Source organism: Monodelphis domestica, chromosome 2 (assembly GCF_027887165.1).
Source record: "Monodelphis domestica isolate mMonDom1 chromosome 2, mMonDom1.pri, whole genome shotgun sequence".
In the NCBI taxonomy this organism is placed as follows: Eukaryota; Metazoa; Chordata; class Mammalia; order Didelphimorphia; family Didelphidae; genus Monodelphis; species Monodelphis domestica.
The window spans coordinates 25,028,536-25,100,158 of record NC_077228.1 but is presented as its reverse complement, the minus strand read 5'-3'; the positions used below and the strand labels follow the sequence as shown (position 1 = coordinate 25,100,158).

Sequence of the window (71,623 nt, the reverse complement as noted above, 5' to 3'; positions counted from 1 at the left end):
AATGGAGGTGTGACGGTGACTTGTTGGCTCTGCCATAGGACAGACACCTCGTGTATATGGGTTGGGGGTGACAGTTGCCAGGCCCCTTGCAGCCCCCCAGTTCTGTCAGACTTCTATCTCTGTCTCCCCAAAAGTGCTTAGCGGGGGGGGGGCAGCCCCCCAGGACTTCAGAGAAAAGAGCCCTCAGAAATGCTCGAGTCCAGGGACTCAGAACCTTGGGGTCCCCTGGGCCGCGGGGGCAGGCAGGCCAGGAAGTCTCGGGGCTCCTTCTCAAAGTTGTGCCCTCCCACCCATAAAACAAATGAAGCAGACGGGACTGTGAAGGAGTCCGTTCTACTGGTGTCAGGATGTAGCTTTTTCTTGATTCAATTCATGGGCATCTCAGACCCGTGGACGTTCCCTTCTCTAACCCACCCGGCCTGTCTCCAGAAGGCCCCATCCCCCCTAGGCTGGGGGGGGAGCTCGGCTCAGCAGGTGCTGGGGCTCCGCCACACGGGGGTGGGTGGAGGGGGGGCTTTTCTCATGCAGCCCAGAAGCTCCGAGAAGGCCGGATTCTCGGGCTGCTTGAAGTGAAATATCGCCTGCCTGAGAACCCGCCTTAATGGCCCTCTCTGGATAATGAACATCCTTGTGTTGGTTTGAATGAGACCAAATCAGTGCACACAGCAACGCAGGGGATGCTGAATGGATGGCAGCCGCCTTTTCTTCCTTCCAAAGGCATGAATTTTCATATTGCAATTAAACAGCCTGGTGGGCTGACTCTGCCTGCCTACTGCTGACGGCGGCGGAAAAAGGAAACAAAGACAGCAGATCTGACACCCGTGAGAAGTTACTGCACCATGTAGGCCCGGAGAAAACATAGGGGGCTGGGCCCTCGTAACTGGGGGAGGGGGAGAAGAGAAGAGGGGCAGGCCTAGAATCGAAGCAGAACCCTGAGAACCTCAGAGCACCAAAGGCAGTGGTTCTGGGAAGGCCTTAGAATCTAGAACAGAGGGTGCCAGAGCCAGGAGGGCCCCTCAAATCTAGAGTAGAGGGTGTCAGCCCTGAAGGGCTTTGGATCTAGAACAAAGGGTGTCAGAGCCGGGAGGGCTCCTCAAATCTAGAGTAGAGGGTGTCAGCCCTGAGGGGCTTTGGATCTAGAACAGAGGGTGTCAGAGCCGGGAGGACCCCTCAAATCTAGAGTAGAGGGTGTCAGCCCTGAGGGGCTTTGGATCTAGAACAGAGAGTGTCAGAGCTGGGAGGACCCCTCAAATCTAGAATAAAGGTATTAGCCCTGAGGGGCTTTGGATCTAGAACAGTGTCAGAGCTAAGAGAACCCCTCAAATCTAGAGTTAGAAGGTGTCGGCCCTGAGGGGCTTTGGATCTAGAACAGAGGGTGTCAAAACTGGGAGGATGCCTCAAATCTAGAGTTAGAGGGTGTCAGCCCTGAGGGGCTTTGGATCTAGAACAGAGGGTGTCAGAGCTGGGAGGGCCCCTCCAATCTAGAGTAGAGAGTCAGCCCTGAGGAGCTTTGGATCTAGAACAGAGAGTTTCAGAGGTAAGAGAGCCTCTCAAATCTAGAGTAGAGGGTGTCAGCCCTGAGGGGCTTTGGATCTAGAACAGAGGGTGCCAGAGCCAGGAGGACCCCTCAAATCTAGAGTAGAGGGTGTCAGCCCTGAGGGGCTTTGGATCTAGAACAGAGGGTGTCAGAGCTGGGAGGGCCCCTCCAATCTAGAGTAGAGAGTCAGCCCTGAGGAGCTTTGGATCTAGAACAGAGAGTTTCAGAGGTAAGAGAGCCTCTCAAATCTAGAGTAGAGGGTGTCAGCCCTGAAGGGCTTTGGATCTAGAACAGAGGGTGCCAGAGCCAGGAGGACCCTCAAATCTAGAGTAGAGGGTGTCAACCCTGAGGGGCTTTGGATCTAGAACAGAGAGTGTCAGAGCTGGGAGGACCCCTCAAATCTAGAATAAAGGTGTTAGCCCTGGGAGACTTTGGATCTAGAACAGAGAGTGTCAGAGCTGGGAGAGCCCCTCAAATCTAGAGTAGAGGGGCTTTGGATCTAGAACAGAAGGTGTGAGCTGTGAGAGGCCTTAGGGCTGAGGATGTCAGAGCGAGCTGGGAGAAACCTTAGAACTGGGAATGTCAGGGTTAAGAAGAATCTTGGAGGTAATCTAATCGGAACCCTTCATGTTATAGATTGGCAAACCAACAGGGTGTCAAGGTCTACCCTGTCACCTAGAGCAATGGAGGGCCCTTAAGGGTCCCCAGCCCAGGGGTCCTGACTCCCAAACCACAGCTTCTTCCGTATCCTCAGGTTCTTCCTACAGCTTCAAGGCCCGGCAACTCTGCTTGCATGGACAAAGGCTGTCTTATTGGGGCATGTCCTTTCCTTAGCTCTTTCTTCTCCTTTCTGTGTCCCAAGACTCTCGGAGGCCAGGAATCCAGGGTCCCTTTTCACTGGGTCTGTTCCTCACCCTCTCTGAAGCCTGGGCACTGTCCCTCCATTGGACTGACCATCCACAACAAGAATGTCAACTTCCCAGACTCCTCGATCACCCCAGAAACCTAGAGTTGGAGCGTATCCACACATGTCTGTATTGATCAATGGGAATGAGAGAACAAAGCTAGTAGGAACTTTGGAATATAGAAGATAAGAACAACCGACTGTCAGTGCTGGAACGAACCTTGGAACACTGAATGTTGGCCTCAAGGAAGACCATTGGGCCTTCGGGGATCAGCTGAGCCCAAGGGTCTTCCCTGTTTTGGTGCCACGGGCTCCTTGGGCAATGACTCTGGTGAAGTCTAGGGCCTCCTCCTCCAAAAGTGTGTATACCTACATCGAATAAAACACAGAGCCTTATAAACACAACCATTATATTGAGATGGGATTTTCAAGGTGTTTTTTTTTACTATATTCATGGGTAGAAATATGTACTGCAGGAAAGTACCAGTATAACCTCTATCAGACTATTTCCTGCCTCGGGGGAAGGGGGGAAGGAAGGAAGGGAGTGAAGGGGAAAAGCTGAATCCTAAAATGTCAGAAAATAACTGTCAAAAATTGCTGAAAAAATTAATACAGATCAAATAGATTTGAACAGGTTCTAGGTTAAGTCCTTTGTAGATGGCTCTATGGATGTACAGAGCAGAGAAGGTCACTCGGCCTTATTATTGCCTCCACAATCAAACGCCCTTCAAAGCCCATCACAACCTGCCAGGCTTCCTCCACCTTCCTCCAGGGACACTGGCCTTTCCTCTAACAAAAGCCTCCATCTCTTCGTTCTACGCCATTTTCTCTGGTTATTCCTAGAATAGTCTCCTTCCTCCTTTGGTCCCTTCTCTGGCCTCCTTCAAGTCCTAGCTAAAACCTCATCTTCCCCAGGAAGCCTTTCCCAAGTTCTCTTCCCATCCCAAGGCTTTTCCTGTCAATTACTTCCTCTTTATCTGGCACTTGCTTATTTGCTTATCATCTCCTTGAGGACTGGGACTTTCTATTTCTTTTTTTCCCCCTAAACCCTCACCTTCTGTCTTAGAATTGATACAGGTACTGGTTCCAAGGCAGAGAGAGGCAAGAATTAGGCGATTGGAGTTTAATGACTTGCCCAGCGTCATACTGCTAAGAAGTATCTGAGATCAAATTCGAACCCAGAACCTCCGGCCTCTAGGCTTGGCCCTCTATCGCCAGAGCCGCCTTCCTACCCTTCAGGGACTTTCTTTTGCCTCTTTATTTTTTTATTCCCAGAGCATAGCACAGTGCCTGGCACATAGTAGGTGCTTAATAAATGGTTCCCTACCAGCTTGTTAGGCAGTTGTCAGGGAAAACTGACACTCTTGTGGTCCCTAAGAATGAGCACAGAGCAAAGAAAACCCTAAAAACCCAGCTTGGCCTTGTAAGCTAATATTAATTACAGGCAATTACACAAAGTGTTTCCCCCAATGCTTCGCTGCCAGGATGCGCAGGGATGATTAAGCCTGTCATTCTCTCCGGGTCAGGCCGGCCTTGTCAGGAGCGTTATTTGATTCCAGCGCCGACGTCGGGCTACCATATTCAGGCTTCACGTGTGCCGGCCATGGAGCGCCATCACCCGTTAGGGGCATTAACCCACTGGAGGGGACGCGGCCCAGACGTCGCAGCGCCCTCCCTGGGGTCCCCTCCAGACCCGCTCTGACTCCCGCAGGCTGACCTTGGCACTGGCCCAAGGCTAGTCCGGGCCTGCTCTGCTGGGGCTCTTCCAGAGCTGAACTGGCTCGGGGCGCCCGGAGAGTCTGGGCTCTTTGTCTGATCAGGGGTTGGCAACCTCTGCAGGAGTGGCATGCCAAGGTTCCCACCCCTTCCTTCTGCCAAGCCAGAGAGGGGCGGCCCCGACGGAGCTCATTCTGAGCGTCCTCCTATGCGGGGAAGGTGGGCTGGCGGCCAGCGGCGGCTGTGCCAATGGCAGGGAGGCGGGCTTGGCAATAGCACTGGGGCCGCTGAAAACCGGACCACGTACCATCTCTGGCATGTGTTCTGCAGGCGACTGAGGCCTGCGCTGAGCGTTCACCTGCCGATGTTGGGGCGAGCTGAGGAGCCTCGAACGAGGCACTTGGACCTTTCCCTCCTCTATAAAGAGAGGGCTGGACTGGACAGACTATCTGAGAGAGCTGGACTGGAGAGACTATCTGAGAGAGCTGGACTGGAGAGACTATCTGAGAGAGCTGGACTGGAGAGACTATCTGAGAGAGCTGGACTGGATAGACTATCTGAGAGAGCTGGACTGGATAGACTGAGAGAGCTGGACTGGAGAGACTGAGAGAGCTGGACTGGAGAGACTATCTGAGAGAGCTGGACTGGAGAGACTGAGAGAGCTGGACTGGAGAGACTATCTGAGAGAGCTGGACTGGAGAGACTATCTGAGAGAGCTGGACTGGAGAGACTGAGAGAGCTGGACTGGAGAGACTATCTGAGAGAGCTGGACTGGAGAGACTATCTGAGAGAGCTGGACTGGAGAGACTATCTGAGAGAGCTGGACTGGAGAGACTATCTGAGAGAGCTGGACTGGAGAGACGACTATCTGAGAGAGCTGGACTGGAGAGACTATCTGAGAGAGCTGGACTGGAGAGACTATCTGAGAGAGCTGGACTGGAGAGACTATCTGAGAGAGCTGGACTGGAGAGACTATCTGAGAGAGCTGGACTGGATAGACAACTATCTGAGAGAGCTGGACTGGAGAGACTGAGAGAGCTGGACTGGATAGACAACTATCTGAGAGAGCTGGACTGGAGAGACTATCTGAGAGAGCTGGACTGGATAGACTGAGAGAGCTGGACTGGAGAGACTGAGAGAGCTGGACTGGAGAGACTATCTGAGAGAGCTGGACTGGAGAGACTGAGAGAGCTGGACTGGAGAGACTATCTGAGAGAGCTGGACTGGAGAGACTATCTGAGAGAGCTGGACTGGAGAGACTATCTGAGAGAGCTGGACTGGAGAGACGACTATCTGAGAGAGCTGGACTGGAGAGACTATCTGAGAGAGCTGGACTGGATAGACAACTATCTGAGAGAGCTGGACTGGAGAGACTATCTGAGAGAGCTGGACTGGAGAGACTATCTTAGAGAGCTGGACTGGAGAGACTGAGAGAGCTGGACTGGAGAGACTGAGAGAGCTGGACTGGAGAGACTATCTGAGAGAGCTGGACTGGAGAGACTATCTGAGAGAGCTGGACTGGAGAGACTATCTGAGAGAGCTGGACTGGAGAGACGACTATCTGAGAGAGCTGGACTGGAGAGACTATCTGAGAGAGCTGGACTGGAGAGACTATCTTAGAGAGCTGGACTGGAGAGACTGAGAGAGCTGGACTGGAGAGACTGAGAGAGCTGGACTGGAGAGACTATCTGAGAGAGCTGGACTGGAGAGACTATCTGAGAGAGCTGGACTGGAGAGACTATCTGAGAGAGCTGGACTGGATAGACAACTATCTGAGAGAGCTGGACTGGAGAGACTATCTGAGAGAGCTGGACTGGAGAGACTATCTTAGAGAGCTGGACTGGAGAGACTGAGAGAGCTGGACTGGAGAGACTGAGAGAGCTGGACTGGAGAGACTATCTGAGAGAGCTGGACTGGAGAGACTATCTGAGAGAGCTGGACTGGAGAGACGACTATCTGAGAGAGCTGGACTGGAGAGACTATCTGAGAGAGCTGGACTGGATAGACAACTATCTGAGAGAGCTGGACTGGAGAGACTATCTGAGAGAGCTGGACTGGAGAGACTATCTGAGAGAGCTGGACTGGAGAGACTGAGAGAGCTGGACTGGAGAGACTGAGAGAGCTGGACTGGAGAGACTATCTGAGAGAGCTGGACTGGAGAGACTATCTGAGAGAGCTGGACTGGAGAGACTATCTGAGAGAGCTGGACTGGAGAGACTATCTGAGAGAGCTGGACTGGAGAGACTATCTGAGAGAGCTGGACTGGAGAGACGACTATCTGAGAGAGCTGGACTGGAGAGACTATCTGAGAGAGCTGGACTGGAGAGACTATCTGAGAGAGCTGGACTGGAGAGACTATCTGAGAGAGCTGGACTGGAGAGACTATCTGAGAGAGCTGGACTGGAGAGACTATCTGAGAGAGCTGGACTGGAGAGACTATCTGAGAGAGCTGGACTGGAGAGACTATCTGAGAGAGCTGGACTGGAGAGACTATCTGAGAGAGCTGGACTGGATAGACTAAGAGAGCTGGACTGGAGAGACTATCTGAGAGAGCTGGACTGGATAGACTGAGAGAGCTGGACTGGAGAGACTGAGAGAGCTGGACTGGAGAGACTATCTGAGAGAGCTGGACTGGATAGACTGAGAGAGCTGGACTGGAGAGACTGAGAGAGCTGGACTGGAGAGACTGAGAGAGCTGGACTGGAGAGACTGAGAGAGCTGGACTGGAGAGACTATCTGAGAGAGCTGGACTGGAGAGACTATCTGAGAGAGCTGGACTGGAGAGACTATCTGAGAGAGCTGGACTGGAGAGACTATCTGAGAGAGCTGGACTGGAGAGACTATCTGAGAGAGCTGGACTGGAGAGACTATCTGAGAGAGCTGGACTGGAGAGACTATCTGAGAGAGCTGGACTGGAGAGACTATCTGAGAGAGCTGGACTGGAGAGACTGAGAGAGCTGGACTGGAGAGACTGAGAGAGCTGGACTGGAGAGACTATCTGAGAGAGCTGGACTGGAGAGACTATCTGAGAGAGCTGGACTGGAGAGACTATCTGAGAGAGCTGGACTGGAGAGACTATCTGAGAGAGCTGGACTGGAGAGACTATCTGAGAGAGCTGGACTGGAGAGACTATCTGAGAGAGCTGGACTGGAGAGACTATCTGAGAGAGCTGGACTGGAGAGACTATCTGAGAGAGCTGGACTGGAGAGACTATCTGAGAGAGCTGGACTGGAGAGACTATCTGAGAGAGCTGGACTGGAGAGACTGAGAGAGCTAGACTGGAGAGACTATCTGAGAGAGCTGGACTGGAGAGACTATCTGAGAGAGCTGGACTGGATAGACGACTATCTGAGAGAGCTGGACTGGAGAGACTATCTGAGAGAGCTGGACTGGAGAGACTGAGAGAGCTAGACTGGAGAGACTATCTGAGAGAGCTGGACTGGAGAGACTATCTGAGAGAGCTGGACTGGAGAGACTGAGAGAGCTGGACTGGAGAGACTATCTGAGAGAGCTGGACTGGAGAGACTATCTGAGAGAGCTGGACTGGAGAGACTATCTGAGAGAGCTGGACTGGAGAGACTATCTGAGAGAGCTGGACTGGAGAGACTATCTGAGAGAGCTGGACTGGAGAGACTATCTGAGAGAGCTGGACTGGATAGACTAAGAGAGCTGGACTGGAGAGACTATCTGAGAGAGCTGGACTGGATAGACTAAGAGAGCTGGACTGGAGAGACTATCTGAGAGAGCTGGACTGGAGAGACTATCTGAGAGAGCTGGACTGGATAGACTAAGAGAGCTGGACTGGAGAGACTATCTGAGAGAGCTGGACTGGAGAGACTATCTGAGAGAGCTGGACTGGAGAGACTATCTGAGAGAGCTGGACTGGAGAGACTATCTGAGAGAGCTGGACTGGATAGACTAAGAGAGCTGGACTGGAGAGACTATCTGAGAGAGCTGGACTGGATAGACTAAGAGAGCTGGACTGGAGAGACTATCTGAGAGAGCTGGACTGGAGAGACTATCTGAGAGAGCTGGACTGGATAGACGACTATCTGAGAGAGCTGGACTGGAGAGACTATCTGAGAGAGCTGGACTGGATAGACTAAGAGAGCTGGACTGGAGAGACTATCTGAGAGAGCTGGACTGGAGAGACTATCTGAGAGAGCTGGACTGGAGAGACTATCTGAGAGAGCTGGACTGGAGAGACTATCTGAGAGAGCTGGACTGGAGAGACTATCTGAGAGAGCTGGACTGGAGAGACTGAGAGAGCTAGACTGGAGAGACTATCTGAGAGAGCTGCACTGGAGAGACTATCTGAGAGAGCTGGACTGGAGAGACTATCTGAGAGAGCTGGACTGGAGAGACTATCTGAGAGAGCTGGACTGGAGAGACTAAGAGAGCTGGACTGGAGAGACTATCTGAGAGAGCTGGACTGGAGAGACTATCTGAGAGAGCTGGACTGGATAGACGACTATCTGAGAGAGCTGGACTGGAGAGACTATCTGAGAGAGCTGGACTGGAGAGACTATCTGAGAGAGCTGGACTGGAGAGACTATCTGAGAGAGCTGGACTGGATAGACTAAGAGAGCTGGACTGGAGAGACTATCTGAGAGAGCTGGACTGGAGAGACTATCTGAGAGAGCTGGACTGGATAGACGACTATCTGAGAGAGCTGGACTGGAGAGACTATCTGAGAGAGCTGGACTGGAGAGACTGAGAGAGCTAGACTGGAGAGACTATCTGAGAGAGCTGGACTGGAGAGACTATCTGAGAGAGCTGGACTGGAGAGACTGAGAGAGCTGGACTGGAGAGACTATCTGAGAGAGCTGGACTGGAGAGACTATCTGAGAGAGCTGGACTGGAGAGACTATCTGAGAGAGCTGGACTGGAGAGACTATCTGAGAGAGCTGGACTGGATAGACAACTATCTGAGAGAGCTGGACTGGAGAGACTATCTGAGAGAGCTGGACTGGAGAGACTATCTGAGAGAGCTGGACTGGAGAGACTATCTGAGAGAGCTGGACTGGAGAGACTATCTGAGAGAGCTGGACTGGAGAGACTATCTGAGAGAGCTGGACTGGATAGACAACTATCTGAGAGAGCTGGACTGGAGAGACTATCTGAGAGAGCTGGACTGGAGAGACTGAGAGAGCTAGACTGGAGAGACTATCTGAGAGAGCTGGACTGGAGAGACTATCTCCACGGTCCATGGTTGACTTTGTTCAACAGAACCACAGAACGTAGAGTTGGAATGGCCCAAAGTAGCTGTCCAGTGTCTGGTCCAACGTAAGCCTCCCTGGAAGGCCCTTGCCTCCATCTGAAGACCTCCAGGGAGGGTAACCCCAGCGCCTGGCCTCTGAGTCAGCCCACTTTAATGCTTCCCCGCTCTGGGCCGTAAGACGTTTCTGCCAGATGTCCTGCCTTTATTTATCTCTTTGTGACTCTCTCCTCTGTCTTCCTTCCAATGCTCCCAATCCTGTCCTTAGGAGGCAAGTAGACATGTCTAATTCCCCTTCCACAGAACAGACCTGTAAATACCTAATGGCACCTCCCTTCCTGCCCTCCCCCAGGCTTTCCTCTCCCAGTTCTGGCACCTAAACTTTAAGTCATAAACGTAAAGCATTGGCCTATCCTGGTCATTCTCCTCTGGACACTCACAAGTTTGTCAGAGGCTTTCTGCCAACAGATTTTCAGTGTCTGGCCAGCTCTGAGCTTCCTGGAATCATTACCTCCCTCTTCCTAGAAGCTCTGCTCCCCTTAACTCAGCTGAAGGTCTCTAGTTTTTTGTTGGTTTGTTTTGGGTCTCTATATCACACTTTTGGCTTCCATTGAGTGTGGTCCACTAAAACCTCCAGGTCCTTTTCAGATAAGCTGCTTGCTGACCCTATACCTACCCATCCTTTACTTACGAAATTGATTTTTTTAAAGCCCAAATGTAAGAGTTTTTATTTATCCTCATCTCATTTCTTTTTCTTAAGGTCAGCCGTGGATTCTCACCTGTCAAGACCACTTGGAGCCGGACGACCATCACTAACGTGTCCGTCATTCCTCCCAGCTTCCTGCCACATTCAATCAGCCTATTCTTCACGCTTTCATCCAGGCATTCCCCACCTTTCAAAACGACAACAACAAAACAGACAAACCCAATTCTCTAAGCTTCCTTATCTCTGTTGACAGCTCCTCCATCCTTCCTGTCACCCAGTTCACTTCCCCTCTCCCTTGGGTCTCCCATAATTGAATCAGTCACCAGGTCTCATGGATTCTGCCTTCACAGCATCTGATGCGTCCAAGTGGTTCTCTTCACTGACACAGGCGTTCCTCTGATTAAAGTCACTGATGATCACTCATTAAGTGCCCGCCATCTGCGGCCATTGACACTGCCCAGCACTCTCTTCCTGGTTAGTCTCCTACCTGTCTGATAGCTCCTTCTCAGCCTCCTTTCCTGGATCTTCCTCCAGGTCCCTCCCACTGCCTACGGATGTCCCTTGACCCTCTGTCTGGGGTTTTCCTTACACTTTCTCAGTTGATCACAGGAGCAACCACGAGATCAATGATCGTCCCAGCCGTATCCATCTCCAGCCTTTGTTTCTCTCCCAAGCCCCAGGCCTAAATCAGATGTCATCACGGGGGTACCTGGCAGGCCTCCAACCCATCAGGAATGAGAGAGATTGCTGCCCCAAGCATGTGAAGAGCGCCCCCAGCCAAATGGGCCAGGAGAACGATTTGTTCCAAAGGTGGCTGGAGCAGATGCTACGGAACTTAGAATTTGGTCAGACACTAAAGCAGCCAAAGTCATGCACTGCATCCCTGGGACTCCTGACTTTTGTCTCATCGCTGGACTGTGATGACTCTAGAAGAGAGAGGTTGATGCTTTGGGCAGCTCTGCCCCACTTACATCCAATTCAAACTCATCATGGCCCAAACTGGCCGCATCGTGCCTTCCCCAAGCCCTCTCCTCTTCCAAGCTTCCTGGGCACTCTGGAGGGCACGGCCATTCTCTCAGGCCCCCCGGCTCACGGTGGCAGTGCTATCCGCAACGCCTCCCTCTCTCCCACCCTCCACATTCAATCTGTTTCCAACTCCTGTTGATTCTCTGCTAATGCAGGACCCCTCCTCTTTGACACCTCTTTGGTTTAGGCCCTCATTATACCTTGCCTGGACTAATTAGCCTCCTATCTTCAACCTTCTTCCCACTTCAGCTTCCCCTCCACTCAGCTGCCAGCAAATTTCCTGAGGCACAGCCTGACCTTCTCAGGAAACTTCAGCTACTCCCAGTCACCTCTAGGAAGAAATATAAAAGCCTCCATCTTTCTCCCTCTTCAGTCTTTTTACACCTTGTTGTTGTCGTTGTTGTTCGGTCATGTTCAGTCTTGGTGACCCCATTTGGAGTTTTCTTAGAAGAGATACTGGAGGGATGCAGAGTCCCAGGGTTCACGGCTCCTTATTTTTTGCCCAGTTCATTGCCCTCCTGGCTCCCAGTCACTTTCATTTCCACTGTATCATCCAGATAGATGGCTTCCTTGACTTTGGCTTCCAAATCATTCTGGCGGCCCTTGAACCTTCTTTGGCCTCCTCATCCTCTCCTCACCAGAACCCCGGACTCTTTCCCTTGGGTTCTGGGTCCTGATGGGTGAGTTTGTGTCTTCTTTTTCTGAGAACCAGAACCCCACAACCTCCCAGCGTTGTCCAAACCATCCCATGGTGCCCCCTTCTAGCTCCCCCTCCCTATTGGGATATAGGGGCCTTGAAGGCAGGCATTGGAATGCTCTCATTTGGATCATTAATGCTCATCACGGTGTTGGGCACACAGTAAGCACTTAATATGTGCTTTTTCATTCATTCGTACAGCCATCAAACTCCTATTCCTAAAGCGCAGGCCAAACGATCACCCCCTGTTCAAAAGGGTCTCTCTAGGATAAAGCACAACCCCTTCTAGGCTGGCACAGAAAGCCCCCAAGAGCATGGCCCCCATTCAGCTTTCCGATCATTCTTCATGGCCCGTCCACTCCAACAGGCTGTGCGCAGGTTCCTCGTCTCCCACACTGGCATCTTGGCATCAACATTTCCCCTTAGCTAGAATGTACTGACTGACTCCCCCAGCTCCTTCAGAGTATGATTTGGACACTGTGTCTGCCAGTTCTGAAATCACTCGAATCCAACCCCCTCATTTTACAGAGGAAGAAACAGGTCTAGGAAAGCTAATTAACTTGTCCAAGGTCACAAAGCAGTAAGTGGCCAAGGCAGGATTTGAATTTGAGACCCCATGCTCCAAATTCAACCATCCCAATTCAGTGCTCTAACCCCTGCCCCATACTGCCTTCTCCCTTTTAAAACCCCTCCCTTTAAAAAAGCTTTGTTCTGCTTTGCATTTTTCTATTTGTGTAGAGAGCGAATCCTCACTTCTTCCTCTCATAGGAGAAGTTAAGCTCATGGAGGACAAGAAAATGGTCTTCCTTCACGGCTTTGCATTCCCAGTGACAAGCACTCCTAGATAGTTCCTCGATGTTGAATTGAATCAAAAGGACATAAAGGATGGTCCGAGGTGCTTCAGGTCTCTTTGGTCTTTGGGTCCAGCCACTGAGCTGACTCAGAGCCCATGAAGCTCCCCCTGCCACCAGCAGTCCTCTCTCCATCCTTCCACCAGAATTCCAGAGGAGAGCCATGATCAGAAGCTCTGCTAAACCCGAGGGAAACCGTAGCGGAGGCATCCCCAAATTCCGGAGGACTCCGGCTCTCCACTTCCTCCCTGGGCCAGCCTTCTCTCCTTTATAAAACAGGCTATCTCGTTCCAGGCTCTCCTCTCTCCTTTTCAGCCTCCAGGACTATGAGCTTCCTGCCCAGTCTTAAGAGGCTGGGCTGGAAGGAAGCCTTTTACTCCATGATGGAGTTCAGGTGAACCAGAATTCTCCAGGCCACTCAGGGCTCACACTGGGCCCTACAAGGACCTCTCTGAACCCACTGCGGGATCCTACAAGCCCCAGTGCCTGAAAGGGTCCCCAAAGAATGAAAGGGCCACTTTTGGGGCCCTGATCTCCCCATTTTCTCATTCCCCCCTCCAGGATGAAGGCACAGAGAATTTGTTGGTGATCGAGTGCCCTCTCCTGGCACTACAGAGAACAGCTGGTGGGGAACTTGGAAGCTGAGGCTGCCCTGGGGCTGGGCATCATCTAATTCAACACTTTTGCTTGATAGATGGAGAAACTAAGGCCCAGCAAGAGGAAAGGACTTGTTTCCCCATGTCCCCTGGAAGGGGTCTTAGAAATCAGTAAAGTCCTTGCAGATGGAAGGGTCCTCAGTGGCCAGCGGATCTGACCCACTCAGGGAATGTATGGCCACGAGGAGCAACAAGCATTTATTAAGCTCTTCTAATGGGCCAAGCCCTGGGGCAGCCCTGCTCTCAAGGAGCTTAAGCTCCCTCTGCCTTCCCCAGCAGCCCTCTCCCTGCCTGGGCAGCTCACGTGGTCAGGAAGTCTTTTGGATCCTGGCCTCAGTTTCTCCTCCAGGGCTCGCAATCTTGCCCCAGAAGATCCAAGAGGCAGGACGCCCCCTGGACCCTCTTGGGAGTTCCAGATTCCGGCTGCACCCAGGTCTCATGGGCTTAAGACAACCAGCGGTGTCCAGGCTCAGATTAAAAATAAATTCTTTCCCAGTGGAAGCCAGTCAGTGCCCTGCTCTCCCTAGCACCCCATCAGGCTGGCCTCCAGGCCATGGGGCAAGGGACCCGACAGCCAGCTGCCAGCTCTAGGAAACATCATCTCTGCCGCCCACAGCCAGACCTGACAGTTTGTCTGACACCCTGGCTGCCCAGCAGAGGTCAGGAGGGAAAGCAGGACCTCGGGCTGATGGAGGCCTCCCCAAACGTGTCAAGCAGGCAGTCGTTCTGAGGACCCATCATTCCTTTTCCTGCTCCCGAGCCACTTCTCCTCAATTCGATGTGACAAGAATTTACCGCTTAAACAAAAACCTCACAGTTCTGAGGGTCCTTCCGAGGTCATTTAGTACAACCATCCACTTTCCCCTCTATAAGAGCCAGGGATGGGGAGCTCACTACCTAATGGGGTAACTTAGTCCACAATCATTTACACGTCATCTTCCCCATGAGACGGTGAGCTCCTTGAGGGCACAGGCTGTTCTTTTTCCTTTTTAGGTATCCCAATTAGGGATGGGGAACTCACTAGCTAGCGAGGTAATCTTCCCCATGAGACAGTGAGCTCCTTGAAGACAAGGACTGTTCTCTTCCTCCTTTTTTGGCATCCTCAGTCCTTAGTACAGTGCCTGGCACATCATAATCCTGAATAAAAATGTGTTGGACATCTCAATTTGCTAGGAAGTCCTTCTCTATAATGAGTGATCTCTCTCTGTCTCTCCCTCTGTCTCTGTCTGTCTGTCTCTCTCCTGTCTATCATCCTGGTTCTTGTGTTCCCATGAACTGAAAACGTCACGTGCATTGTAGAATCTCTGGTCCCTCTTCTCCTTTTTCTCTACATTCCCTCCTTTGGTGATCTTCCATGGATTCAGGAATCATTTCTATGGAAATTATCTCCAGACCAATCCCACATCCCAAACCTGGGCCATTTTCTGGCCATTTTCCTCTGGATGTCCTGTAGACATCTCACATTTTTCACCGGCTGCCCCTCCATCCATCAACAAGAATTTAATTCGCTTTACTATGGGCCAGGTATTGAGGATGCAAGGAAAAAAATGTAAACAAAAGTTCCAGCCTTCAAGAAGCCCACATTCTACTAGGGGAACCAACATGCCACTAACTAGGTAGACGTGAGTTTGATGTAGAAGGAATGGAAAAGCATCTCAGAGAAGTCACGAGCACTGAGGGGCTGGGAGAAGCCTTCCGCACAAGATGGCATTTGAGCTGAATGCTGAAGGAAAGGTTCAGAAGCGGCAGAGGGGAAGAGGGAAAGCATCACAGGTAGGAGACACCACCAGGGCAATGGTGGGGAGAGAAGAGATGGCGTGATCTGGGGGAGGAACATGTTGGCCAGTATTTTTTTTTAATTTAGTCAATTTAGAACATTATTCCGTGATTACAAGAATCATATTCTATCCCTCTCCCCACACACACACCCTTACCCGCACCCAAAACAGGGTGTTTTGAAGGGATGCGCAATTCCACTGGGTTTTACATGTGTCCTTGATCAGAACCTATTTCCATGTTGTTGATGTTTGCACTAGGATGTTCATTTAGAGTCTACATCCCCATCCATAACCCTTTGACCCATGTAGTCAAGCAGTTGTTTTTCTTTGGTGTTTCTGCTCCCACAGTTCTTTCTCACAAGTCCCTCAGAAATGTCCTGGACCATTGCATTGCTGCTAGTAGAGAAGTCAGTTACATTCAATTGTACCACAGTGTATCAGTCTCTGTGTACAGTGTTCTCCTGGTTCTGCTCCTTTCGGTCTGCATCAGTTCCTGGAGGTCGTTCCAGTTCACATGGAATCCTTCCAGTTCATCATTCCTTTGAGCACAATAGTATTCCATCACCAACATATACACAATTTGCTCAGCCATTCCCCAATTGAAGGGCATCCCCTCGTTTTCCAATTTTTGGCCACCACAAAGAGCGCAGCTATGAATATTCTTGTACAATTCTTTTTCCTTATGATGTCTTTGGGGTACAAACCCAGCAGAGCTATGGCTGGATCAAAGGGCAGACAGTCTTTTAGCGCCCTTTGGGCATAGTTCCAAATTGCCCTCCAGAATGGTTGGATCAATTCACAACTCCACCAGCAAGGCATTCATGTCCCACAAGTTGGCCAGCATTGACAGGGCAGAGAGAGCATGAAGAGAGTGAAGGGCGAGAAGACTGAAAGAGCAGGCTGTGAAGAACCGTACATGCCCAACGGAGAACTTTATATTTGATCCTAGAGTCAACATGACCCATTGGAGCTTACTGAGCAGAAGGATGTTAGCATCCGACTTACTCTAGAAAAAGCACCTCAATGGTGCTGGGAAGTGTGGATTGGAGCCGAGGGAAAGGTGACGCCAGGTAGGAGGGTTTAAGAATAGTCCTGGTGAGACGCAATAATAGGGGAGGGGGTGCTGAACGAGGGAGGGGGCTTTTGTGAGTGGAGAGCAGGGAAGAGGAGTGAAGTTATGGGGCAGAAAGGCCGGACTTGGTAGTAAGGAGAAGGAGAAGGAGGAATTGCAAAGCTGTGAACGGAGGTGCCTGGACAGTTCCTGAACACGGACATGTACCACTTGTGTGTGAGGGCCATCAAGGGCATGACCACCCCTAAGGGTAAGCGTGGAAGGCTGGGCCATGCCAGTGTGACCCAGGAACTAGAAACAGGGTGTTGTGAAGGGACAGTCAATCCCCACATGACATGGACTGGAGACCCTTCACCTTCGTGGTAGCTCTTCTCCCCAGAACTGACCCCGGTACTCTGGATTCAGCCTGCTCCCTACAGAGGCTGACAAGAGTAGCACCTGCCCTTAGCTCATGCTGGAGAAACCAGAGCCTCATCCCAAGCTTGCCTGGCATTGGTCCTGGCCAGGACGCCAGCAGCAGCCTTTGATGCCCATCTTGCCGCTTGGATCACGCTTGTATTATAAGGAAGGGCCACAGATAGTGGCTTTGGATAATGTGGTCCCAGGAAGAAGAGAAGGCAGCAGGCAGTCCCTTGGATTCGGCTCGAGGGCCAGCTCTGTTCCATTAGGAAATCGGCTTGAACAGGGTCAGTGTTTCTCTTCCCATCAGGGGTCTTGAAAATTATTTTTTTCTGGCTGCATTCCCAGATCTTATCAAGGGCCTCCCCAGCCCTCCGTTTATTGAGAAGTTCAGGCATTTAATTTTCTCTTTGTAAACGGTCTTCCTTTAATGTGCAGGTATTAAAAAGCAATAGCAGCCGCATCCAATCTTCTGAAGTCTGGACAGCCCTTACGAGTGGAGAGGAAGCAAAGCTTCAGCAGCCCGCAGGGGAGGGCTGATTTCTCATTCGGGGCCACCTGAGCGCTCAGCCCAGCTCCTGAATAGGCATCAGTAGGGCGCAGAGGGCTAGGCGGTTCACTTTTGTGGCTTCATCTATCCAGAGATCACCTTGGTCAGACATAATGATCTTCCGGCATTATGACGGCACTAGGCACGTCAGACAAAGAAAGAAAATCCAAAGAGCAACCAGCTGGGGGCAGCTCGGTGTCTGGGCTTCTCAGAAAAGTAGGACACGAGCTGGTACCTGAAAGCAGTTTCTTTCCAAAGGACCAATGAATCTCTTGATGGATGTTCTGTTTGCAAGGGTCCCACCTGTCCACTTCCTGACCGGCATTTGTCACATCTGGTTCTCCCTTCCTGGTCCCAGGGGCATCCCCCTAGTCTGTCCTTGAGCCCCTGGGATAGGGGGGCTCCCTGCCTTCAGAGAAAATACGTGAAACATCACGTATAGCGCATCAAATGTTCAATGGCTCCCATTGACTCAGGATTGGAGGCCAAATCCCCTTTGCCTTCAAGGTCCTCCACAACTGGGCTCTGGCCTGTCCTTCAGCTGGCTGGCTGTCCCACTTGACTCCTCTGCAGGAGTTCTCTGCTCTGAATAGGCTGGTTTACTCCCTGCTCCCCCCAGGCCCCCAAACCTAGCTCAGGCTGCCTTTGTGCACCCACCCTAACCTAGAATGTGAGGATTTCCCATATCTCCAGTCAGAAGCAGCCTTCCTAAATCAGAGTGCCCAGACCCGAACCCAGAAGTCCAAGGGAGGATCAATGAGGCCCAAGTCCACCTCCTTGTTCCTGGTGGATCAGCCCAAGGAGCTAAAGAAGTGTGTTCTGGATCAAGCGATGCCAGGATGAATGAATGCCAACGACCCATTCACTCATTCTGTGGGCAATATAGACAAAATGGGGCTCCCCCCGAGGAACCCCAGAGTTTCCCAAGGTTGGCAGCTTCTAGGAAGCCTCCTTGATGCCTTTGTTGTGACATCTCTTCCCAAATGCCCTGGTACCGACCGCAGCATGAACTTTTCTGGCATGTTTGTGTGACCCAAAATTCCATGGCTTCAATGATCACCTCAATGGGGATGATTCCCTACACCCCCCTAACTCTCCCCAAAGCCCTGGTCCCGGATGCCCAGGGATTTGCCGGAGAGCTCCCCTGGGAAGTTCTGGCCCAGCACCTCCATCTCATCTTGCCTCAAACTGAAGGCATCATCTTCCCCGTGAAGCTCCTTCCTCCCCTCTACTTGTGTTGATGGCGCCAGAACTCTCCCAACTCCTCCAGCTCCAAATCTCTGAGGCTTCCTGGGCTCCATTCCTCTTCCTCATCCGCCCCACATTCAAACAGCTGTCCATCCTGTTCATCCCACTCTTGCCTAGGGGTTTGTGCCCGGAGCCTCTTTTCCTTCCCCACAGTATTTGCCAATAATCTAGACCATCCGAGACACCACCTGGCTTCCTTCATCCATCCCCGCCTGCATCTGCCCAAGTCATCCCTGAGGCAGTCATCACCGGGTCTCCTGGGGGTCCTCGGCTGTAAAATGGGACTCATAATAATACCTACCTGCCAGGGGAGTTATGAGGATCAAATGAGATCATGCTTGTAAAGCACTTGGCACAGTGCCTGGCACATAGTAGGTGCTTAATAAATGTTTTCTTCCTTTCTCTGTCTCCTCTCCATCTCTGGCTATTAATGTCCTTCTTTTCCTTCATAAGCTGCTTCCACCGTAAAGGCCTCCCTGATGGTCCTCTGCCCAGACGGGGTGGTTTCCTCTTCAGATTCCTTATTCTACTTCCCATAGATGACTCCTCTGTACTTATCATGTCTCTCACTCCAATGTGTCAGTCATTGAGGCTCAAGTCTTCCCCAATCCCCATCAGCTTGTAAACTCCTAAAGGACAGGTGCTGGGAGAATATCATTATCAAGAGTGTCCTATCAGGGGCCGCTGGGTAGCTCAGTGGATGGAGAGCCAGACCTAGAGATGGGGGGGTCCTGGGTTCAAATCTGGCCTCAGACACTTCCCAGCTGGGTGACCCTGGGCAAGTCACTTGACCCCATTGCCTAGCCCTGACCACTCTTCTGCCTTGGAACCAATACACAGTATTGATTACAAGATGGAAGGTAAAGGTTTATTTTAAAAAATGTCCTATTATCAAATGAGATCTCCATAAAAAGCACTTCACTCAGTGCCGGGCACACACAGTAGGCTTCTTCCCTTCCTCTTTCTCCTATTTCCACAGAGTTTCTTCAAATAAGGTATACAAAGTCCTGATCTCCTTTAAAGTAGGAACTATAAATATCATTATTCCTCCATGTTACCGAGGAGGAGACTGAGGCTGGGAGAGTTCTAGGCTCCAACCCCTAGACCACAAGGCAGCCATAAAGAAGGAACCAAATGGTAACAGTTCCTGCACCCATCAGAGGGTGTATTTCCTGGACTGCTCGATCCCAGAGCCTTGCCTTTCATGCAGAACAACTGTGTTGCTGGGGCTCTCTCTCTCACAATCCCTAGTGTGAGAGTTCCAGAATCTAGCCCTTTAGCAGGGAAAGGGGAATCCCTGCACCAGCCTCTTGGGGCGAGGGGACACGTCACCCCTAAAGCTGGAAGAACACAAAGAGCAAATGTACATTTTGGGGATGGGATGGGGCTTAGGACCTGGACCTGGTCTTTGGCGGATGCCCCAAGTTATTCAGGTGGCCTGAGTGCGATGGGAAATGGGGTGGTCTGCCGAGCACTCAGTCTCAGGCTTATTTTTCTTCCAGAGGAGTCCAAGCCCTCCGAGGAGCAGCATTAGACTGGAAGCTGAGGGAAACCTGAAGGTGGCATCCCATGGGAAGTAGGAAGGAAAACTGTGTTGGTCATGTATGGGCCACCATGAGCCCTTTCTGGGTGTTGCTGCCTTGTTTAGAGACAACCACAAGTCTTTTCTGTGTTTTTACTTTCTGTAGGAAGGATAAAGGCTGTCCTGTGCCTGACCATGCCCTGCTACCTCGAGGACTTGTATGGCACCTGGGGGACCTTTTTATCCACGTCTGTGCCAGTATACCCAGAGGGAACGTTGGGCGACGGCAGATCCGTCTCTCGAGGCCCCCTCTGAGTCCCTCTTGAAAACAGACCCAATTTGTTCCCTCACTAGAAGGCTGGGATGCAGCGGCAGCTCAGAAGAGAGCCTCGGAGATCTGGGGCGCTGTCAGTGACAAACAAGGGAGGGCTGTCATTGTACGATACGGCGTCCCTGGAAAAAACAAACCTCAGTTCGTGGCAGGCCTCTATTAACGGAGGTATCAGGCGCAAACTGAGGAGGCAATTATTCCCCTCCATTGAGCACTGAGTCAACTGAAGCAGGAATAGTTAACTGTACTCAGTTGGTGGCCCTTATTAAAACAAATAAACGGGCAATTTCCCCCCCAACTTTATTAATTTTAGAGACTTTGGAAAAAGGCAAATCCCAATCATCAACTCTTTGAAAAAAAATAGATCTAAAGCCATGGAAAGCTAAAAAGCAAAGCCATTGTAAAGGACAGATGCCCAGAGAGGCCACAGATTTCCATCTTGCTTCTTTGTCTTCTGGGCCACCTCTGCAACAGGAGGCTCTCCAGACCTTGCCTCTGCCTTGCCTCTTGCCTCTCCTTTATGTCTGGTCTTCCACAATTGGGGGTGAGCTCCTTAAGGGCAGGGCTGTCCCTTTTTGTGTTTGGGTCCTCCATCCTTGGCACGGAGCATGCGATAGAAGCACACTTTTCGCTCGTTCTAACCCCTTCTGTCTCCTGGCTTTCCTGAAATTCCAGCTTCAGGATCCACGCCGGCACCTTCCCTCCTGGATTGCCCTCATGCTGTCCTGTAAGTAGCTGACACGTTGGGTTGGGGGCATCTTGTCTCCTCCAGTAGAGCATGGGCTCCCCGAAGGCAGGGATTTGGTGCCCTCTATGCCTGGCACATGGCTGGCGCTTCAGAGACGCTGGGTGACTGCACCGCTGTCACATAGGAAGTGACTACAGCAGGAATCCTCCCCAGATGAGGAAGTGGAAGCTTAGAATGAGGAAGTAATTTGCTCCAGGGCACCGATCAGGATTCACTGATACCTGAGAATGGGCCTACCTGAGCCCATGAGGCAGCCAAAGGATGGCAACAATGGCAGCTGTGTTAGGAACAGCTTCCATATGAAGCAACTGTGCAGTGTTTCTAAAAATAGGCCGCTGGGCTTCTCTCAGCCTGGGGAGAGGAATTTCCGGAAGATTTCCTGACATTTTGCAAGAAAATCTGAACAGCAAGTCACTTCACATCTTAGTCTTTGCTGGAAGACCACCAGTGATGGGGAATCAGCCCACTCCCCTTAGAGATGGCTCCAATTCCCTCCCCAAAGCTCCGGTCTTTACTCTGTCTTCTGGGATCAAGCAGCTCCGTGTGCAGACAGGCAACAATCCAAGACAATCCCGTGGACCGTGAGTCTTCACCAGACGAAGCCTCCCACTTTCTGATCCCCCTGTGGCCTGGGCCCAAGACTTGCTCCTCTTATTTCCTCTGGCCTCTAGTTCTATTTGACCCCAGAGCCCTGGACCAGAAGCGGTGGGCTTCCTCCCATTGATCACAAGGAAGCCAATTTAGAAGACACAGATTCTGGTCCTGCTTCTGCCAGGAGTGTGCCAGGTGACTGTGGGGAGATCACTGGACCTCCTTTAGTTTAGGCCTCAGTTTCCTCGCCAGGAAGTTGAGCTAGCTAATCTCTCCGTGTCCTCCCCCTCCTCTCAAATCCTAGGATTAGGTCTTCATTTTTCTTTCTTTTTTTATGTTGACTTTTATTCTTTTCTTTTTGTGTGTTACAACTTTCTCTGCGGGTGTTTTATTTTTTAATTGCAAAGCTCCCCAGATCCAGATTTATTACAGCAAAGTCTAAAACATGCCTTTGTTCATGTAACTGTGATTTAAACAAAGGCATTTTATGAGGAATATAAATAGGAGTAATAAATGCTCGACCAGACGCTTTGCAATTAAAAACAAAACTATGCTGCAAAGAGAAGCCCAGGATACGATGAATGAGGCGCTCCCTCCCTTCCCCCTTCCACCCCCTCCCAATCACAATATTACGGCGCACCCGAGATTCCCAGCCCACAGTCATCTGTTCAGCGCCCTGTTATTCCCCAACTACCTGGATCGCCTCATATTTTTAGCTCCCAAATGATTCCCAGACGACATTTGGCCCACATTTCCCAGCCTTTTTGGCTCACAATCATCAGTTCTATCAATAAGGAGGCAAGATGGTTTCTGACATGACACCCTCATTCACTGGCTCATTAAACACAGCCGGGCCCACACCACGGCTCAATCAATGGGCTCGCTCCATCAATGAATGCCCCTGCCTAAGCTATTTCTGAAGAGACGAGTCTCACGGTTCTAGCTTAGAAAGATGAGGGGCAGCCGGGCATGGTGGGAAGCCAGCCTGGGAGTCAGCAAGGCCTGGATCCCGAGCATCTGGGCCGGAAAGGGCCCTAAAAACCAGCATTAGAGGTCAAGGGTCTCCAAGACCCTTCGTGTGATTCCCCCAACGAGTCCATGGGTAGATTTCGAGGGGCCTATCAAACTTGTTCTATATCTACATAAAAGTATTATTCTATTCTATCAAATTATTATATAAATATTCTCTATTGAAATGTGTGCATACATGTGTGTTATGTATGTTTTGCACCCATGACATGTGAAATTGTTTTACCTGTGTGGTTTATCTATACGATAGCTTACATATATTATATATAGGTAATATATCACATATATAACATCCTGGTGAGTTTGTTTATGGATATGGTTCATATGTTTTATGTGTGTGGTATCATACATACATGTGGACTTGTTTTACATGTGTTTTGTGTGTATGTTATCACACCTGTGAATGTATATATTTTTGATATATTCACACACAAAGTCCCCTAAAATTCATTTATTATATTATATTATTTTATTCTATTCTATTATAGTATAGTATATCACATCATATCATGTCATATTATGTTATGTTATGTTATGTTATGTTATGTTATGTTATGTTATGTTATGTTATGTTATGTTATGTTATGTTATGTTATGTTATGTTATGTTATATAGCTAGACATCAAGGTTGCTATAGTTGGCTTCCTTTTTAATCTTTTGCATTTATAAACGTGATTCTGGAAAGGGTTCCAGGGCTCGACACCCTGGGCCAAAGGGGTCCAAGATCACCCATTCCAGAGAATGAACCTGAGGCCCAGGCGTATTCGATGACCAGCCTAGAGGTCACTCTTGGGGGAACTGAACCCTGATCATGTGACTGGAGCATACGCTCGTTTCACAGAATTGTGGACGACAATCCCCCTCCCATCCACTCAAGCCTCCCCAAACTTTGCCAGGTCGGCAGGCGAGCTGGAACTTGAAACCACGTTTTCTGGAGTTTTTTCCCTCCTGCATAAACTTCCCCCTTTGCCAATTAGAGGTAGAAAAGCCCAGCCTTCTTTCTTCCCCGGGCTGTCCCCGGGCCAGTCAAGGCCTATAATTGGTGGGTGTGCTCTGTTTAATAGAATCTATGTATTCATCCAATATTTATGAAGATCGTTCTATTGCTCCCCGTTGGGTTGCTGCTGGCTGAAAGTCCCAAGTCTTGTCCTCAATAGACAAGTGATCAAAACATGGCCCCAGACTTGTCTAAAGAAGAGATTCAGATGGAAATGGCCAGGTGAGAACATGGCCCAAATCAGTGCTCGGGAGAGAAATAAAATTAAAACCACTTTGAGGTTTTGGTCTCTCCATTCAAACTGGCAAGACGACAAAGGATGGGCAGAGTCCATGCTGGAGGGGCTGAGGAAAGGCAGGCCCACGGAGGGGCTCTGGTGGTGGAGCTCGGAAGTGGTCCAAGCGTTCCGCATTTCAATGTGGAATGATGTGACAGACTAAACTGTTCGCCTCCTCTGACCCAGAAAGCCCAGTGTTGGGCATCACCCCCAGGAAAGGCAAGGACAGAAACAAAGGTCCGATATATAACAAAATGGTCCCAGCAGCCATCGCTGTGGCAGCAAAGAACTGGGAAGCACGTGTGAACCCATCACTTGGAGAGTGGCCGAAGGCTACAAGAACATAATAGAATATGACTGTGCAGTAAAAATGAAGACGACGAGGGAGTCAGAGCGAGTTGGACAGCTCTGTGGAGATGACTGCAGAGCCAAAAAAGCAGAAGCGAAGACAAGAGCCCCGATGACTGCAGTTACACACATGAAAAGCTCACCAAAGGGAGCTGGACCCTGAATCGTGGAAAAAGCAGCAACGTCCAAAAAAAGCGATAACTAAACAGAGCGGTCAGTCTTGACTGGTGGGAATGACGATCCCCTGGAGGGGTGGCATCGTTCCCATTCCCACTGCATAGTCTACTGGGTTGGCCACATTTTGCACAATTATAACTTCAAATCCTGCAAGTCCGAATGCGTCTGAGCGCTTCACAGGGCTCATTCTGTGCACCAGGCAGGCCCCGGCGAGGCTGCTGGACACGGTTTCTGTAGTGGCTGCTTTGCCTTATTTGTCTCAAGAAGGGCTCCATCTGGAGGAGGGGGAGCGGGAAGAGACTATAAAATAAATGTAAATGATATTAAATCAATGTAATGGGTTTTCAGGGTCACACAGAACGGAGGCAGAGCAGAAAGAATTCTGGTCTTGGAGTGAGGAAGATCTGGGTGAAAAATCATCTTCCGCACTCGGGATGTGAGGGGGCGGGTGGCCTCTGGAGACTCTTCCAGATTTAAATCCAGGCCCCTGCGGTCCTCACTGCCGCGGGCAGAGTACCCGTATAGAGGAGGTCCTCCTGACCCCAGGCTCCCGGGCCTTGGGCCCCGCTCAGAAGCCCCCTCGCTGCCCCCCGGATTCAGGCTGGAGCTGCCTGAGCCAGCGCAGCTGAGGCCGGACGAGCCGCGCGTCTCTGCTCCTGCCGACAAAGGGAGATGACAGCTTCGCGGGCTGCCAGGCTCCTGCCCAGGATGCACTTGGAAGGACGGGTTGGCCGGCGCTTCGGGCCTGCCTCCTCGGCTCATCCTTGCCCTCCTGGGCGCCAGAGCCCACACGCTCCCATCTTCGCCCGTCTCCTAATGCCCCGTGACCAAGGCTTCTCCCCACGAGGGAAGTAGGATGGAGGAGGGCAACAGGGGACAGTCTGCTCCCTTTGTGGCTCCAGGCTTGAGGGAAGGCACCATGGCTACAGTCCTCTGGTGCTTTAAGGTCCCTTGAACCCTCCCATCAACCCTGTGAGGCAAATGCTATCAATATCATTACTCTCATATTGTGGAAGAGTCAGTAGGTGACTTGCCCAGGGTCATTCAGCTACGAAGGACTCGAGGTAGGATTTGAACCCAGGTCTTCCTGACTCCAGGCCCAGTACTCTGTCTGCCTTATTACATGCACTTGAGAGCCAGAGTAAACCAATCCAACCACTTTCCTTTGTAACAATTATTATTCTTATTTTTAAACCCTCACCTTCTCTCTTAGAGTCAATACTGTGTATTGATTCCAAGGCAGAAGAGCAGTAAGGGCTAGGCCATGGGGGTCAAGTGACTTGCCCAGGGTCACACAGCTGGGAAGTGTCTGAGGCCAAATTTGAACCTTGGACCTGCCCTCTCTAGGGCTAGCTCTCAATCCACTGAGCTACCCAGCTGCCCCGTTTCTTCATTTTCTTAGAATGCTTTCCTTCCATAAGATTATCTGTCCTGGCCAGGCCTTGTCAGAACCTCGCTTGGGGGCATCTGGAGGTGGGGCCCGGTGTGTCCACTGTCACGATGCCTCATTGTAACCGCGGGCAGGGAATTTCTGGAGCCAAGATCCATCTGTAACTGCCGAGAGGGAATCAGTATTGCAAAAGGCCTCTCAGCGAGTGACAATTAAATGAAAAGCTCAACATAAATTAGAATAATTTTTCACCTACAAGTAAGTGCTGCTCAGTAATAATGTGCTGGGGGGGGGCTCCCCCTTTCCTTCTCCAAATGCCGCCCCAGTGACTTACTTCAGGGAAAAGGAGATGCCAATCACCAAAGGCCATTTCTTTACCAGCAGCTTGGAGGGTCATCTTTTTCCTCCCCAAGTAAGAAAAGCCCCTTCATAGGAAATCCTTTCCTTATACACACTGGCTGTCCCTCAGGTGCCCTGGCCCTGCGCACAGTGGGTGCTTAACAGACGCAGCTCTCTTGAATGTTTGGTTTCCCCCCTTGGTTTGGGGGGACATTGCATTTTTCTTTTGGGGGGCATTATTTTTCTTTTGAGGGAACATTGCATTTTTCTTTTGGGGGACATTACATTTTTCTTTTGGGGGGACATTACATTTTTCTTTTTGGGGACATTGCATTTTTCTTTTGGGGGATGTTACATTTTTCTTTTCGGGGACATTGCATTTTTCTTTTGGGGGACATTACATTTTTCTTTTGAGGGAACATTGCATTTTTCTTTTGGGGGACATTACATTTTTCTTTTGGGGGGACATTACATTTTTCTTTTTGGGGACATTGCATTTTTCTTTTGGGGGATGTTACATTTTTCTTTTGAGGGGACATTGTATTTTTCTTTTGGGGGGATGTTACATTTTTTACATTACATTTTTCTTTTGGGGGGACATTGCATTTTTGATGAAAACAGACCAGATTTTCCACAGCTGATGAAGTTATCATTTTCTCGGCAGCTCAGCCCCTAGACGATGGGCCCACGAGAGACACCTGCCCGTCGATCCCAGCTGCCGTTAGTATTGCCGTCTGTCGCTGTGTTAGATTCCATTCTGGGCACCCTGGGTTTTAGAGAGAACGCTGAGGGGCAGGAGAATGTTCCGAGGACACAGGAGGGTGATGTGTTCGAGGACCTGGTGATGGGAACCTAGAGGGGGGAGGATCAAGGTTTGAGAACATCCAGGAGAGGAGCCTGCAGAAGAGGGATTTGCTGGGCTCTGCTCAGCCCCGGAAGTTGGGAAAACCTTCCCCAAGAGTAGAGGGGACCCACCTGGGAGTTAAAGGGGTCACTGGCTGGACTGGACGCCCTCTGAAACACCTTCCAACCTTCCCACCATCCAGGGCATTGGCTATTACTACTCCTATTGTACAGAGAAGGAATCTGGGTTTCAAACAAATTAAATGACTTGTCCAGGATGTGGTCAATTAACCCAGAAGTCTTTATGAAGTATCTTTCACATGCCAGGCAAAAGCTAAAGATAAATTGGCCCAGCCACCAGAGCTTCCATTCTACAAGGAGACGTGTGTAGACAGAGGAAGGCAGGACCCTCCTAGCAAGATGGCTGGGGCACCTGAGCTAAGCTCTGAAAGAGCTCGAGGCATTCTAGGAGGCAGAGATCAGCAAGGAGAACAATGGGCACAGCCTAGGCAAAAGCATGGAAGCTGGAGGGGGAAAGCTGCCTTGGAGGAGGCCAGTTGGGCTGAGGTCAGCGGGTTCTGAATCACACAGCTGCCTCCTGGCCCCAAGTGGGCCCTCTGGACAGGACCAAAGGCTGCCTCTTGCTTCCCACAGGGTCCGCCTGGGCCAGTCACTGCTGACCCTCAGTCTCTCCATCTGTACAATGGAAAGGATGATCCCTGGACAGCCTGCCTCTTGTAAAGGTCATTAATGGGAAAGTTGCACAGAATGTCTCCCATTACCCTGATCTACTGGTATCCAGTCAATACCCCTTCAAGGAGCTGGCCTGGACCCATTGGTGGCCCCCACCTCGCACCCGGGGAGGGGTTTCTTGTACCCCCCTGGTGGCTCGTGCTTGCTAACTTACTGGCTGGCCCTCAGAGGGTTCCTCGGCCTGGCCCCTCTCTTCCTGCTGTGGAGGCTGTGTTTGTGAGTGAGAATTACCCGGTAAACAGGAATTTCCCAGGCACTTCCTGGGTCTTTGTTGCATTAATAAGATTACAGGAATCTGGGCAGACTTTCAAGTGTTTATTTGGTAAATGCTAGTTGCAGGGTGGGAAGAACGTCCTCCTGGGTGTGCCTGGATTCTGGGGTGACAGACAATGGCTCCTGTGAAGGCTTCACTTTCCTACTGGAGGGGAACACCACCTGCGGCTGCTTCAAGCTTCAGATAAGGGAGGAAATGCCCCTGACTTGGTAAGTCTGGTCTCTGATGCCAAGCCCTCTGCCCGGGTGCCCTTGGGGGAGAGGCAGCACGGGGCAGCGAGCTGGAGGCAGAGCCAGCCTGGCAGCCAGGAAGATGTTCCCGGGGGGCCAGGCCCCCTCCCCACTGGCTCCAGCCTCTCTGTGATCGATCTTTGGGGGTGCTTGCTTGTGAGGAAGGCCAGAAACATCAGTGACCATCCCTCCATCGTTCATTCCATCCCATCACGGCTTTGTCCTCGTCTCACTCCTCTGGGTGGGATACTTTCTGTCCAGAAGTCTCACCCCCTCATGGGAAGGGAGCTCCCAGAGGACAAGCGCTCAGTACTCTAACCCCACCTTGCTCCTAGCCAGCACCGGACAGCCAATCCACGACCCCCCAACTTTTTTTTAAACCCCCACCTTCTGCCCTAGAGTCAATGCTAAGTATTCAAGGTGAAAGAGGGGGGAAGCCTGGGCAAGGGAGGTAAGGGACTGGCCCAGGGCCACCCAGCTAGGAAGCACCAACCCCCAAACTTCTTAAGGAGTCCGCTTTTGTCCAGTGACAGAACTGCCTGGGGACCCAGGAGACAGCCTAGCCTGTTGCTAATACACAGGCTCTTCCCCGGAAAACCTCTTTGAGCAAAAGCCTATTTCTGTGCAGTGAAGGAGCCCAGACTTTATGGGGGGTCAAAAGTATGGGAGATGCCCATGAGGGGAAAGAGGGCCAGAAGACAGTCCAATGAAAGGGAAAACCAAAGCTAGAGGTGACTGGGGGCGAGCAGCACAGACCACCCCACCATGGGGCTACGGCTTCGCTGGCCATGTCTTCTGCCTCTCCCAAACGTGGGCTATCACAGGAACTCCTTTAGAATTTCAGTTTATGCTTTATTTCATGTGGCCCTCACAACAATCCTGCTGGGAGGATGCTCTTAATGTCCTCAGTTTGCAGATGAGGAAACTGAGGCTGACACAGGGAAGGGATTCGCCCAGGGTCACAAAGCCCTGAGCCAGGCGCTGAGGGCCTGGTCTAATTTAGGCCTTGCCTCTCAGTAACACCAGGATCCTGAGCAACCTTCCAGGGTTTCTGGCCTGCCTCCCTCCCCACAGACAGAGAACCCAAGAGAACCACAGACACACAAACACTTCCAATATGGCAGCTAATCATTCCACCTGAGGGAGTCTTCTGCTGTCTGCTTTCCTGTCCCTGACTCCGTGCCAGCCCAGGAAAAGCGTTCTTGAGGCTGAGGTGTCCCCTTCTTAGTTTACCAAGAAGGAAGAAAAGTACTTCTGTAAAGGGATAAAGAAATATCCCAGGGCAGCTGGGTAGCTCAGTGGATAGAGCACCAGGCCTGGAATCTGGAAGTCCTGGGTACAAATCTGGCCTCAGATACCTCCTCACTGTGTATCCCTTAAGACACTTTATGCTTTATGCTAACCACCATTACCTAAACCTTGCCCTTCTCTCTCAGAGCTGTTGAGGCAGAGAGTAAGGGGATGGGATGGGATGGGATGGGATGGGATGGGAAGGGAAGGGAAGGGAAGGGAAGGGAAGGGAAGGGAAGGGAAGGGAAGGGAAGGGAAGGGAAGGGAAGGGAGGCAAGGGAAATCAAGGCAAGGCAAGGGAAGGGAAGGAAGGCAAGGCAAGGCAAGGGAAGGGAAGGAAAGCAAGGCAAGGCAAGGGAAAGCAAGGCAAGGCAAGGGAAAGCAAGGGGAGGGAAGGGAAGGGAAAGGAAGGCAAGGCGAGGCGAGGCGAGGTGAGGCGAGGCGAGGCAAGGGAAGGCAAGGGAAGGCAAGGGAAGGCAAGGGAAGGGAAGGATCCAGTCCTAAATGTATACCTTTTACCTGAACACTTTCCCCACTACAAGGATAATGACAGGAAAACATCTTTTCAGAATCTCTCCTGGTGAGTCCTGCTGCTTAAGCTCAGCCCTTGGCCCCTTTGGGATCCAGGAGCCTGCGTTGTCAGAAGTTTTGATCCTCAGCATCCTCCCAGTGCCTCCTGCCTCAATGCCACAGATCGAGCTCATTACAAGCTTCACCAAGCACACTTTCAGCCCTGAACATAAAATCTGAGGCCAGAACAAAGCTAATTTTTGCAAACCCAAGATATGTTCATGTCCTAACTTATTCGAAAGAACGTTGAAAAGAAAGATGTGTCAAATGGGTTGTGATTTCACTTCATGGCTTTTCCCTTATGCTTTGGCAGGAGGCCAGCTTTTCTAGGTGGTATTTTGTACACCAAGAGCCACATGGAATCATTTGCATACCAAAAACACATTTGTAAAAGAAACCCAGAAGCCAGCCGGGAAATAGGGTTTGCCGTGGAAGGCTTCAACAACACAAGCCCCCCGTTTCCCCGTACACGATCTCCTTCGGGATGGGCATGGTCTGATTTTCAAGATTCTTAGTGAACGCGCTTTTAATGAAAATGTAGCCCAAGTTCCTTGACCTTCGCCTGTTCTGGGGGTCCCCCAAACCACTGAATTTCAAGGGTCCATTGCCTAGGGACACTGCGGGCTCTGGCGGCTGCACCGCAGGAGAGGGCTGCTTTTGACTCATTTCTGGTCTTAAGGATACTGTATGGCTGTTGTAGTCAGCTGGTGGACGGACTCTGGGGAGATGCCCTGAGAAGTCTCAGGAATGGGGAAAAGGAGGCCACTGAGCATCAGGGTCACTGGGAGGGGCCATCCCCAGGCCAGCCCTGCTGCCCCAGTGGGGTTCTTCAAATCAACCCATGAGTTTTGTATGTGCTTCATGGTAACAGCCCAGAGAATTATCAAGAACCAGTCCACACATGATGTCTTTTTTTTTTTTAATCTGGCTTTTTCAGACGGGTTCGTGTGGAAAATCGTCTAGATTTTGCTAAGGTAGAGGATTTGAAAGCACTTGTTTCTGGCCAAATTAGAAACTCCAGAATGAAAAAGTAATATAAATATACATAGTATTACTATAAATATATTATGTATTTATAAATATATATAAATATAAATACAAAAAGTAAAGATACCCACTAAAGATGGTGACATTGCTTTCTTTTTAAACTAAGGCAAAGTTGCGAGCCAGGCCCAGAAATGGGAAGTCCTGGGTTCAAATCTGACTTCAGATACTTCCTACCTGCGTGACCCTGAGCAAGTCACTTAACCCCCATTTCCTGGTCCTTACCACTCTTCTGCCTTGGAACCAATATATAGTATTGATTCTGAGGGGGAAGTTAAGGGTTTATTTAAATAAATAAAAGAAACTGGAATTTTACTCTTCAATGCTGGCCAGCCTCATTTAGAATACCATGTTCTTGGGTGGGTGGTGTAGGTAGGGGACACAGTGGATAGAGGAGTAGACCTGGAATTAGGGCTATCCCTGCTGAAATCCTGCTTCAGACACTTGGTGGCTGGTGTCCTCATCTGTGAAATGGGCATGCATAAAAGCACTCGCCCCCAGAGGAATCAGAGGGGAGATAAGGGACACAAACTCCACAGAGTGCTTTGCAAGCCTTCAGGCACTGGGTCCATGCTGGCTGTTAAGATGAAGATCATGTCACATCCCTGCTCATAGGAAACCTCAAGGAGAAACCATTTCTGACCCAGCCCTGAAAGAGCCAGCCGCTGCCCGATGGCCCGGCCTCTCTGACGACTGCACAGACGTGCCCCGGGCAGGCACAGCTTCTCTGGGTCTCACTCGCTCATCAGGAAATGAGGGACTTGGACTCGATGGACCCCCAAGAGAAGGCGGAGCCATTCCAGAAGGGCCCTGCGTGGCCTCCCAGCGATAGGTCTTCCGGGGTCTTTCTGCAAAGGCGAATGGCTGGGCCGAGCCAGCAGACTCAAAGGCGGCCCTTCCGGTCATGTCGTCGCGTCACGGTGATCAAAAATCAGCATGTTCAGGCGCATCCATCATTTTCGAGCTTTACTTCTCTTGATTCTGAATGTAAGCACTAATCAAACGGGACTTTCCATATACAGGACTACATATGAAACCGAAGGTCTCTGTATAATAGGGAGGCAGCTGGGTGGCTCAGTGGATGGAGAGCCAAGCCTAGAGATAGGAGGTCCTGAATTCAAATCTGTCCTCACACTGGCTACCTGTGTGACCCTGACCAAGTCTCCTAACCCCCATGGCCTCGCCCTTACCGCTCTTCTGCCTTGGAACCAATATCTAGAATTGATTCTAACACAGAAGGTGGGGGCTTAAAAAGATGTATCTGGGAAACATTTAAAACAGAAATAAAAAGACACTAAAACCTAAATAAGATCATTCTAAAAGGAAGACCATGTGTGCGCTGCTCCCATTCAGGCCTGATACCACGGCTCTAGGCAACCGTCTAAGACCTCGAGTTTCAAAAAAGCCAAGTTCATGAGCATTTATTAAGCCCCCACTGTGTGCAGACACGGACGGTGCTCAGTGCTGGAGATACAGAGAGGCAGAAGGCAGTTCTTGCCCTCCAGGAGCTCCCAGCCCAAGTTGGGGAGACAACGTGTAAACGATTGGTGCAAATGGGAGATACGGCAGAGGGACTCGCTTTGCTCATGCTGGGTCTCTTCTATTGCTAATTTTTTAGGTTTGGAATCATTTTAGGCCCCGTGCGAGGGCGCTTGTCTGAAGCTACGGAACGCCTTTAAAATCACAGAAAATAGACATCAGGATCGGACATGTTACCTTTTCAGGTTCTGCGCTACATACGGTCACCAGGCTCTCATGCCTAAAGTCTCAGCTGATTTCTGGACGGGTACCTGTGTAAGCGGGGTGTCCAGGTGTCTGGGAGAACCGCCCCTCCAGGACTTTTCAGAGCTGCTCCTCCACCTTTGCGCTCCACCTCTCACCCAACTCTCCTGGGTGGCTCCCACAAGCTGTAGTGTCCCCAGGGGCTACACCCCACAAAACTGTCTGAGCAGGCCTCCCGCCCATCGTTGAGTTAGGAAGCGTCCACCCCGGCATGTGCAGACTTCATCCTGGCATGTGGAAGGGGAAGATGAGAATCATTTGTTCTGGAGGCCATGAAGACGGCTAAAGCAGGTATATGGACCCTTAGAGCAGGGATCCCCAAACTACAGCCCGAAGGCCACTTCCGGAAGGGGCACCTCTTTCACTGACGGTCAGTGAGAGGAGCTGTATGTGGTGTCACCACAAAGCACGGCATCGCTCACGTACAGCACTATTTCTGGTGACATCATCCTCTGCGTGGTGCCTTGAGAGAACGCTGGGCAAAGGATTATGTGACTGCACGATGAGCGTCAGCATGGTGAGCGCCGAGCTGGGGGAGGGGATTCCGCACTGTGCATACTGCATGGATTTAGGGTTAGGGTTAGGGTTGGGTCCGGCCCTCCAATGGTCTGAGGGACAGTGAACTGGCCCCCTGGGTAACAAGTTGGGGACCCCTGCCTTAGAGCTTGGTGAGGCGTGGGAGAAGCCAGGGTCATCCCCTTCAGCACCAGTATGACTTTTGTCTTGCCTCTGACGTCTCTGGGATGCCTCCAGGAGAGAGAATGGTGTTGGGCGCTTCCTGCTCCGCTGCCTCTCTTCAATCCAATTTATGTACAAGTTGACTTCTCATCCTCCGTCCTCTTCATAAACAAAGATAAGGACGCCAGCGTAGGTAGCCCTGGGAGAGCCCCCGACCCCTCTGGGCTTGGTCTAAACTATGGACGAGATGGGAGCACGCTCACGCTCTACAGTCACCCCACAGACCCACCAGACATATTGCCATTCTCTGGCTTCCTTAAAGTTCAGCTACGCCCAAAGGTCTAACAATCATCTCCACAGGATGGACTAAGTCTCCCAAGTCGGCTGAGTGGTCCGAGGGTCCCCTGGAAGAAGGACAGGCCACCTTACATCCTATCTATGCCCTGCTTTGAAAGCCTAAACCAGCAGCCCCTGTATAGAAGATAAGGTGGCAGGCCCACCAGTCACTGGCACCTGCTTTCCCACCTCTGGGGCTCCTCCTTCCCAATTACATCCCCCAAATTTAACAGAAGAGAAAGAAGAGCTTGGACGTAGAACCGTTCTCCACCTGTATGCCTATCATTTGCCTCCATTTTCACTTTGGTTTTGATGTCTGTCTAACGGTATTTACCATTTTCCTTCCACAAAGTTAAAAGTGGCTCCTTCCCATGCATTTTGGCTTCAAAGGAACAGGGAAATTGGAAAGCTCACTCGAAAATAAGTCCCTCAAATCCTGTGTTTGAATAAACTGATAAAAGAAACTCAGTGAGGTTCTGTTCAGCTCCTCTCTCCAAGGTGTCAGAATTCAAGAAGACAAAACTATTAAAAACCCTTCCTAAATGATGCTAGAATCTCTTGGCATATAATCAAGAAATCATTCATCTTTCAGACCACAGAAGACAAAAGGACTGCCTTAGGATGGTGAATAGATCGCCTTTTGCTTTAAGTAATTATTCTCGCCTTTGAAAACTGAGAAATTAGGGGAAGGGCTGTAAGAAACATCTTCTAAAGACACCCTTATGCCTCAAGGAAAAATATTCATAACATTATTATAATCATTATCCCAGGATTCTTCCAAATCTTTATCACTGGTGACATTAGCATGTAAATATGGCCTTTGTTTTTCAAGTGCTCGCCTCCTTCTCCCCCTTATTCACCTCTCAAAGGACTGCTCAATGCTTGACATCACAACTGGTTGTCAGGAAATTAATTATATCCTCCAGAAAGCTGCTTTAACCATCACCTGGGGGAAAAGAGAAGCTCACTAAACAAGCTTCCTGGGGAGCTACAAAAACCAGACTGGGAGGAAAGAAAGAAAACTGAATCCTCCCTCACTCAACCTTTGCTGAACCCCATTTTCCAGGGACACCCCAACTCCCTGGCACCTTCAGCCATTGAGTAAGGATGACACACTACATGACGTTACGCTTGAGATTTTCCCAAGAGGCCACCTGTTTCACCAAATCCTCCACTGTACAAATTAGGCAGGCTTCATGTCTTCGCAGCACAGAGCCAAAGTGTCTGAGGAAGGCAATGGGCCTTCCAAGCGGAGGGCCCAGCTGGCCTTATGGCCCTCGTGGCCTTCGCCAACCCAATTTTTGTCACTTATAAAATAAAGCAGTTGGACTAGATCTGGGAAGTAGTTTCCAGATCAGAAAGTCTGAGCCTGGCCACAGTGGTTAAGCCGCCAGCATACACGTGGATGGACACACGAGTTTGGGGCACACTTAGATCTGGAATCAGAAGGGACCTTCAGGGTGGCAACAACCACTCAGTCTTACTAGTAAGGAAAACGAGGTCCAGAGGTCACCCAAGTGGTAAGTAGCAAGGCTGGATTTTGAACTTGGGCCCCATGACTTCGATCAGGTTCAGTTCTCTAAGTTCCTGGCGCAGAAGACTGTAATGAGCAGGAACACATACCAGGTTTACCCTAAGGACTAGAGATGCATCTCTCTCCTGTGTTCTGGAGGCTGTTCCTTAAGCTACAGAAGAGGCCTGTATCAAAGATCTCCCCCAAGATGTGGGGTCAGTGAATCTGAAGGACTAATGACAGAGCTGAAAAGGGCTCCAGAGAACTGTCTAATTTTACAGACCCAGGTGAACAGCTAGTGTCAAGGATGGGATTGGATTCAGGTCCCCCAAAGCCAAGAATGCTTTTTGCACAATGCCAGGCTCTCCATCTTTGATTTTAGGATTTATTCATTCTTTACCTATAATCTTACTATTGCACTAGACTCCCTTATTTGTATTAACTGGCACTAAAAGGCTGAATTAGAAACCCAAGTATTCAATAAGAAATTGCTTGATCACACACAGATGGCTCCCTTGAGTTGACTTTAGCATTCTCTAAGTAAACAAACAAAGGATGTCTTACAGAATTTTCCTGGACCCTCCCTTCTACCCCAAAAATAATTTTTCATGGAGTTGCTGTGGCCATAAACCTCATCCAAGAGCTGCCACAGAATTCCACGGCCCAGTTCACCCAGCCTTCTTGCTGAGATTTCCCACATTTTGAACAATTCCCCAAGTTATTTTTTAAGAAAATTACTGGCCACAGCAAACATCTACTAACATTTTAGTGATGTGGCAACTGTGGGGGGAAATGCACTTCTGTGTTTTGGAATTTTGGTAAAGTGAGACTGTATCACAGCTGCCACTTAAAAGAACTGTTTGCATTTTTCATACAAAATTTCAAATGCAACGAAAAGCCTAAGCATTCCAACACGAGGCCGCTGTCCTTTTTTATGCTCCAGCAGTGAAAGGTTTCATGTAAACAGGAGACAAGAAATCTGAGAAAGAATCATTCCACGTGTTTATTCACAAGCCTTGACTACCTTTGTTCTTATTATCTACCAAGGTCTTTATTACCTCTCAAAATAGCTTCCACATTCCAGCTTTAAGCATTTTGGTCAAAGGAACATTTTATCTAACAAAAGGTTAATAATCAACGTATTGCAAAAATGTGTAACAGGTTTACTATCCAACACCTCTAAGACTATTAGGGGATATTTGCGGGAGCCAAGATTTTCTCACCACATTTGGTTTTCAGAATCCCACTTATTTCAGAGCAACATCTATAAGCAGACATATGCAAGCTACAGCAAACTGAGAATGGTGCTCCCAATTTTGAATTAAATTGAATAAACTTTAAATATAGTCGAACTATTATTACTGAATATTATTAAAAAGAATTGACCGGTAAACTTGATTTTTCCCACCTCAAGAAGTTTACAAAGCCATACTTCTTTACTCAACAGGGGAAAAAAAAGCCAACCAACCTCAAGACTTTGCAGATTGCAGAGGTCTTTGTTTACATACATGGCCTAGGGTGGTCTTCTCTGGAAGTATAGCTGTTGAAAGCGGGAGTTAGACCAAGTGGTATTTTGGAGTACAAAGATTTTTTCTGCTTTTTCTTTAAGTCCCAAGTCACTCTCTCATTCCATTCAGACTTCCCACTTTGATCCAATTGTAACAGTTCTCTGGGGGAGCCATCAACAACATCATGAAGAAAAGGGGGGAAAAGCAAAGTAAGAACCGAGTTATCTACTTTTTCCTGGAAAATGCTTAATACAAATTGAGAGTCGACCCAAAAGCCTGTGGAGCAATACCATCAATTCACACACCCCACCTGCCTCCCATCACCTTCCTGGAGCCCACCATATACTGAGGAATCCATCCCGGAATGGGGGGAGGAGTCAGGTCTCCTCAGCCAACCCACAATTCCCATTAGGCTGGGCACCATGGGCCCCTCTCCTTTGGTCCCCAAAGCTTCCCGCTAATCTTCCTATTAACAGTGCTTGGCAAGGGGAAGCCAAATTCCTCCTAAAACATGCTGCTCTCCCAAGTTTCCAGCTATCTACCAAGTTACAACAGCACGCTGGCCGGCCTGTCTTTCTCTGCAAGAAAAGCAATGAATCGTTACCAATAAAAGAAACAGAACGTGTTTAAGTTAGCCAAGTATTAGCCCTACAGAAATTCAACGATGCTTTCTCCCAGAGGCGCTAGCGGCGGGAGCGCAGCCGCTGCTGCTCCAGCCTCCAGCGCAGGGACTCCGGCATCTGTGGGGGCGGGGGCCGTGGCAGCCGATACATGACCTTGAATACGTTGTAGAAGAACCACTGGAACGCTGAAAGCGTGCCGATCATGAGGATGCGCGTTGAGAGCCCATTCCACACGCTGGTGGGCCCGAGCTGCTGCAGAATGTCGAACATATTTTTCTTGTAGTTCTCCTTGCTGAGTATGGTCATGGCAGTGTCAGCTGGGTGTGAGACAATGGCACCTAGGATGCCAGAAACGTAGCCTGCCACAAAGGTGACGGCCAGCTGCTGGGGCAGGCTGCACTGGCACTGGGGCTTGGCCACGGCATACTTGTAGAGCATCTCCAAGGTGCGCTCGTAGCACGCGAACTTGACTACGGTGTAGGGCATCTGGCGCATCCAGAGCGGGCCCAGGCCCCGGTAGAAGGCCATCGGACCCTCCTGAGACCACACCTTGGGCATCGCCTGGCGCAGCATGCCGGGGAAGTTCGGCTGCGTCTGCATGCGCATCTTCACGATATCCATGGGCAGGAGCACTAAGCTGGCGAAAAATCCAGCGCCAGTCGCGGCTAGCATGTACACAGCGGTGCGCCACACATAGAATCCCTCCTCGCTTAGACGGCGGGACAAGCGGTGTTTAAACATTTCATACAGGCTGAATTTGACAAAACCCTGCATGGAGAAGCCCAGCAGTGTGGGTGCCCAGCCACGCGTCATCCCACGCATGCCTTCCTGGAGAGACACCAGGCTGAAGCCAGATACCAGCCCCGGGTATTTGGTCGGCGCCACCTGCAGGCGGCATTTGATCAGGTCCAGCGGCAAGACCATAGTATGTGAGAGACCGGTGCTCATCCCACCGCTCAAGCCGCACAGTGCCAGGTACTTGGCCGAGCCGTACTCGGGACTATCCCGATCCCCCCTTGGCCGCCGGCTCCTCTGCCATGTCAGGAATGGCGATGACGACACCGCAGTCCACGGACCTCGGGGGGTCGATGACGGTGACATGGCTGCGGGATGTCCAGAGACCGTTGGCCGGTGGTGAGAGGGCTGGGCAGTCTCAGACCTCGAAGGAGTGCGGCTGAGCAGAGCGAGATACGGGTGGGAAATGAGCCGGGCTCCTCCTGGAAGTCCCACCCTGCCTCGCCAATCATGTCTATCCTCTGCCCACAAGACCCACCTATCTTAGTTTTCGACCAATGGTTGTCAGGTTTAGTTTCCCGCTTCCCTCTCTCTTAACCAATCGCCACCCTCACATGGGGCTTCACCATAGCCAATCACCATCCCTTACACGTTCTCCTTCTTAACCAATCACCATCTAAACTTCAATCCCCTGCCTTAACCAATCATCATCTGCACTCCCTTAGCCAATAAGTAGTCCTGTTGCCTGTCTTCTATTTTACACCATCCTTCTGGACAGCCAAAAAATATGCTCTCCACATAAAGCCCTGACTGGCACCTCCGTAGCCAATCATATTCCACACTTCCCCTCAAGCCTGCCCATGTTTTCTAACCTCACCTTCTCCAGTTCTTTGAGCCAATGACCATCATCCTCAATCTCTCTCCTTCATGGAGTGATATTTTCCTTAGCCAATGACCATCCTCACATTGTGCCCCACTCCATTTCTAGTGGGGGGGCAAGACTCTTGGAGCTGTCTCCCCTCCCCCAACCTCCTTAGCTGATCCTATCTATTGGCCCTGCTCAAGTCCAGCCCATCCCCTCAATGGTAAGACTCCAGCAATCATGGGGGAAGGGGAGAGACTATTGCATTAGGTGTGGACCTCCCAGACCATCATCGAGTTCACTGCCCTCATTTTACAAATGGGGACCCTGAGGATGGGGAAGGGAAGCAACTTAAATTTGCTCTAGAGCTGAAAGGCTGTCTTTTTACAGATGGGGAAACTGAGGTCAGATGGTGACATCATTTGCCCAGGGTCATGCCTTTCTATATTATATTGGAATATTGATTAGTAATGTTTGGAGTGGAATCTCGGGGTCTGCACCCCAAAGTTACTCTAATGAGTAGACAAGAAATTGGATAAGCTGCTGGCAGAGAAAAATGCAGCCTTTATAAGGAAGGGGAGAGGATGGGGGTACAGCTCTGGGTGTTCAACTCAATAGCAATGTCCAAAGATATACAAATAAAGTCAGATTTTGTAACACAATGCGAGATTCTCTTCAGAGGCCCACCACCTATGTGTAGCACAATGTCTGTGTGTGCTGTATTTTCTTGATCTTGCCCTGCCCACCTTAGGTTTCCCAGCTTTCTGAAACTCATGGGAGCATTCCTCCTCAGACTTTTAGACATGGCCAAAGCCTTTTGGACTGAAACATTTGGGACAGGGAGTCAAGATTGTAGCAGTTAAGTTTTAGGACTTTTCCCATGGGAGTTTTCCATCACTATTCAGTTGTTAACCTCTTAAGCTTTTGAATACTGACTATTAGAGCTATTTGGAATCCATAATAAGAAAAAGGGGAGAAAGGGGGATTTGGGCCACATTAAAAAAGAGTGAATGAAAAGTGTATATTTATGTTTCTATATATGTATAAAGCTGCTTGGGGAGGGGGATTTCATTGCTCTTCATAAGGAGAGATTGGTATCCCCCTCTGAAGAACACCTAACTTTCACTAATTTTCTATAGGAAGTTGCCAGTCTATGATTACGAATACTAACTAATATATACTGTGATTTTAATCCACATAATCCTACCAATTTTCACTTCAAAGTTGCCTTATTCCCCCTCTTCATCAAAGGGGTAAAGCACAAAATAGATTCAGCTCCCCCTTTGTCCAAGCTACCACTTTCAAGTTAGAATTTCTGCTTTCTCAAAATCATCATTTTGGGAAGCTCCTGGTTGCAATGTGGTTTTTGAACCACAACATGCATATTCTCTACAGTTCTCTGAATCAGAATAATAAAACAGGGAATCAAATAAGGAATAAGTAAAAGAACACCAACAATAACAATTGTGGATGGAGCTATGTCCTCTTTGTGCGGAGAGGTGGCTGGCGGCAGCATGCTGAGCGTCTTGGCATCTTGGCACGGCGGAAGCTATTGTCCGGGTTTGGTGGTGAGAGTCTTTGATACACTACTGGGGGAAGCTTAGTAACCTAGTTCAAGTGAGGTATCTTCTCCGAGCTCTCTCGGAATTTAGGCTGATTCCTTTCTCCTTTACCTTCCAAAACACTATCCTCTTAGGAAGCCTCTAATCTCCTGAAAAGAGCCCTGGCACAGGCTAGGCCAGAGAAATCCTATATCCTTTCCCTCTCTCTTCTTCTTAATTCTTTCCCTCTATATTAATTAGACCACCATAAAATTTCCAAACTGACTTGGGTATTTTATTTGGGAACTTCTTTGGCGACCAATTAGATTTAGATTAAGTCACAACCCTAAAATTTACACTTCCTGTTGAACATTGAGTTCTGGCACTCATTCCACAGGGCAGTATTAGCCCCTGGGTTTCACTTCAGTTCATCTGAGACAGCACTCAACTCTCTAAGTGCCCTTGTGACAGATCCATCTGGGGATGTATTATTAGGTATATAGGTACAGCAAGATCCTCTTATCACAACACAAACTCCCCCTTTCTGTGCCAGGGACATGACCAAAGCAACTCTGTTTTCCCATGTCATCTAACTGCTTGTATCCAGTTGCTGAGCTAAACCTATAATTGTATTCTTAGTATAATTTATAAATCTCTGTTGGTTGTAGTAAATGTAATTAATTCAGTTCATATTCTCATTTATTTATTCCACATCAGCAGCTATCTCATTTCCAGCCTTGAATTTATCAGGGCCTCCCCTGGGTACCCCAATAATATCCAAGTACACTGAAGGATCAATCAAGCCCTGAGGGGCATCTCATTTCTGCCTTTTCTTACCTTCTTCCTGGGTATGATTCAGATATACTGTAGCAAAGGGAATGGCCAATTTCACTAGAGCATGAGTACCAATCCAATTTACCAAGACCTTCCTCAGCATGGGTTCTCCACAGCACCACCAGAGATCTGCCCTTGGTACACTCAGGTTAGCAAAATCAGGCTTATCAGTCAAATTCCATATATGTGAACACCCCAGCTGTCGGGGACCAGAGACACATCCTTCGAGTCATGAGATACATGCTGTATGTTCCCAGTGACCCACCTCTCTGAAAATATTCTCTTAGTTCCCAAAGTCACAGGAGGGTATAGGAATAACAGTGTGCTGAAATGCTCTAAGGTCCGCTCCCTAAAGAAATTAGCCATACACTAGAATTTGGTCTCACATTTATCTAGCCCATTGGAAATGGAGCAATGTGAGCTCTAGGCTATCCACTTGTGCAGATGTAACAATCTGATTTCCCCAAGTTGCTAGTAGTATATCTGACCCTTTCCCACCAGGCATTAGTGTCACTATATCCTGTTTCTATCTCAATGACTCATTTCAAATTCTCAGCAGTTGATACCCAGAGATTTCCCGGAAAAGCAGTAGGCCAAATATTCTCTAATTCTGTCATTTTGCTGCTTAGGCTTCCTCACGTTACTGAGGTAATCGGAAATTTACCAAAATAGTCATATCCATATCTTGCAATTCCAAATTCATACCAGCCTGCCCATTCTTCTCTAAAGTTTGTAACAGAAAGAACAAGATCAAATCATAAATATTAATGGGCTGGTAGAGTATAAAAGCATTTTTCCATTCTGTGTCTGTGGGGCAAGCTGTCCAACCTTGTGGCTCAGTTGACCACCACATTCTAGATCACTGGGCACATCTTCCATGTTTAACTCTGCAGAGCAAAGATATTTAGGGAAGTTCCAGGGAGAACCCAGATTTTTCAGAACCTTACGTTGTGGTTTATCTAAAAGGAGGCATAAATGTCTTTATTCACCTCTCCTGGGTCTGTCTGTGGCTCTCCTTTGTTTTGGTTCTTCACAATGGCACCTTGATGGAACAATATCAATTCCCTGTCTGACCCCCATCATCAAAATCTGATGAGTAGGACTTCCGGGTAAGCATGGAGGCAGTCTAGACACAGGACACTTCCTCTCCCCAGCACCCATTGACATAGACTACCTCAAAAGACCATAAAACCCATTTTCAGAAGAACAGAGGAACTCTACAGTAGGGCACAACACTGAAGGTACATGGGATTTGGGCATTTCCATACTATTTCAGCCTCTTGGCTGAAAAAGCTCCCACCCAAATGTGAGCTGATCTACCCTCCCCCACCCCACCTACAGAACCAGAGTCACAGACAGCACATTCCAGAATCAGCAAGTGAGCGAGGGGCACCTCTAGGTCCTTGGAAACTAACTAAGGCCACCAAAGACTTACCCCTGAGAACAGCTACACCTGAAACCCCCGGCGGGCGGGGGAGCGCAGACCGTGGGCGCCCCTGGGAAGGCAGTGCAAAGAAGAGCTGCAAACAGCTGTGGAGATTCGAAAGCTTGCCTCAGGCAAAATCCTTGCTCCTTAACTCCACACACAGAGAACCTGCCCAGCTCACTCATATTTCTGACTGAAAAAGGGAAGGAAAAACCTCCACAGTGATGGCAAATAGTGCACAGGACCAACAAACACCCTCCAAGAAAAAAAATAAAAAGGCAGTGACCCTCGAAAATGTTTATGGAGGAAAAACCCAGGCTACAGAGGAAATACAGGAGGAAATTCAAACAAAGACAAAACCTTCTAAAAAATGGAAATTTCCCATAAGCTCTGGAAGAATTTAAAGTGGAGGTTATCAAAAAGATGGAAGCCTTCTGGCAAGAGAAGTGGGAAATAGTTCAAAGAGAAAAAAACAATCTAAAGGACAAGAACTCCCAATTGGAGAAACAGCTAGAAGCCACAAAAAGCAGGCAATAAAAAGAATGATCAGTAAGGGTACATGGAGAGCCAAATCAAAAATTAATTGGAAATTAAATATGATTCTCCAAAATTGGTTAGTTAGAGAACAAATCATAGAAACAATTAAGAATTTCATTGAAGAAAATGACAATGATGAGACATCCTTTCAGACTCTATGGGATGCAGCCAAAGCAGTACTCAGGGGAAAATTTATATCCTTGAGTTCATATATTAACAAACTAGGGAGGGCAGAGGTCAATGAATTGGACATGTGAGTCAAAAACTTGAAAGCAAACAAATTAAAAACCCCCAGAAGAAAACCAAATTAGAAATCCTAAAAATTAAGGGAAAAATTAATAAAATTGAAAGCGATTGAACTATTGAACTAATAAATAAGACTAGAAGCTGGTATTTTGAAAAAACAAACATAATAGACAAAGTACTGGTCAATCTAATAAAAAAAGGAAAGAAGAAAATCAAATTAACAGTATCATAGATTAAAAGGGAGAACTCACCTCCAATGAAGAGGAAATTAAGGCAATCATTAAAAACTATTTTGTCCAATTATATGGCAAAAAAATATGCCAATCTAGGTGATATGGATGAATATTTACAAAAATATAAATTGCCTAGATTAACAGAAGAAGAAATAGAATTCTTAAATAATCCCATATCAGAAAAAGAAATTGAACAGGCCATCAATGAACTCCCTAAGAAAAAAATCCCCAGGGCCTGATGGATTCACAAGTGAATTCTATCAAACATTCAAAGAATAGCTAATCCCAGTACTATACAAACTATTTGATATAATAAGCAAAGAGGGGGTACTGCCAAATTCCTTTTATGACACAAATATGGTACGGATTCCAAAGCCAAGCAGGTCAAAACTGGAGGAAAAAAACTATAGACCAATCTCCTTAATGAACATAGATAAAAAAATCTTAAATAGAATACTAGCAAAAAGACTTCAGCAAGTGATCAGGAGAGTTATTCACTATGATCAGGTGGGATTTATACCAGGAATACAAGGATGGCTCAATATTAGGAAAAGACCATCCACATAATTGACCATATCAACAAGCAAACCAACAACAATCACATGATTATCTCAATAGACGCAGAAAAAGCTTTTGAGAAAATACAACACACATTCCTGTTGAAAACACTAGAAAGTATAGCAATAGAAGGGTCTTTCCTAAAAATAATAAACAATGTTTATCTAAAACCATCAGCCAACATCATCTGCAATGGGGACAAACTAGAAGCTTTCCCAATAAGATCAGGAGTGAAACAAGGATGCCCATTATCACCTCTATTATTTAAACATTGTACTAGAAACACTAGCAGTAGCAATTAGAGAATAAAAAGAAATTGAAGGTATTAAAATTGGCAATGAAGAGACCAAGCTATCACTCTTTACAGATGATATGATGGTCTACTTAAAGAATCCTAGAGAATCAACTAAAAAGCTAGTGAAAATAATCAACAACTTTAGCAAAGTTTCAGGATACAAAATAAACCCACATAAGTCATCAGCATGTCTATATATCTCCAACTCATCTCAGCAGCAAGAATTAGAAAGAGAAATTCCATTCAAAATCACCTTAGACAATATAAAATACTTAGGAATCTACCTGTTGAGACAAACACAGGAACTATATGAACACAACTACAAAACACTTTCCACACAACTAAAACTAGATCTGAGCAATTGGAAAAACATCAACTGCTCATGGGTAGGATGAACTAACATAATAAAAATGACCATCCTACCCAAACTTATCTATTTATTTAGTGCCATACCCATTGAACTTCCAAAAAACATTTTTACTGAATTAGAAAAAACCATAACAAAGTTCATTTGGAAGAACAAAAGATCAAGGATATTCAGGGAAATAATGAAAAAAAATAATAAAGGAAGGGGGCCTTGCAGTCCCAGATCTCAGACTATATTATAAAGCAGTGGTCATTAATACAATTTGGTACTAGCTAAGAGACAGAAAGGAGGATCAGTGGAATAGACTTGGGGTAAGTGACCTCAGCAAGACAGTCTATGACAAGCCCAAAGATCCCAGCTTTTGGAACAAAAATCCACTATTTGACAAAAACTGCTGGGAAAACTGGAAGACAGTGTGGGAGAGATTAGGCTTGGATCAACATCTCACACCCTACACCAAGATAAACTCAGAATGGGTGAAAGACTTGAACATAAAGAAGGAAACTATAAGTAAATTAGGTGAACACAGAATAGTATACATGTCAGACCTTTGGGAAGGGAAAGATTTTAAAACCAAGCAAGACTTAGAAAGAGTCACAAAATATAAAATAAATAATTTTGACTGCATCAAATTAAAGTTTTTGTACAAACAAAACCAATGCAACCAAAATCAGAAGGGAAATAACAAACTGGGAAACAATTATCATAACAAAAACCTCTGACAAAGGTCTAATCACTCAAATTTACAAAGAGCTAAATCAATTGTACAAAAATTCAAGCCATTCTCCAATTGATAAATGGGCAAGGGCCATGAATAGGCAATTTTCAGTCAAAGAAATCAAAACCATTAATAAGCATATGAAAAATGCTCTAAATCTCCTATAATCAGAGAGATGCAAATCAAAACAACTCTGAGGTATCACCTCACACCTAGCAGATTGGCTAACATGACAGCAAAGGAAAGTAATAAATGCTGGAGGGGATGTGGCAAAGTTGGGACACTAATGCATTACTGGTGGAGTTGTGAATTGATACAACCATTCTGGAGGGCAATCTGGAACTATGCCCAAAGGGCGATAAAAGACTGTCTGCCCTTTGATCCAGCCATAGCACTGCGGGTTTGTACCCCAAAGAGATCTTATGGAAAAAGGCTTGTATAAGAATATTCATAGCAGCGCTCTTTGTGGTGGCAAAAAAATGGAAAATGAGAGGATGTCCTTCAATTGGGGAATGTCTGAACACATTTTGGTATCTGTTGGTGATGGAATACTATTGTGCTCAAAGGAATAATAAAGTGGAGGAATTCAATGGAGACTGGAAGGACCTCCAGGAAGTGATGCAGAGCGAAAGGAGCAGAACCAGAATATTGTACACAGAGACGGATACATTGTGGTTCAATCAAACATAATGGACTTCTCCATTAGTGGCAATGCAGTGATCCTGAACAACCCAGAGGGATATATGAGGAACAACACTATCCACATTCAGAGGAAAAACTGTGGGAGTAGAAACACAGAAAAACAATCACTTGATTACATGGGTCAAAGGGATATGGTTGGGGATGTAGACTCTAAATGAACATCCTAGTGCAAACAACAACATGGAAATGGGTTCTGATCAAGGACACAAGTAATAACTAGTAGAATTGCATGCCGGCTATGGGAGGGGGAGGGGGAGGGAGGGAGGAATATAAAATGATGTTTGTAACCTGGGAATAATGTTTGAAATTGACCAAATAAAAAATGTTAAGGAAAAAAAAGCCAAACAAACAAATAAATAAATAAATCTGATGAGTAGGGAACAGATCAAATGTCCATTGTAGACAATGTGTGGTGTGGAATTGGGGGGGGGTGGAGCTTGTACCCCTAGAAATTACTCTAATGAGCAGGCAGGAGACTTGATAAGATATTGGAGATTGTGGCTTATTTGGAGAAAACAGCAGGGAAGTGGGGGGAAATGGGGAGAGGTCAGGGAGCATTGTTTGAGTGTTCTCTTAGTAACAGTGTCCAATAGGTGTACACATGAATTCAGCATATAGGAAATTAATACAGTGGTGCCTTAAGTTACCCAACACCTGTGTGTGACATAATGTCTGAATATATTATATTCTTTTTATCTTGTCTTATTCTCCTAGAGTTTCCTATCTCTCTTTGAATCATGGCAGTATTTCTCAAATTAACACTTTCTTAGTTTTTGTTTATTTATTTATTTATTCATGGATTCATTTATTTATGTTTGTTTGTTTGTTTATGGTTTAGTTCTTTTTCAGGTATGTGCAAGGCCAGAGCCACAGTCTTTATCTTCTAGGCTCCATGGCCTCCTCACGGGACTCTCTGTACTGTAATTTTCCAAGGGATCTCATTTTCTTAACCCTTGAAATGATGATTGCAAGTGAACTGAGAATGAATAATAAAGGGAAGGAAAGGTGTTTGGCCACTTTTAAAGAGTACTACTAACCAGAAGGGGCTTTGAAGGGGGAAGGGTCTATTCACTTCAGGGAAAGGATGTCTCTACTGCTTGTGATGTAGAGAGAGGCTTCTTTTTTCTCTCCTCTGAAGGGCTCAGCTGAGCTCATCTATACAAGAGATTTACAAGAATAATGGATCAGAAATGATCACCACTACTATTAATCCTAATGCTAACCATAATTGTGAATTTCTAAAAATTCTAAAAATTTAGATTCTAAATTTTTAGATATCTAAATAAAAATTTAGATATCTAAATTCTGAATTTAGATATCTAAATTAGATAAAAATCTAAGTCTAGATTCTAAAAATCACTACTGATTTTTACTCCACATAAGTGAAAAAGGGCCTTGGCCTCCAACCCCCTGCATGGTTCACAAAAACCCCAAATTACAACCAGTAAGTCAATGTCCTTGACAGCCTCCCCAGCTGGCATTCTCTTAAAGCAACAGTTCCCTTAAGTTCCCAGAGGTGCTGCAGCCTCTCTCACAGTTAGTTTCAAAAGTTTGGCTGCTGAAGCCTCAGCTGTCCATGTAGTGGGGTGGGGGATCCACTGGTCCTTTAACTCTGCATTTTGAATGGCTGTATTAGTCCTCAATAGCACCTGAGATGGACCTTCCCAAAGTAGAGTTAGCATTTTTTCTTCCCAGGAATGGAGAAGACTTCAAGTTTATCTAAAAATGAATGTTCTTCTCCTTTAACTTCTTCATCAGTAAATGCCAATTCTGTATCTCTTTATATTTTATTTATATTTGTCTTACCGGTGTTCCAAAGGCTTTCCCTTACTCTATCATAAATCAAATTAAAAATAGTTTATCCCTACCTATTGCAATGCATTCACTTCTCTCTGAGATCACTCAGGGCTCTGTAGCTTATCCCTCCTTCTTGGTAAGAGGGGGATGAAATAATCAATTGTTTAAACTTCCTTAATCTCTAAATATCCACTGTTCACGTTCAACATATTCCTGTTGATGACTTCACATACCTACTTACATTGTTCATACAATGCCGGGAGCCATCAAAGACCACACTGTTTGACATGGTCACACATGGAAACTGGGGACTGCAAAACAGCCCCCAGGAAAGATGATATACCCATTCAACTCCCCTGAGTGACTTTCCTTATTAACATCCTCTTATTATTGGAATTGCTATGATTATTATTCTTACTTAGCCCCAGGAAAAATAGATGAGAGCAACATGCTTACAGGGTTAACATACATATGTCCCACTTTAATCCCCCCAAATTTTTACCCCAAAGATTACATTCATAGAATTAAAACCTAAAGATTATTACCCACTACCCCTCCCTTCCTCTCTCAGCAGCGTTACATTCTGATTCTCCAAACCCATTGCAGGCTAAGCACGACAGGCACATCAATCACTCTTCTAAGCACAACCTGCTGACACACTTCACTGAATTCGTTGTGTACAACGAATCAAGGCAACATCACTAAGTGCCTGAGTGAAAAAAAGAAAAATGCAACTTAGAAATCAGAAAGATACCTGATTCTGGGTTATATTGAATTTGTCCTTTAACCCTGTCCCTAGCTGTGAAATGTTTTGTTACCTATCTCCTAAGTAATTTTGATTGATTATGAAAGCTAATTCTCTTAGCTGGTCATCCCACAGGTCAGGGGGAACTAACCTCCTGATTACCTTGCCTAAGTCATTTATCTCTATCACGTATTTTCTCTGTTGTAGCAACATGGTAAATGATCACAGAATGTTGATTAAGCAATTTGTTAAGGTGTGACATATCCAATTATCTGTGGAAGATCAAGTATGTTGAAAAATGAGACTATGTGCCAGAAAAGCATGTACCCACCAAACTATATAATAAACATGAACACTGTGCCAGACGGAACAGCTTTGTGACACCTGAGTATCAGGGTCTGAGCATTCAGTTGTCTCCCATCTCCTCATTATTCATCTAAGTCACCCCACCTAGGCAGAAAACGACCCTCAGCTTTGAGAGACCGCTGGACTGGCTTCCAAATATATCACATGTCTGTCTTCTGGCTCTCATAATGAAGCCCCATATTCTTTTTTTTTTTTTTAATTTTAATATTATTTTATTTGGTCGTTTTCATACATTATTCACTGGAAACAAAGATCGTTTTCTTTTCCTCCCCTCCCCTCCCCCCCCCCTGCCTTTCCCTCTCCCATAGCCGACGCATGATTCCACTGGTTATCACATGTGTTTTTGACTCGAACCCATTTCCCTGTTGTTGGAGTTTGCATTATAGTGTTCATTTAGAGTCTCTCCTCAGTCTTATCTCCTCCAACCCTGTAGTCAAGCAGTTGCTTTTCAGCGGTGTTTTTACTCCCACAGTTTATCCTCTGCTTGTGGGTAGTATTTTTTTTTTAGATCCCTGCAGATTGTACAGGGATTGCATTGATACTAATGGAGAAGTCCATCACCTTCGATTGTACCACAATGTATCAGTCTCTGTGTACAATGTTTTCCTGGTTCTGCTCCTCTCGCTCTGCATTACTTCCTGGAGGTTGTTCCAGTCTCCATGGAACTTCTCCACTTTATTATTCCTTTTAGCACAATAGTATTCCATCACCAACATATACCACAATTTGTTCAGCCATTCCCCAATTGAGGGGCATCCCCTCATTTTCCAATTTTTGGCCACCACAAAGAGCGCAGCTATGAATATTTTTGTACAAGTCTTTTTGTCCATTATCTCTTTGGGGTACAAGCCCAGCAGTGCTATGGCTGGATCAAAGGGCAGACAGTCTTTTATCGCCCTTTGGACATAGTTCCAAATTGCCCTCCAGAATGGTTGGATCAATTCACAACTCCACCAGCAATGAATTAATGTCCCCACTTTGCCACATCCCCTCCAGCATTCATTACTTTACATAGCTGTCATGTTAGCCAATCTGCTAGGTGTGAGATGATACCTCAGAGTTGTTTTGATTTGCATCTCTCTGATTATAAGAGATGTAGAGCACTTTTTCATGTGCTTATTAATAGTTTTGATTTCTTTGGCTGAGAATTGCCTGTTCATGTCCCTTGCCCATTTGTCAATTGGAGAATGGCTTGATTTTTTGTACAATTGATTTAGTTCTTTATAAATTTTAGTAATTAAACCCTTGTCAGAGGTTTTTATGAAGATTGTTTCCCAATTTGTTGCTACCCTTCTGATTTTGGTTACATTAGTTTTGTTTGTACAAAAACTTTTTAATTTGATGTAATCCAGATTATTTATTTTGCATTTTGTAATTCTTTCTAATTCTTGCTTGGTTTTGAAGTATTTCCCTTCCCAAAGGTCTGACATGTATACTATTCTGTGTTCGCCTAATTTTCTTATAGTTTCCTTCTTTATGTTCAAGTCATTCATCCATTTTGAATTTATCTTGGTGTAGGGTGTGAGGTGTTGATCTAAGCCTAATCTTTCCCACACTGTCCTCCAATTTTCCCAACAGTTTTTATGAAATAGTGGATTTTTGTCCCAAAAGCTGGGATCTTTGGGTTTGTCATATACTGTCTTGCTGAGGTTGCTTGCCCCCAGTCTATTCCACTGATCCTCCTTTCTGTCTCTTAGCCAGTACCAAATTGTTTTGATGACCGCTGCTTTATAATATAGTCTGAGATCTGGGACTGCAAGACCCCCTTCCTTTGTATTTTTTTTCATTAATTCCCTGGGTATCCTTGATCTTTTGTTCTTCCAAATGAACTTTGTTATGTTTTTTTCTAAATCAGTAAAAAAAATTTTTGGAAGTTCCATGGGTATGGCACTAAATAGATAGATGAGTTTGGGTAGGATGGTCATTTTTATTATATTGGCTCGTCCTACCCATGAGCAGTTAATGTTCTTCCAATTGTTCAAGTCTAGTTTTAGTTGTGTGGAAAGTGTTTTGTAGTTGTGTTCATATAGATCCTGTGTTTGTCTCGGGAGATAGATTCCTAAGTATTTTATTTTGTCTTGGGTAATTTTGAATGGGATTTCTCTTTCTAGTTCTTGCTGCTGAGCTGTGTTGGAATTATATAGAAATGCTGATGACTTATGTGGGTTTATTTTGTATCCTGCAACTTTGCTAAAGTTGTTGATTATTTCAATTAGCTTTTTGGTTGAGTCTCTAGGATTCTTTAAGTAGACCATCATGTCATCTGCAAAGAGTGATAATTTGGTCTCCTCCTTGCCTATTTTGATGCCTTCAATTTCTTTTTCTTCTCTAATTGCTACTGCTAGTGTTTCTAATACAATGTCAAATAATAGAGGTGATAATGGGCATCCTTGTTTCACTCCTGATCTTAATGGGAATGGATTTAGTTTATCCCCATTGCAGATGATATTAGCTGATGGTTTTAGATATATACTGTTTATTATTTTTAGGAATGACCCTTCTATTCCTATGCTTTCTAGTGTTTTTAGTAGGAATGGGTGTTGTATTTTATCAAAGGCTTTTTCTGCATCTATTGAGATAATCATGTGATTCTTGTTGGTTTGCTTGTTGATGTGGTCAATTATGTGGATAGTTTTCCTAATGTTGAACCAGCCCTGCATCCCTGGTATGAATCCTACTTGATCATGGTGGATGACCCTTCTAATCACTTGCTGGAGTCTTTTTGCTAGTATCCTATTTAAGATTTTTGCATCTATATTCATTAGGGAGATTGGCCTATAGTTTTCTTTCTCTGTTTTTGGCCTGCCTGGCTTTGGAATTAGTACCATGCTTGTGTCATAAAAGGAGTTTGGTAGGACTCCCTCTTTGCTTATTATGTCAAATAGTTTGTATAATATTGGGGTTAACTGTTCTCTGAATGTTTGATAGAATTCACTGGTGAATCCATCAGGCCCTGGGGATTTTTTCTTAGGCAGTTCTTTGATGGCTTGATGGATTTCAATTTCTGATATGGGATTATTTAAGAAAACTATTTCTTCTTCTGTTAGTCTAGGCAATTTATATTTTTGTAAATATTCATCCATATCACCTAGGTTGGTATATTTATTGCCATATAGTTGGGCAAAGTAGTTTTTAATGATTGCCTTAATTTCCTCTTCATTTGAGGTGAGATCCCCCTTTTCATCCTTGATGCTATTAATTTGCCTTTCTTCTTTCCTTTTTTTAATTAAATTAACCAGTACTTTGTCTATTTTGTCTGTTTTTTCAAAGTACCAGCTTCTAGTCTTGTTTATTAGCTCAATAGTTCTGTCACTTTCTATTTTATTAATTTCTCCCTTAATTTTTAGGATCTCTAGTATGGTTTTCTTCTGGGGGTTTTTAATTTGTTCATTCTCAAGTTTTTTTATTTGCATTTCCAATTCCTTGGTCTCTGTCCTCCCTAATTTGTTAATATATGCACTCAGGGATATGAATTTTCCTCTAAGTACTGCCTTGGCTGCATCCCATAAGGTTTGAAAGGATGTTTCGCCGTTGTCATTTTCTTCAACAAAATTGTTAATTGTTTCTATGATTTCTTCTCTAACTATCCGATTTTGGAGTATCATGTTATTTAATTTCCAATTAATTTTTGATTTGGGTCTCCATGTACCCTTGCCGATCAATATTTTAATTGCCTTGTGATCTGAAAAGGCTGCAGTTAATATTTCTGCTTTTCTGCATTTAAGTGCCATGTTTCTATGACCTAGTGTATGATCTATTTTTGTGAATGTGCCATGTGGTGCTGAAAAGAAGGTGTATTCTTTTTTGTCCCTATTTATTTTTCTCCATATGTCTATTAATTCTAATTTTTCTAAGATTTCATTCACCTCTTTTACCTCTTTCTTATTTATTTTTTGATTTGATTTATCTAAATTTGATAGTGGTTGGTTCAAGTCTCCCACTAATATGGTTTTACTGTCTAATTCCTCCTTCAATTCTCCTAGTTTCTCTATTAAAAATTTGGATGCTATACCATTTGGTGCATACATGTTGATTAGTGATATTTCCTCATTGTCTATACTTCCTTTTAGCAGAATATATTTACCTTCCCTGTCCCTTTTGATCAGGTCTATTTGTACTTTGGCTTTGTCAGATATCATGATTGCAACTCCTGCCTTCTTTCTATCGGTTGAGGCCCAAAAGGTCTTACTCCAACCTTTAATTCTAACCTTGTGAGTGTCAACCCGTCTCATATGTGTTTCTTGAAGACAACATATGGTAGGGTTTTGGGTTCTAATCCAATCTGCTATTTGTCTGCGTTTTATGGGTGAGTTCATCCCATTCACGTTCAAAGTTATGATTGTTATTTGTGGATTCGCTGGCATTTTGATGTCTTCCCCTAGTTCTGACCTTTCTTCTTTAGCTTTCTCCTTTTGAACCAGTGATTTACTTTAGGTCAGTCCCCCTAGTCCCCTCCCTTGAGATGCTTCCCTTTCTAGCCCCTCCCTTTTTATGCTCCCTTCCCCTCCCCCCTCTCCTTCCCTCCCTTTTTGTACTCCCTCCCCCCCTCCCCCTCCTTAATTTTCCTTTCTTTCTTGCCCTAATGGATAAGATAGAATTCAGGATCCCACTGGATCTAGATGTTCTTCCCTCTCAGATTTGATTTCACTGAGAGTAAGGTTTAAGTAATTCCACTTCACGCTCTCTTCCTCTCCTTCTCATATGAGAGTTCTTCCCCTCCCCTTCCCATGTGTATCTTTATATGGGAAAGTTTATTCTATTGATTCCCCCCCTATTTCTTGAAGTTAATCTTAGTATTATCACGGTTCCCCCCTCCCTTTTCCTTTTTTTGCCCCAACTTTCCCCAAATCTTCTTAATTCCCCAATCTTTCCCTATGCATGTTTCTTCTAACTACTCTTATGATGATACAATTTATGAGAGTTACACAAAACATTTTCCCCACATATTAATATATATAATTAGATGTAAATGTAGTCCTTATAGAAGAGAGTTTGACTTAAAGAGAAAGATAAGATTTATCTCCTTTTCCCTTTCTTTCATATTTACCTTTTCATGTTTCTCTTGCTTTCTGTGCTTGGATATCGAACTTTCCACAGAGCTCTGGTCTTTTCTTAGCAAATGCTTGGAAATCTTCTATTTTGTTGAATGCCCATACTTTCCCCTGGAAGTATATAGTCAGTTTTGCTGGGTAGTTGATTCTTGGTTGGAGACCCAGCTCTCTTGCCTTTCTAAATATCGTGTTCCATGCTTTGCGGTCTCTTAGTGTATTAGCCGCTAAGTCGTGTGTGATCCTTATGGGAGCCCCCTTATATCTGAAGCTCTTCTTCTTGGCTTCTTGTAGGATTTTCTCCTTTACTTGGAAGCTCTTGAATTTGGCAATTACATTCCTAGGCGTTGTCTTTTGGGGATTTAGTATAGATGGTGTTCTATGAATCCTTTCTATTTCTATTTTGCCCCCTTGCTCCAGAACATGGGGGCAATTTTCTTTTATAATCTCCTCTAGAATAATATCCAATTTGTTGTTTACCTCTGGTTTTTCTGGGAGACCGATGATACGGAGATTTTCTCGTCTTCCTCTGTTCTCCAGGTCCGTGACCTTCTCAGTGAGATATTTTATGTTTTCTTCCAATTCATTAATTATTTGGGTTTGCTTTATTGATTCTTGCTGTTTTATCATCTCACTTTCTTCGAGGTGCTTAATTCTGGTCATTAGGGACTGGATTTGCTTTTCAGCCTTGTCTGCCCTTCTATTGGATGCTTCGAGTTCTTTTTCCAATTGAGCAGTCTTATCTGTCAGACAGCTGATCTCTTTCTCCCATTTTTCTTTCCAGAAGGTTTCCATCTTTTGGATAAGTTCCAGTTTGAGATCTTCCAGAGCTTGTTGATAGTTTCCATTTTGGGAGGCGTGTTCTGAATTTTTTTTTTTATTTCCTCCTCATTCTCCTCTTTTCCTTGGGTACTTCCACCATAAAAGTTTTCAATAGTCACTTTTTTCCCTTTCTTCCTGGAGGCTTGATTTTGGGCCATGTGAGCCATCCCTTTGGTGGTTTTATTTCCCTTTCCTTTTTGGTCTGGGGTCTGGGTTATAAGAGCGGTTTTTCTGTGAATTTAGGTTGCTTCAGACTAGTTCTTCCCAGCCTCCGAGCCCAGGTATTCAGCTCCGCCCAGATAATCAGCGCGCGTTGTTCAGCGCAGCCCGCCCCAAGTCCAGGTCCGCTGGATTCTCCAGTGAAAGCGCCCTGAGACGTTTTTTCCTGGCAGTCCCCAGATCCCAAGGACCCTGGAGTGCCCCCCCAGACAGAGACGCTCCCCACTCACTCGCTGTCCCGGTGAGTGCTCAGGTAGCTCACTCTGGTTTAGTGGGGGAGGTGGGGTGGGGGAAGGGCGGCTCAGTTCACTTTTCTGTGCAAGCTTTTCCTTCTTATTTTAGTGTGGAAATGTTCAAGCCCCACATACCTTTGCCTCTGTGGGGTACTGGGGAGTCCTTCTGTTCCTCCAAAGGTGATTTTATGCTCCTTTGATGTAGTCTATTTCGTTCGGTGCTGGGGAGAGGAAGCGTGCGGCGTCTAGATTGCAGCCATGATTACCCGGAAGTTCGAAGCCCCATATTCTGATTAAAGTCTCCTACATCTTATGTCTTTCATATGCTTATTCCACTTTCTCACCTTCTATGACTTCTATTACACCTAAACAGTGAAATAATTCTTGCCCAAAGTACATACTTTGGCAACAATTCATATATCCCAATCAATTATTAATTCATTAATCATTTAATAATATTTCAAACTCTTTATACAGGTTCCATTCCAAATCTCCAAATTTGCAAACTTAAAACTTCTCCTTCCCCAATGTTCATTACATTTTCAGTTGTTGCTTGCCTTAACAGTACATATACTAAAATAACATTTTCACATTCTCATTTTGTATTTAGATCATAGAGAATTTTCTCCATATTACATCACATCTTCTTCTAATAAGCTGGTACTAAATTCTTACACATTTTACACTCATTTTATTGAACCTTTGTATTCATTAATCAGCCAACACAGCACTCATCAGGAGTTTGCTTCTCATCTGCTTCTTTAAAGCAAAAAACCCTTTCTGCATCAGGCTGGCTATTAATTACATTCAATCAATTCTCAAATTCAGTTGACTCAAATAACAAACATTTTAGGTATGTCCAAACATTCAAATCTCTAACCACTGTTCATTTCAAGTTTCAGTGAGAACTAACAGTTCTCTCATCACTAAATACAGAATCAAACTTATCTGGAAACTTGTACAACTGATAGACAATTTCCAACGCTGAATCACTTTACAGTCATTTCACATAATTCCACAGATACATTTCAGAATCTCTTGTGATTTTCCAAAATCATAGACATCAACAAAAAAATTATCCCTAGGGGGCAGCAGGGTGGCTCAGTGGATTGAGAGCCAGGCCTAGAGACGGGAGGTCCTAAATTCAAATCTGGCCTCAGACACTTCCCAGCTGTGTGACCCTGGGCAAGTCACCTCACCCCCATTGCCTAGCTCTTACTACTCTTCTGCCTTGGAGCCAATACACAGTATTGACTCCAAGAAGCAAGGTAAGGGTTTAAAAAAAAATTATCCCTAAGTAAAAATCCAATCAAATTGTGGGATCAAAATCTTCCTTCTTTTGTTTTAATCTCCCCTCCTACCCTACTTCTGTGGCCAGCTGCAAAAGGGAAAAGGAAAAATGTTAAACAGATCTTTTTGCCTTTTGTTCTCTATTAAAAGTAGAGAGCAAAGTTTCTTTTTATTTAGTTAGATGGTCTTAAAGTTTAAGAGATCCAAAAAGTTATGTTTCTTTTTGACTCTGTTAAATACATTTACTGGTCTGTCTGCTCTCCCACTTTCTGGAATGATGGGAGACAGAGAGAAACAGATTTACCTCAAAATCACTTTTCCCAACCCTCCATTTGTGTGTACACGTACAAAAACAACAGACAACAGTTAACATGGACTTTGAAAACATGCTCCAAAATCAATGTTCTCCCTGGATTGTCTTCTGTATTTACATGTTCTTCACCCTCCCAAGGAAGGGAGGATTTTGTCAGTGAGCTTCTAAAGCTTGTAAAATAAGTCTTATCAAAGTCAGTGTCTTCACATTTACGCAGAGTGTTTGAACATCCTCTGGCCACATCTCAGCAGAAAATCTCCTGATCCCTTTGTCAGCTGTTCTGCCTTCAGCAAGTCAGTTCACACTACCTTGGTTTTTTTTTTGGGGGGGGGGCTGTGTCCAGTTGTAACAAACAAGTGAGGCTTCTCTCACAGACAAGACGCTTCTCTTGCCTTCTTCTGTGATTTATCTTTCTTATTCTGCATCTCCCTTCTTATTTCTTCTCTCACTGTCCGTCTCAATCCGGCACTTTCATTTTGCATTACCTCTTCTGCTCTCTGAGGCTTTCTCAAAATCTGGGTTCTACCTCTGGTCAGTTCCTTATTGCTATTATCTTTTCTTTCCATATATATAATCTCTGCCTTTGGGAAGAACTCCTTTAGGGGTTTAATGGCCCGTCCATCTAGCCTTTGGATTTTATTGCTGATGTTGGGCCATGATTTGTTCACAAAACAGATCTTTAGAGCTTCCTGCCTCATGGGATCATTCCTATCCAATCTAAGGTATTTCTTTGCTAAATTTCTTAGCTGGTTTGAGAAATTGGCTGGGTTCTCATTTCTCTCCTGTTTAGCTTTTCGAATTCTTTCAGTTTCAGTGCCCAACTGATTCTGTCCCCTGTTCTCTGTTGTTTGGGACAAATCTCTTTCAAGTGGCCTATTTTTCCATAGCTCTTCCCAAATGATTGCTCCATCATTCCTTCCTAGGAATCTATCCATTCTTAATCTGTCCTTCCTGCTGTGGCTCCTTTTTCACTAACACCTCTTGAGTTTTCTGGAAGAGCTCCTTTAATGGATTATTCACCCAATCTTCCATTTTCTGGAGCTTTCTACTACTATCTGGCCAGAGATGAGCAGTTACATCTAGGCCAGAATTCAGAAGATCAGTAGGGGTTTCCACTTTCTCCTGTTTGACACATCATTCAGGTTCTGGTTCCGGGGCACATCTGTTCTCATGGCCTGAACAATGTTCTCCCGAGGAGCCGGAGTGTTCTGGTTTTGAAGGGATCATACCTGCTCATCCTCTCTCTCTGCTTAATTTCTAATTGTCCTCAAAATTAGGATTTCTATTAAACTCTAAAAACTTCCATACTCTCACAGACTGCTCTCTATTACAATCTATTCCTCTTCTTGGCCAACTGCTCAGAAATGGATCTTTTCCTCTTGCTCTATTCTTTTTTTTTTTTAAACCCTCACCTTCTGTCTTGGAGTCAATAGAGTGAGGGGGTCAAGTGACTTGCCCAGGGTCACACAGCTGGGAAGTGTCTGAGGTCACATTTGAACCTAGGACCTCCCATCTCTAGGGCTAGCTCTCAATCCACTGAGCTACCGGGCTGCCCGCTCCTCTTGCTCTATTCTTAGGAAAAAAAGGGGGGGGGGCTTTCTTTTATTCCCCAGGAGTCAAGTCTATTGCACTTCCAAATTGTTTTATACCTTGAAAACTGCCCCTAAACATGGCCATACCTAGGTTTTTTAACAAGATCTCACCTCAGATTAACTAATTGAATTTGCCAGATCTCTAATCCAGGTGCCTGAAGCAGAGGGGTCTCCTGTCCCAGACACAAACAGCTTGGATTACATAATCATATTTGCTCTCTGATAGGAACAGAAGAGACTGGAGATCCTTTTCACAGTTTTTTCCTGCAGACTTAACTGAAAGGCACTTCTCCATCCAGGGCACTCAACTTCTTTATCTTGGGGAACCTTTTTCACCTAACTCCCTTAACTAGAAGCTCTCTCTGACTTATCTCTTTTTCTTAAAGCCACATACATACACAAGTACTGCACTGCTTTCTACTCAGCCCCTTTTCTCTGACCTTCATTCATACAAGCTTAAAGAAAGAAGCGTACCCCCCACCCCTCCAAGGGTTGCTGTTTATATTCACACAAAATAGAAAAGTTGGCTCAGGTCTCTTCTCTTTTCTCTTGCATCTATCTGCTTCTTTGCTTGCAGGGTTTTTTAGAAGCATCCAGAAAGCTTCAAATTTACCCAGAAGGGTAAACTGAGGCACTTTTCTCATTCTAGAATCCCAGGTGGGCTCTCATCTGTTTGGAATGGAACCTTGGGCTCTGCACACCAATGTCACTCTAATGAGCAGATAAAAGATTGGAGAAGATGCTAGCAGAGAACATGCAGCCTTTATTAGGAAGAAGAGAGGTGAGGGAGCACTGCTCTGAGTGGTCCACCCAATAGCAATGTCCAAAGATATGCAAATAAAGTCAGATTTTATAGGAGATTAACACAATGCTTCTCTTCAGTCGCCCACCACCTGTGTGTGTCTGTGTGTGCCCTATTTTCTTCATGTTGTCTTACCCTCTTTAAGTTTCCCAACTTTCTAAAACTCATGGGAGCATTCCTCAAGTTTGCAATTTCTTTTTTTATTTTTATTTTTAAATATTTCCCCATGTTTACAGGACTCATCGTCTTTCTCTCCCCTCTCTCCTTCCCCCTCCCAGAGCAGACAAGCAATTCCACTGGGTTGTACAAACTGTTATCAGCTCAAATTTGCAGTCTCTAAGTGGAGCCAGAGTTTAGAAAGGCTAAGGCCTTTCAGACTGAAACATTTGGGACAGGCAGTTAAGATTGTAGCAGTAAGTTTTAGGACTTTTCCCACAGGAATCTTCCATCCCTATTCAGGTGCTAACTTCTTTCAACCCTTCAAATACTGATTGTTAGAGATATTTGGAATCCATATGAAGAAAAAGGAGAGAAAGGGGGTGAGTTTTGGCCACATTAGAAAAGAGTGAATTAAAACAAAGCTGCTTGGGGAAGGGGATTTCTCTACTCTTCATAAGGAAAGATTGGTATCTCCTTCGGAATGGCACCTAACTTTCACTAATTTTCCACAGGAAGTTGCCAATCTATGATTATTAATATTAACTAATATATGCTAGAGGATCGTGCATGATTTTAACCCACACAGTAAAAATAATTATATATAATTAATACTATTATATTACATAAACAATATAAATATTTATACTTAATATTTTTATTACTTATCATTTATAATAATTAATATGAACGATATAATATTATATAAATATAAATAATATATAAATTATAATTAATATATAATTGGTAGAATTTGAACTCCGATTCTCAGTCTCTCTGTCACTCATGTGACCAGCCACCAACATCACCCCGCCTCTTCCTCCTCCACAAGTCTAAACTCCTCTTTTCTTTCTCTCTCCAGACCATACAGCTCAGAGCTGCTGGCCTCAAGATGTGCTTCCTGGAAAACTGTCCTCTCTTTGCCTTCTCTCCCATCACTTTACTATTGAAAGTTAAGGGTGGTAGAGGCCACGTGCCCAGCTCCCGCCCCTACTCCTTCTTCAGCCAATCAAGATCTTAAAGGCACTCTTTGCCTCTAACAGACTTTTCTTAACAGAATCAATGGCGGTAGAGCGCGACAGTCTGACCCCGCCCTCTTAGCACCACTCAGCCAATCACCATGCTCATCATGTTTACCCAACTCACTTCAACAAGCATGTCCTCGCCTTTGCCATGAGGAACCAATGGGAATCCTGAGCTGCAGTTCCAGCTCCTGAAGCACCGCCTCATCCGGTCACCATGATCAGTACGCATTTTTTAAAAAATGTTTTCCCTCTTACAGCCTCGTGACCAATGTATAACTGCGCTTAGTCTCGGGCTATCTGAGGTCCCGCCCCTAACCTTCTAAACCAATCAAGAAGCTCGGGTCATGTTGCAAAGTCCGCTCTCAGGCCCCTTCTCATTCTCTCTGCACCCTCCCACTTTGCATAGGTAGCCAATGGCCATGGCTCCCGCTCTAGCTCAGCCAATCCCTAAATTCCCTCGGTGCTTCCTCCTCTGTCTCAGCCCCTTACCGCCCTCGGCGGCCAATGGACGTACCTTTTTTGAGTCCTCCCGCTCCGCTCCATAGTTCCACTCTCCCTGGACGGGGGAGAAGGGGCGGGTCTATTATGTCAGTGTAGGTGGGAAGGCGAACTTGCCAGAGTAGGTGAGTAGTAGATGAGTAAGCACACTGCGGACAGGTCAGCCACTCTCAGACTGTCCAGCTCCGCCCAGTGTTTCGACCTCTGCTCACGCGTGCCCTGTTACCATGGCAACTGGGCACAACCCCCCCCCCCCCAGCACATCCTTAGACTGGCCACAACTCCATCTATGCTCAGTACCCCCACTTTGTGTCCCAGGCCCAGAGTCAACCCTTAGGGAGACACGGCCAGTTCACAGATGGATAAACTGAGGTTCGGAAAGCTAGTCGGGCCATAAGCACGGTTGAGGTGCTTACTGTGTACTGGGCCCTGGGTTAAGCTCTCCGGAAAGGAAGAAAGGCGGAAGCCTGGCTCTTAATCTAAAAAAGCATGGAATGAAAATATACACAGGCCAAAAGGGAGGTGATCAACACGGAAGGGACCAAGCCTGGACTGTGTGCCCTCAATCCTGTGTGACTTTGGGCAAGGATCCTTCCAGGTTCTTGTGAAGGACCGAGGAGGCCCTCCTTGGAGAGCACTCTGGAAATTCGACTTGAGGACCAGGAAAGGAAGATGAAGAAGGGTGAGATGGGGACCTCGGCCCTCAAAAGGAAATCTAAATGTGGGGAAAAGTCAGTCTGGATTTTCGAAAGGTCCCTCTTCCCAGGATGGCTACTCCGGAAAGACCCTGGACCTGGGAGCCCAGAAGACCTGAGGCTTCCTAGCTCTTTGACCTGGAGCAAGACACTCAATGGCACTGGGCCTCAGTTTACTCATCTGTAAAAGGAGAGCCAGTGACTCCACTGTGCTGATCCCCATTACCCTTGCTGGCAGCCAAGCAGGGTTGTTGGGGCTGCCACCCTCCTTGACCCCCAACTAGAGGGCACATGTGACCCTCAGCTCCTTGTTGGACACAGCCCTCCCAGCTAGAGCCACTGGTCACTCTTGCCCTTTAGCAAAGAGCCAGAGCATGGGGGCCCTCCTAGGTCACCTGCCCAGCTCTGAGCATCAAAGGAAACCTGGTGCATAAACCTTATCAAGCAAGGCAAAGCTTCAGTCAGTTATTCCTGAAACTGTCCTCTCAGAGGTCGCCCATCACTTCCTTACATCCACAGCCACTGGCCTCCATCATCCTTGGATACCCGCCAGGAGAGGAGTTCTATCTGAGCCCTGTGCTGGGTTCTCAAGGCCCTCCTGAGGCCTTTCGAAATTCCAGACTGACTTTTCCCCACGTTTAGATGTCCTTTTGAGGGCCGAGGTCCATATCTCACCCTTCTTCATCTTCCTTTCCTGGTCCTCAAGTCGAATGTACATCTGGCCATTTATCCCTGATGTAGCTGGGCTGTATGGAGTTATTTGCATATGGTCTCTCCTCTTGAACCCAGAACTCCTCCAGGGCAAAGACTGCATTTTTTTTACTGGGTACACAGTAAATGTTGACTGACAGACAGACCCAAGTGACTAGGACCTTAGAAAATAGGGTACATTGGTCCTTTTCCCTCTATTCATAGTTTTTAGCATGGTGCCTGGTTAATATATGTTTGTTGATTGACCATTCTTTTCTGTCCCAGAGAGCAAAACCAGGAATAGGAGATAGAAGCTTCTGGATTGATTTAAGGGGAAACTTTCCACAAATGAATCACCATCACACATTACTACAGCTGTTTTAAGGTTTGCTAAGCTCTTTGTACCTAATAATTCCCTCAAAGAGGAAGAAAAGGCCAATTTTGTTAAGACAAGAAAACTGAGAGTGAGGGAAGCTGTTACTTGCCTGAGTTTACACAGGCAGTAAAGAACCAAGGTCCCTTGGGCTCCTGACTAACTGCAGTCCCCTATCCAATATATTTGATGCTCCTCTCTGAGCCTATTTTGTTAAAGCTAGCTAAAAACTGAATGGACTGACTGACCTCTCTGTTTGTATACCCAGCAAGGAGCGCATTGCCCGCAGTAAGTGCTTAATCTTGCACTTTTGTTCCATTCATTCACTCCCCATCACTGGGGTAGATCAGTTGAAGGCTGGATGACTGCTTGAGTTTATAAAGAGAATTTTTGGTTAGGTACAGGTTGAACTAGACAGCCTCAGAACACCTGTCCAATCTCGAGAGTCTCTCTTTTGTGAAAGAACCCAGCCTGAGGAGCTGAGACTCAACCTTAGGCAGCTGTGAATTGCATCCCCTTCCTTTCTCTAGATCTACACTTCCCTATCTTCAAATACAGGGACCGAACAAGAACATTTCTAAGACTTTTACAACCCTAAGCTAACAAGAAATAAATAAAGCAATAATAAAAACAGGCAGATAAATAAGAATGGTCAGACACAGAGAAGTAGATAGATAGGTAGAAAGACAAATAGTAGGTAGATAGAGATAGAGAGATAGAGAGATGGATGGATAGATAGATACATAGATAGATAGATAGATAGATAGATAGATAGATAGATAGATAGATAGATAGATAGATAGATAGATAGATAGATAGGCAGATGGATAGATAGATGGATAGATGGATAGATAGATAGATAGATAGATAGATAGATAGATAGATAGATAGATAGATAGATAGGCAGATAGATAGATAGACAGATAGATAGATAGATAGGCAGATAGATAGATAGATAGATAGATAGATAGATAGATAGATAGATAGATAGATAGATAGATGGATAGATGGATGGATGGATGGATGGATGGATAGATAGATAGATAGATAGTTGGATAGATAGATAGATAGATAGATAGATAGATAGATAGATAGATAGATAGATAGATGGATAGATAGATAGAAAGACAGAAATAGATGATAAAGTGAAAGATAGTAGATAGATAGGCAGGTAGGTAGACAGATGGTAGAAAGATTAGACAACAGGTAAGTAGATAGATACATAGATAAAGAGACAGGCAAAAAGCAAATAGGTAGATAGAAAGACAAGTAGGAAGATGGGTAGATAGACACATGGACAGATAGAGAGTAGATAGATACATGGATGGATCATGGATAGACAGAAAGAGGGACAGACAAATGGATAGATAGATAGAGGTATGGGTGGGTGGATGGATAGATGGACAGATATAGACAGACAGATAGATAGATAGATAGATAGATAGATAGATAGATAGATAGATAGATAGATGGATGGATGGATGGATAGATGGGTAGATTGTTGGATAGATGGATGGATAGACAGAAAGACAAATGGATGGAGAGATAGAGGGATAGATGGGTGGGTGGATGGATGGACAGACACAGACACACACAAAGACAGATAGATAGGTGGATAGACAGAAAGACAGAAATAGATGGAGAGATAGAGGGATGGATGGGTGGGTGGACGGATGGACAGATACAGACAAAGACAGATAAATAGACAGAAAGATGGATGGATGGATGGATGGATGATTATATGTCGGATGGGTGAGTGGGTTGATGGATAGATAGATGAGATGTGGGCAGGTAGGCAGGGAAAGAGCAATCTCTACTTGGCAGATAACAAGAGACTTATAGGGGTGATATGACCCTCCCTTGGCCAGGTCTCAAACCTGGTCTTGTGACTTCAGGTTTCTTGTGTCCAAGCCTAACACACCTTCCACTAACTCAGTAAAAGTGATATGTATAATGGAAACATTCTTATCCAAGGGTTTCTTTCTGAAAGAAAAGGGTGCAGGGGCTGAAGTCCAAGGATGTCTCCATTTATGCCAGGGAGATCCCTGGACACCATCCCTTTCGGGGCAATCCTTTACCATCCAGACTTCGAGATGTCGGTTCAAAGGGGCCTTAGAGGGCATCTGGTCTAACTCATACCTGATCAGGAAGCTTCTCTCCAACATGGCCTGTAGTCATCCAGGCTCCGTGGAAGGGTTATTCTCCCCAGTGCTATAATGGGTCTATTGCCACCTCTCGAGGTAGCCTAGTCTCTTGTCATAGCATTATTAGTAAAAAAGGCAAGGAGCTCACAGTGTAATGGGGAAAGACAGATGACATGCAAAAAACTGTCCTGACAAAAAAATAGAGTAAACAGAAGAGGGGGAAGGGAATGAGCATTTATTAAACAACTGCTGTATGCAGCGTATGCATAGTGTATGCATTGTGCCAAGCATTTTACAAACATGATCTCATTTGATCCTCACCACAACCCTGGGAGTGCTATCATGTCCATTTTATAGATGAGGAAACTGAGGCAAAAAGAGGGTAGGTGACTTGTGCTGGATCCTATAACTAGTAAGTGTCTCCAGCAGGATTTGTACAGGGGCCCACCCTTCTATCCAACTGCCCCTACAGCATTTCTTGATTTCTTTGTTAATAATCCTTGTATCTCTGTTTTTACCAGTATCAAAGGCATAGTACTGTTTACTGCAGTTAATCAAAGAAGCCTGAAAGACCAGTTAATAAAAAGGGAGGTTATATTAATTAGCCTCACGGCATGAGATAGTTGTTCTGGACAACCCAAGGGAATTCTAAGGAAAACTTACTTTCATGAATAAGAGAAACCATTCTGAAATGTTGCACCCCAACTTCCCCTCTCTTCCCCACCGGGGCAGACAGGCCTTTGTGCATTTGTGTCCATTATTTCCTCGTGACAAAGGATGCTTCTAGAGAACCCTTTGCTGCTACAAAACACCTGTGTACCCATTACCTCATTCCTACACGCAACAATATTGGGAAAGAGACAAAACAAAGCTTGTACCCATTTTAGAGAGGAGAAAACCAAGACTCAATCAAAACAGTCAAACACTGCTTGTTGCTGGGGCTACAAAGAGGAAAACTAAAATAGTGCTTGCCCTCAGGGAACCGGTGTTCTACATTACAATAAAGTTTGCAGGTTTTATGAAGCATTTCCCTGCAATTATATCATAGTTATTGGTTTCACTTTACAGATGAGGAAACTGAGGTTGAGAAAAAGCCAGGACCAGCACTGACCCACACTCCGAAGCTAGCGTTCTCTCCATTAATCTCAGCCATGGAACAAGTAAGTGATGGTGCAGGATTCAAACCCAGATCTCCTTACTACTAGTCTAGTGTTTCCCTGATGAAAGGGAAATTGATCAGGAGGTTCCTGAACCAGTTAAATCTCAATTAGCCTGAAGAGATGATATTTTGCCCACCATGGGAGTGGCCACTTACCCTGGACAGACAGACAGACAGAAAGACAGACAGACAGACAGACAGACAGACAGACAGACAGACAGACAGACAGAGAACGACACAGGGGACTCCTCGGATTGGTTACCAGTGACTGAGGCTGCCTCCAAGATGGCTGTGACTGAAAATCTGGGGGATGCTCTGTACAAAAGAGTCTGAGAAATAAGTGGCTTCCCTCCTTCCCTTCCCTGGGATTTCCAGGCCATTGAAGTGCCATGGAGGCTGGAAGGAGGGAAGGGGGATCTTCCCTTCTATCCCGCTCCAGCCAGGGCAGAAAAATAGCAGCTTCAAGAGATACTAACCAGCACCTGGTGAGCCCGAGTCGGGGTGGGGAGGGCTCCCACTGGTCCTGCCCCCCCAACCCCATGCCTTTCTGCTGCCTTTTCTGAGCACAGGCAAGAGCCTAGATTTTCTGGGAATGGACTTTCCATGCCTGGAGGTTTTCATAGGTAATCTCAGCTTCCACCATTCCCAAGGGATCACATTCCTGAGTTTGATGGTCTTGGTTGCTACTATGCTACCAAAGGAAGGAGTCAGGAAGACTTGGATTGAAATTCTTCCTCAGATACTTACTGAGCACATTATATAGCCTCTGTTTTCCTCGGTTTCCTCATCTGTAAAATAGGGGTAATAATAACCCCTATCTGGAAGGTTTAAAGATTAAAATTAATATCTAATACTCCAAGTATTAGATAAGATAATTTTAGATTTTACAAAGGTTTGTCATGAGCCTCGAATGAGGCAATAAATGTAAAGTTCTCAATAAGGGTTAGCTGTCATCACCATTATTTTTGATATTTTTGGGAGGAAAAGGCATTTTCCATTCAAGCTCCACTTCAAGATCCAAGTTTTTGTGGGAACAGCATTGAAGGTCAGTGATGGCTCAGAGCAGTCCATTTTAAAGTGAATTATTAAGGCATTTTGTCATTGAATAATCTCTTCTCTATAGTATCCTCACTTCATCAATTAATTTTTATTAAATGCCTACTAGGTGCCAAGCACTGTGCTAATCATGTTCTAATTATTACCTCATTTGTCCCAATAACCTTGGGAGGCAGGTGCTGTTGTTATCCTTATTTTACAGATGAGGAAACTGAGGCAAACGGGGTGAAGTGACTTGCCCAGGGTCACATAGGAAACGTCTGTGGTCTCATTTGAATCCAGGTCCTCCCGTACCCAGTTCCAGACCCTAGAGAGAATCACAGAATCCCAAACCTGCATCCGATATAGATTGGGATTACTGCCGAGTTTCCTAGACTAGAGGAAGATGGTCAAATAATAGGATAGACCCCACAAGAGCCCTGGTGGCCTTTTTTCCCCCTATTTCTTTACTAAGATGGAGAAGAATCCCCTTAATTGGGCCAAGCATGTCCTGGAGGAGAAGCGATTGCCTCCAAAGCGTGTGAAGCTGCTGAAGATTTGCGCATGCCTGGTTGGCTGCTGGGGCTGGAGGGCAAGCTCCCCAGGAGAAGGGGGCTCCAGCAGAAATCGAAATAGACTTCTTGGAACCGAGGGAGCAGAGCCCAAAGAGCAATGGAGAGGCACACAAAGGCAGAAGAGGAATGACAAAGGAATTTTGTAATTCTTCAGTCACAAGTCAAATCCACAAACATTTATTAAGAGCCAGCCAGGCTGGGGGGGGGGGGGGGATACAAATGCAAGAAAAAAGAAAATCTCTTGGCCTCAAGGAACTCACTTTCAATTGTAGGAAAATCTCCTTAAACAGAGCTGGAGGGGGAAGGAGAATGGAGATTCTGAGCACTTTGCCATGGCCAAAAGGGGCCCCGGTGCCCGAGGTCCCCAAGGGTATCTGATCTGTCCCGGATAAAAAAGTTATTTCAAATCTCACAACAAGCAAGCAGAGGGGGAAATGGATTTTTTTTTTTTTTTTTGCTAAGACTACTTGAGTCCCTTCGTGTAATTCCCAACCTTAGCTAGTTTATACCCTGCCTCCTGAAAGTGCTTTGAAGTTAAATGGCCCATTACTGAGAATTGAGTTTTGTTTGGGGCCTAATGGTCCTCCAAACCCCAGCTTTTCTTTCTACTTGGGTGGAGATGAGGCAGGAGTGGAAAGGGCTCATTTTTATAGCTCCTGTTCACTAAAGAAGTGACTCATGATTCCTTTTGTGTGCTAAGTCCTTCAGAGAAGGGAACCCACAAAATCTGGAGGGAGCCCCTTCCCTTACTGGGGGGGGGCTTATTCTTGTACTGAGCCTAAACCTCCCTCTCTCAAGCTTCCACTCATTCGTGCAAGTTTTGGCCTCTGGGGCCAAGCAGAACCAGCCTAATGTCCATTCAGTGTACAACAGCCCTTCTAACCCTCAGAAACTACCATCATGGGCTCCCTAGTGTCCCCAGACCCCAGGCATCTCCAGTTCTTCCAACCAGTCCTCTCATATATGCTCTCAAGAGCCTCAGAATCCTGGCCCCAGGCCTCTGGAAGCCATCAGGTTCATGGATGTCCTTTGTGAAGTGAGGCACTCCCACAGTATTTCAGATGTTCTCCATTTAGATCAGAAGACGGCTGAACTAAAAAGAGCTAACTCTGCAACCCAAGCTTGACCAATTGTGTCCATTGTGAGGGCCTGGCTCTTTTGGACTTAATTGAAGTGGATATGCATGTATCATGGGAAAGAGCCTCATCACCCCATCTCCTCACAGATCCTTTGCTGTGTTTCCAAGTGGAGTCCCTGATCTATAGATATTTATACTTTTAATATATATTATATTTATGATTTTAAAAGGGTCCAGTGAACAACCAGGAGTATAAATTGGATGAAAGTGATTTTCTAACTGAAAGTCAGATAGATGACAGGGATTAGGAATCCCAAACTCCACAAAAGAAAACCCAACTCAAAAGACAGGCTTTAAAATGCCTACTGGCTTCCTAGCTAGCTGGTCAAGTGGAGTGACAAAAGGAAGTTCTCTCTGCAAAGAGCCAAAGATAGTCCCTGAGGTTATTACAGTAAAGAGAAGGCAAAGGTCTCTCCTGGAGGCCACAGAAGAGCCAAAGAGCAGAAAGGTAGCCAGAGAACAGGGGAGAGGAGGAGAAAGCACTTCACCCAGTACATCATCCAGGCATCTGGGCAGAGGACACCCAGCTGCCAAGTTCCGTTGAGTCTATGTTGGTAACATCTCCGGTGCTCGCTCCTTTCCTCCTTGGATGCTGCCACCTCCCTGGTGTGGGTCCTTGTCTCCTCAGACCTGGACTCTTGCCTACAGGGGGCTCTGCCTGCCTCAAGACCCTCCCCACACCAGTCCAGCCTCCATTCCCCAGGCTTCTTGAAGCCCAAGTCTGACCATGTCCTATTCAGAAAACTCCAGTGACTCCTCTTACCACCAGGATCAAGTCTAGAACAGTTGGCTTGGTTTTTAAAGTCTTTCCTAATTGGGTCCCTTCATAGCTTTCCCACCTCGTACCTTTCTTCCTTTTTGATTCTGTGATCCAAGGATCCATCTGGGGACATGGTCAAGGAATAGGAGTTTTCTCTGGCTGTCCACCATGTCTGGAATCTGATTTCGCCCCATCTCTACCTCCCGGCTTCCTTGAAATCTTAGCCAAAAATGTCCTCTTTGCAAGAAGCCCTTCCTGACCTCCTCCTGTCCCAGATTACCTTCAGTTTCTCTCGTCTCCCCCATCAGGCTTCTCTTTTGCTTTTTTTTGTATCCCGGGTGCCTGGCACAGAGAAGGAGCTTAATAAATGTTTGTTGGTTTGACTTTGTGTCGGGCGTGTGTCTTTCCCTCATACATCTTCTCGGATGGCATCTGTTCCCTAGATATTTTCTGCTACCCATTAGCTGTGGGGACAAGGGACAATCACTTCTATTTCTGTTTGACTAAGTGCCTTTTGCTTTGAATTAGTATGTCCTTTACACCGTTTGGGGCTCTAGGCAGTTGCTGACCCAAAGTCGCAATGCCTCTGGCACTCTGGCACTGGCAGAACCTGGGGGAGGCCAACCCAGGAGGAGCAGCCCTGGGGGTCCGATTCTAACTCTTCATCCACATGGGCCCCACATTTCCACTGTCACTGTATGTGCAAAGCTTTTAGTAGTCTTTAAAACATTTCCCACGCCAGGAAGTTTCTGATGGGCCTCAGGGAGAGACAAGATATCATTAGAGTTATTCAACCTAGTCAAACTCATTACTCTGAGGAGCTACGGGCCCTTTTTTCCCTTCGCCCAGGCAGATTGGTAGCAACACGAATGCCCAGCCTTCAGCTGAAATGATTTTTCAAGCTGTGCCAGTTTGGGAGTGACTGCAAATAAATATTTATCTTGCAAATTAAAGAGAGGAAAAAGCAACAGCCCCAAACCTCATTAAACAAAGTAAGTCTGGCCATGTTTAAAGAAAAGGACTGTGGGAAGTAAAGTGATCCCTGTGTGCCCAGATGAAAAATGGGCCCAACAGATCTTCTGGCTTCCTATGGCTTGAAGGGATTGCTGTGTGCAACAGGGTCTGAGCAATCACCACTGCCATAAATTTCCACCTGCAGACCAAGGGAGAAGGTTATAAATTAAATAAGTTTGATTAAATTTCCAGAGTGCTTTGCATTATTGTGGGTCTTGGGACAGCATATATAATAGAACGTTTACATCATTCAACCTCGGTCCCTGAGATCTCAGGGGATTCCAGGGCATTTGTAGAACAGGTACAAGGGAGTCTTAACTTGCTCTTCCTTTCAATATGATAACCCATTACTGAGAAATGGCCCCACACGTGGAAATGTTTCTATTCAAGATGGCAGCACATTGGAAGAGTCAAGATTCATAAAGCTGAAAACCAGAAGGGACCGTGAAAAAGTATCTGTCCGACCAAATCCGTCATTTTACTTTACTCATTTTTTATGAGTTTTTCCTGACCTGTGCCCAAGCAGCCC

General features: G+C 46.4%; 1 protein-coding gene and 1 long non-coding RNA gene across 5 annotated transcripts; one reads left to right on the top strand and one right to left on the bottom strand.

The window, feature by feature from the left end:
• Positions 1–22,879: 22,879 nt before the first annotated feature.
• Positions 22,880–61,731, bottom strand: LOC130457048 (phosphate carrier protein, mitochondrial-like). Of its 4 annotated transcripts, none has more exons than XR_008916033.1 (2): positions 61,135–61,731; positions 22,880–26,959 (listed from the first exon to the last, which is right to left on the bottom strand). XR_008916033.1 is itself a non-coding variant. In XM_056815104.1 (2 exons), exon 2 carries the CDS (start codon positions 38,650–38,652, stop codon positions 37,612–37,614), a length of 1,041 nt encoding a protein of 346 aa, XP_056671082.1. In that variant the 5' UTR covers positions 38,653–47,760; positions 61,135–61,731; the 3' UTR covers positions 37,554–37,611. The 4 variants fall into 4 exon arrangements, 2 of the variants coding, with proteins under 2 accessions (XP_056671082.1, XP_056671083.1); XR_008916032.1 differs by having other exon boundaries at positions 61,528–61,731; XM_056815104.1 differs by lacking the exon at positions 22,880–26,959 and adding an exon at positions 37,554–47,760.
• On the top strand, positions 61,452–70,463 carry LOC103104351 (uncharacterized). Its single transcript, XR_460921.3, has 4 exons — positions 61,452–61,636; positions 63,182–63,281; positions 66,482–66,573; positions 68,083–70,463. It is a non-coding gene; the product is annotated as an uncharacterized LOC103104351 (long non-coding RNA).
• Positions 70,464–71,623: the final 1,160 nt, after the last annotated feature.

Excerpts from the sequence above, each read along its gene's own strand:
- LOC130457048 (XM_056815104.1), bottom strand. The coding sequence starts at position 38,652 with ATGTCACCGTCATCGACCCCCCGAGGTCCGTGGACTGCGGTGTCGTCA.